At 33.0% G+C, this 72,089-nt stretch overlaps 4 protein-coding genes across 6 annotated transcripts; 3 read left to right on the top strand and 1 right to left on the bottom strand.

Annotated features, from left to right (window-relative positions):
- Positions 1–32,202: 32,202 nt before the first annotated feature.
- LOC114718148 (WD-40 repeat-containing protein MSI1) lies at positions 32,203–36,893 on the bottom strand. The gene is made up of 7 exons (XM_028903409.1): positions 36,787–36,893; positions 36,013–36,452; positions 34,665–34,991; positions 33,941–34,093; positions 33,044–33,168; positions 32,857–32,952; positions 32,203–32,630 (listed from the first exon to the last, which is right to left on the bottom strand). Exons 2-7 carry the CDS (start codon positions 36,355–36,357, stop codon positions 32,402–32,404), a joined length of 1,275 nt encoding a protein of 424 aa, XP_028759242.1. The 5' UTR covers positions 36,358–36,452; positions 36,787–36,893; the 3' UTR covers positions 32,203–32,401.
- Positions 36,894–37,467: 574 nt separating this feature from the next.
- LOC114718151 (uncharacterized) lies at positions 37,468–41,184 on the top strand. Of its 3 annotated transcripts, none has more exons than XM_028903414.1 (2): positions 37,468–38,595; positions 40,878–41,184. In XM_028903414.1, exon 1 carries the CDS (start codon positions 37,627–37,629, stop codon positions 38,587–38,589), a length of 963 nt encoding a protein of 320 aa, XP_028759247.1. In that variant the 5' UTR covers positions 37,468–37,626; the 3' UTR covers positions 38,590–38,595; positions 40,878–41,184. The 3 variants fall into 3 exon arrangements, with proteins under 3 accessions (XP_028759247.1, XP_028759246.1, XP_028759248.1); XM_028903413.1 differs by having other exon boundaries at positions 40,860–41,184; XM_028903415.1 differs by lacking the exon at positions 40,878–41,184 and adding an exon at positions 40,233–40,281.
- Positions 41,185–42,079: 895 nt separating this feature from the next.
- LOC114718153 (uncharacterized) lies at positions 42,080–43,437 on the top strand. The gene has a single exon (XM_028903416.1). It carries the CDS (start codon positions 42,227–42,229, stop codon positions 43,187–43,189), a length of 963 nt encoding a protein of 320 aa, XP_028759249.1. The 5' UTR covers positions 42,080–42,226; the 3' UTR covers positions 43,190–43,437.
- A 3,654-nt stretch (positions 43,438–47,091) lies between these two features.
- LOC114718150 (aspartate carbamoyltransferase 3, chloroplastic-like) lies at positions 47,092–64,404 on the top strand. Its single transcript, XM_028903412.1, has 7 exons — positions 47,092–47,305; positions 47,982–48,479; positions 48,555–48,694; positions 49,607–49,688; positions 62,994–63,085; positions 63,610–63,846; positions 63,981–64,404. Exons 2-7 carry the CDS (start codon positions 47,999–48,001, stop codon positions 64,086–64,088), a joined length of 1,140 nt encoding a protein of 379 aa, XP_028759245.1. The 5' UTR covers positions 47,092–47,305; positions 47,982–47,998; the 3' UTR covers positions 64,089–64,404.
- Positions 64,405–72,089: the final 7,685 nt, after the last annotated feature.

Genomic DNA, 72,089 nt, shown 5'->3' with positions numbered 1-72,089 from the left:
ACTGATCACGTTGATGCTTTCGTTGAGAGTTGGCCAACTGAAAAGGGCTACCTGCGGAGGGTTCTAACCGGTAAGGAGACCGAGTGGAGTTGTCGGGGACGTCGGCTCTTGAGAGGGGTGCTCTCCCTTTAGGCTTATGTTCATCACTAAATGTAACACGCGAAGAAATAAATATAGAAAAACCAGTGAGTCTAAACAATGAAATTATCAACTTCTACATTGAAAACAGTGAAATTACACTAATTAAGCAGCAGGTTTGGTTGAATCCTCGGGCAGATCATCTTCATCATGGTATATGTTCTCAACCACCTGCCACATTTGGAGTATGTTGTCCCCAGCCACACTCGCGACAACCCGCTTTCATCAAAATATCAATCCTTTAGTAACCGTTTTGTACACTAAAATGAAAACGAGCAAAGATTGGCCACATTCCTAGTAATATAATAAAGTAATGTAATAAAGAGTGTCACAAGGCAAGAAGGAAGCCCGAGTAAGGCTGCAGGTGTGAATCTGCAAGACAATATAACCTAAAAACACAAAACTAATTGGCTGAGTCGAAAAAACACTAGTGTTCTTGTTTATATTCAAGCACTTCACGTTCCAAAATGGCGGAGCATCACTTGGAGTTATTTAAGTTCAGTGAAGTACGGAGGATAACAATGTGAACAGATTAAGGGTTACCTGCTGAGATCCCACACCATGAGTCTTCTACCAAGACAACTAGAAGCCAAAATAGTCTCATTTTTTGGATTCCAGCCAACCCTGTGGCACATGTACAAAAGTTCATTTCAACAACTGAAGAACATAGATGCATGTGGAGTAAATATTGAAAGCATCAGAGTAGGAGTGTTACTTGTGAAAATCCAAGCTGTGAAGAGCAGTATTGATCTTGCGCAGATCAAACAATTTCACAGTTTTATCAGTAGGCCCTGTAGCTACGACCCATTCATTAAAAGGATTAAAAGCTAAGCGGTTAACCTACAAAAAAATTCCCAATAAAAACCTATATCAGTGGCCCTTTTGGGAGTTTCTCAAAATTTTCCCAATGTATTAAATTAAAAGAATTACAAAGCAGCAAAAGCACACTGAAATTTAAGCGGTTTTTCTTTTTTAAAAAAACTAGTGGATTATATTAATTCCATGGCGAATACATAGCGTACTGCGATAATAACATCATTATAAAATTAGTTTTTTGTTTGAAAGTTGAGTAAACTTGAATTGGATTTGCGTATATACTGAGAAGTAAACAGATAAAGTTGTTATTATATTGTTATATATGATTTGGTGATGAGAAGCAGTTCATTGGAAATTGGCAAGGAAGATGCAAACAGGTAAGATCGAAGTTTAAGTCATAATGATTTTGTGTTGATTAGTTTACTTAAATTAAATCAAAAATTAAACCAAAAATATTTATCGGTTTTAATTTACTGCTTCTGGATCACTCCAGTATTATATTGTTCTGCCTTGCTTCATTAAATCTCCTCATAATTAAGACCAAAGTTTACTTCATAATTCTTTTTATATATATATAAATCAAAATATTAATGCTTGAATTAATTTCTGTATTTCACAAACCCTGCATGAGTGGGCTTGTGGTCTTCAGGTCGTCTTCTCCGAGTATGACGACTTTTTCTGCCTTCACATACGCACCAGATACACTGAATCATATGTAATATAATAAATTAAATAACGAACCTTGCAATTAAACTTCTTTGCTGATTAAATCTCTAATTAAAATGCTAATGTTTTCGTCTTTTAATATAAGCAATTCCCAAAGAACCCCAAAAAAAAACAGAGAGAAAGCAATTCCCTTTCGTCTCCCTCTAATTTTTTTTTTAAAGAGTAAAATATATCAACCTTGCTTTTATTTAACCTATATTACATAGTTTAATTTGAAAACCAACATGGACATCCCTTAAAATCAAAATATATGTTGCATAAACTTCTCTCTAATTTTGAGATTCAACTTCCATCCCTCCAATCGTTAGCTGACCGTTAAATTATATGGTTGATCCTATTGTTTTGACCAAAATGTCCCTCCATAACATAAATATTACTTAAAAATTATCATTTAATCAAATGCTATATGTCTTTATCTGAAATTAAAAAATTATTTAATACATATTTTAATATTTTTCGTTATAGTATTAAATTGATTGCTAAAAATTTTATTTTACAATGAATTTAAATATTTAATCTCATTTATTTATTAAAACTTACTTGTCATGTAATTTTTTAAATATATCGTAGCTGAAAATATTTTGTAATTGAACATATGTATTTTCAGTTAAATTATAAAGTTATGTCTTAACCTAAAATTTTAGTAAAAGTATTAAATAGATTATTAATATATTAATATAAAAGATAAATTAGAGATTTAATATAATGAAGCGTAATGTAGTGAACAAGATTTATTATAACATGTTTTTTTATCAAACAAATACTTAAAGAGTCATTTCAGAATTTTTTTTTAACAGTGTTAATGATTTAGACCAGTATGTATGGTGTTGAAATAGAAATGAAATCTGCATAATTAAGGGTCCGTTTGGTACGAGGGATTTGGAGGGGAGGAGAGGGAGGGGGAAGGGTTTTAATCATTTTTTCTTGTTTGGCAATACACAAATTTTAGAAGGGGAAGGAAAATTTTTTAAAATTTTCCCTCTCCTCTCTTCCTCAACCTCCCCTCCAAAATTGAAAGGATTTGAAGGGAAAGGACAATATTTTGCCATGTTGTGACCATTATGTCCATATTTATTTTTAATATCCCTATACTATCCTAAATCCTTTTCTTCTTATCTCTAAACGCTGCTCTCTCCTTTGCATGACTAAATATTTTATTAAAAAATGGGATACAATACAAGTTGTGGCTAAACATTACTTCAATCTTCTTTTTAATAATACTTTACCTTCTAGAGTATATTAGAATTTTGGTATAAATATTGCTCAATATATTAAATTTTATTTACAATTCTATTTTATTAAACATTCTATAAAATTTGAAAAAATAATCTTAAATAAAATAAGGGCAAAATTTTTCATGTTAAAATATTTTTCTCTCCCCTCCCCTCATGAACCAAACAAGGTAATACTAAAACTCCTCCCCTCCCCTCTCTTTGGTTAAATCCAAACAAGGTAATATTAAAATCCTTCCACTCTCTTCCCTTCCCCTTTCCTCCATTAAAATCTCTTCTCTCTCCTTCTTCTCATTGAGCCAAATAGATCCTAAGACAAAACAGAAAAGTGATCAAAATATTTTACTCTTTTTTTAAAAAATATCTTACAAACCTATCAAATTTCCTTATCCGTTCCGTCCTGGTCAACTTTTCCCATTTAACATTTTTCAAGTTGACCCATCCATTTTTTTTTCCGACATGAAATTCAAATTCAATCTTTGATTCTCTTTAAATTCTTAAATATATATATTTTTGTTTCCTTTTGTGTTGAATCGTGTCGTGCAAGATGCTTTGTTGCGTATTTGAGGTAAAATTTATGCTGTTTTTGTCTTTCATTTAGCTTGAACTTTGCTCAGACTTTGCACACATTTTATTGCAGAATTATTATTTACGAGTTTTCATTCAATAATATCGAATCATTCTATGAAGTGTAATTCACAGGGTTTTCCTTTTATGTTTTTCTTTTGTTGGTTACTTAAAATAGTACTGTGACAACGGAAAGAATATTTTTACATGATATATAGATATATATTGCTTCTGTAAATGAAATAGTTGGTATGTATATGATTAAATCTCATTAATAAAGGGATAAGGATAAGTTAAACTCTCACACACACCAGGATGATTAGAAACTATAATTCATAAAAAAAATGAATTAATAATTATAAATTGTAAACTTAATTTATTTCTGGATGGAGGTAACTGGTAACATATAGGGTGTAGATATTATAAAGATGAGAGGGATTAGCGTAGAGATTTTATATTGACGCCTCATGATGAAAATATTTATCATTGTATATGATGTGGCATGCTATATATTGTAATAAGTTTATGTATATTCTAATAAATAAGCATTCTTGTTTTAAAAACTAACTAACAGAAAGTAGTTTCAATACACATGATTAAGAGAAGTATTTTAGAGGAGACAAAATTATTTTATTATTAATAACTAACTTACTTAATTTGTTAATATTCATCAATTAGTTATCTAGTTTTTATATTAAAAATCGAATATCGTTTCCTAACATTTATGGTTTAGCGCATTGGGCAACCCATTAAACATTTTTCACTTGGACCCATCAATTTTGCCCCTCTATTGATCTCTTGCATGAACACGGAACAAGTTTTTTAAACGTGAAATTCTAGCTTAACCTATGACTCATTTGTTGGCAACGTACACCAAATTTCTCTCAAATTTTCCTAGTAACGGTTATTGAATTATATATGCCGCACAAAATGGATTCGTTGCATTTATAAGTGAAATTTAACCTGTTTTTTTTAATAAAAAAATCAAGTGGATTAATTCCATGACGAATACATAGATTATGATACTTAACTGAAACCTACAACATCATTATAAAATTAGTTTTTTAATTTGAAAGCTGAATAAATCTGAATTAGGTTTGCTTATATACTGAAATTGGCAAGATATTCATATATAGACAACTATTCAACACTTTACTCTCAGCTGAAATTAATTATAGAACACTTCGTCGGTGAAATATTTACCATCCACAATATACATATACAGATAAGGCCAAAGTTTAATTAGCATCGTGATGAAATTCCGTTGATTAATTTGGGCAATGTTGATTAATCATATTCATTAATTTTCTTTCCAGGATCGGCCTTTTCTTCTTTCGAGAGGTTCACGTTAACACATACTACCTCCGGTCCTTAATATAAGATCTTGTTTGACTTTTATTTTGGTCTTAAATATAAAATCTCAATCTATTTTGTTTTTCATATTTATCCATTTTTTTCAAGATAATCCTTCTAATAATAATAATTCTAAATAAAAAATTTGTTTAGCAAGGATATTTAAAAAAAAATAATATCTATTCATTACAAATAACTAATTTAACTAAGTTCTTTAATCTCTCCAAATTAGTCAACTAAGTCTTATAATTAGAACCGGAGGTAGTTTTTTTTTTTTTTAAAAAGCCATTTGCAATGGCATTGTGGGCTCTACTTTTGGGCCCAAATTGATATCTATGTTTCTGGGAACTCCACTTGCTTTCTCTTGGAGACCGTTTTTGCTGGCCACTCGTAGCCTTCCTCCTGTCCTTCTCTCCTTCACCCTCGTACGCATTCCGAAAACAAAAAGATTAGGGAAGCAGTGCATGATAAGTAGCAAAAGATCCCAACAATAAATCGTTCCATATCATCAATATGTCAATACACACAACAAATTTTTATAATACATTACATTATTTCAAAAGTTCTTTTATTGTTTTCCGTTTGATATATGTCGAGCTCGTCGCTGCGTGATTCTTTATTTGGTTACGCTAATTGTAATTTTTTTTCCGAAAAAAGTCATAACTATTATTATTCATATATATATATATATATATATATATAGGTCAAAAGCTTCATAATTAAGGTAAACCAAGTCGGACAAGGCAATTGATTAACGACACCAAGTAGCACGTACGCTTGGAATGGAGACTTGAGATTAACCAATTTTTTTTAATTCACACGGATTTAAATTTGTTAGTTGGTTAAGGGTAATCAAATTGACAAAGCCACTTTTATTAAATAATAAAAAATGATTAAAAATATGAATTTACAAAATATAATAATTTTAAATCATTATAATAGAAAAAAATTACCCTGGTCAAAAAAAGGAAAAAAATAATATTTAATGAATAAAATATATTTAAATCAGAAATCACAGTAATGTAAAAATTTTGAACTAAATAATATTACATAATTAATTAGATGATATACTCTGTATAATTCATGTAAATATAGAATGAAAAATAATATCAAAAATAAAAAATATTATAAAAACTGTTAAAAATTATTTTCAATTAAGAGAATATTAAAAATAAATAACTAAAAACCGATTGAGAAGCACAAGGAATATATGAAGAAAAGCATAAGAACAACATACATATAAGGGCAAAAATATCTTTTAATTTTAAAAAGTTATTTTTGTACAAGTTATAAGTAAGTTTTAGATGTTTTTACAATTGTGTTTAAAAAAGTAGCTTTCGACTCATAAGTCAGATTGGCTAAAAGTTGTGACGAATAGCTCCTAAATTTGAAAACTGACTTATTACACCTATAAGTTACTTTTTCACCCCAAATCGTCACACCAAACACCAAACACCAAACAGACTGATTAAGATTTTGGTAAAGGCCCCCTTCTCTCAATCTATATTGAAGTCATAATCAATAAATTTGTTTAATATCTAAAACTAGGCGACGGATATTCAAAATGCGGAACCCACAAGCCAATTATCTTTATGTTTATGGAACCAAATAAACGAGGACAACAAATCAAATCAACCCCACGCACAAATCTCATATTCAGGATCGGACTAACAGTTAGTCAAATTTTCTCCGCTATTGCTGTGTACAGCAATATGCTCAAAATTCTGAAGAAGAAGAAGGACTGCTTTGTGGAGTCATTCAATCACCAAATCGAGAGTTTAGTTAATTAGATTATTATAATATCTATGAAGGAAAAATAAGTATGAATATCTGGGATGCATATGCATACACATGTTGACATAATTGTAGTTACCACTATTAATGATATAAACATTAGATAGTAGTTCCATATAAAACATATATATTATGCTTATACACCCTTCTCTAACATTATAAATAAATATAACTTTTTTGAATTACATATTGTCCTTTTTTTGACAAAACAAAGTTAAAGAACTGAGTGGCTGTGTATTCACACAGCAAGATTTGTAATTACCAGTTAGCCCGTCCCCTTCTGTTTGCGAGCCAACGTCCCCGTTGCTAGCTGGGACGCACCCGGCCCGTCTCACCAAGCATCAAGCCATCCCACTGTGAGAGGGAGAGACAGACAAGTAGCCCGAAGATGGCCCTCCCTTTGTTACTAGTGGGGCTTGGCTTTAATCTGAGGATTATCTCTGAGATATATAGAAATAACCCTGTTCAAGTAGATGATATATAGGGCTTGCTTTGAAACTTGTTGCAGTAGAGTAGAGGCATATTTACGGAGAGAAAAGGCACCAAGACATTCGACATTAATTGAAGAATGACGAGACTTTGACGCTTGAAGGGTGGGAGCACATGTTGGGCCGAGGGGGAGAGGCGAAGTCACATTTTTCGGCATTAGATTTGCTTGTGGAACCGGTTGAAGCCAATAAAATAAACAAATCCGATCCATACACCCAGCAAAAGGAGGGAGGGGAGAGAGAGAATTACCTGTGAAACCCTTTGGATGAGATGTATGGAAATTTCAGGGTTAGGCACCGCGAGAGAGGAAAAGTCAGATTGTGGCAATACTATCTGATTCTTTAGGACTCTATCGTTTAGGAGGTAGAGAGACAGAGAGAGAGAGAGAGAGAGAGATTAAGGAAAGCCAATCACTTATAGCTAATGCTGATGACAGAGAGGGGAGAGAGCATCCCTTGATTTTATTTAAGGAAATGCTTTCACACATTGTTCTTCTAATTTTCAGGCCTTCAATCCAAGATCACGCTTCACAATTACCACTCAACAATTCAAACCTGTTTGGTATTTATAATATATATGTGCAGAAATTAAAGATCAATTTATTTTTTCGGCAAAACCAGTGATTTTAGCGTCTAGTCTTCTATCAAAATTTGTTCACACAGATTTGTCCCATTGATCCTCATCTTTATGCGTCATGGACAATACAATAACGCATCAACTTTATGCTGGTTATTACGGTCAGCTTAAAGTGACAAAAATCTCACTAACATATGGATATATAATAACACGCCAATATATACATATAAATTATATGCTAAAGCTAAAGATGAGTTTAGTTTAGTTTTTGGTAAAACTCGTAACTTATGCATCCAATCTTCTATCAAACTTTGTTGAAGAAACAAAATTACCCCATTGATCCGCATCTTTATGCGTCATGATGTACATTACAATAACGCATCAAGTTAATGTTAGTTGCTATGGTCAACTTAAAGTGCATTTGTGCAAAAGTGACCAAACATTCACTGACATATGGATAATAACAGGACATGTATATACACATGAGAAAATGAATAAAGATGGAAGAATATAAGAAATTTATTTTCGAATGCACTTTTTAATATATGTGTACATAAGTCACGTTTTTATTTATTAAATACAAAGGACACAAGATATGAGAGTTTAAAAGCCAAATATATGTTTCCCGGCCTATCTTCTTGTCTTTTGTTATATGATACTTCTAAGAACATGATAAACCATTATGTGGATCCGGAGGGGAACCAACAATTACGCTTGGCAAACCAAGTCGCTACAAAGCGGAAGTGATCGAGAGGAAATCGACAACGACCCGACAAGTATATATGCTCACTTCCATGGCGGTTGGCAGTGGTTGGCGGTTGTGACTGAGGGTCGCATCGTAGAATATCAAGGAATTAAGGTGGGCCCCACTGGACACGTGCAAATTGCATCCCTTGTAGCCCCCACTCGCCCCTCATCTTGCTTGTACCCTTTTTGTTTTATTTTTATTATTACAGTTATTTATTGGGAAAATTCTAAAAAAGTCTTTGGAATATAAGAAATTTCAGATTGGGTTCTGGAATTTCAAAAATGATAGAAAGAGTCAGTGACCCAATATGTCATTTGTAAAATCAAGAGAAATTGACAACTTTACCCTTATTTGTATTCATTTACTATAATGATTTAAGGAATTACTATAAGGGTTTAGGCGTTACCTAGATTCGTGTAGCGAATAATTACTCACTTTTTCATAGTCAGGTGTCTTGTTATTAACTAAAACTAATTTTATAATCATTAAAACAATGTAAGCATTACCTAGATTCGTGTAGAGAATAACTACTCACTTTTTCATAGTCAGGTACCTTATTATTAACTACAACTAATCTTATAATCACTAGAACAGTGTAACCATTACCTAAATTTGTTTAGAGAATAACTACTCACTTTTGCTTAGCTAGGGGCAAAATTGTCAATTCGTCTTAATTTCACAAATGACAGATTCGGTCAATGACTCTTTCTGTCATTTACCAAATTCCAGGACCCAATCTGGAATTTCCTATATTCCAAGGGCCTTTTCTGGAATTTTTCCTTATTTATTTACTTTTCACTTTTAATTAAAAGTTAATATTGCCATTTACTCGAACTCGACCATATGTTAGTCTTCCTTTTGCTCTTTTTATTTCACTTAGACTACCAGTGACAGAGCAGACCTTCACAATTCTTCTCCTGCCTCTGAGAAGCATTTGAAGTTGAAAACAACAACATCAACCCCGTGAAATGATTCATGCCAATCTCTTGAGCTTTTGGGTTATTTGATCTGATTGCTCTAGTGTCTTCTAATCTTCTTCATAATTCTCTTCTGTGTTCAAGCTTATTAATTAATTACAGAGATGAATCCTAAAGACTATGACTCTCGTCAGGAAAAATGATGATGCTGATGATGACGATGACGCGAAGGTGCGGCTGTCATCAACTGAAACTAACAAAACTTGTCGAAGATTTTTGCTTGAAAAAAGTCGTGATGGAATTATCACAAAAGTTAAAGCTAGGAAGATAGATGGAATTTGGAGGCATGTGGGCCACTCGTTTCCTTCTTGTCTTTCCTTGTCTCCTTCACCCTCACATATATATTCCAAAAATAAGAAAGTACTCAGAAATAATTGCAAATGAAGAATAAATTTAATTTATATATATATTACTTATTCTTTAAGTAGTACATAATTGAATAGAAAAGATCCCAACAATAAATCATTCATATCATCCATATATCAATACACACAACAAATTTTTTTATTATTAAATTGCATTATTTCATAAATTTTATACTTGTTTTCCATTTGATATATATCGAGCTCATCACTGCGTGATTCTTTATTTGGTTACACTAAATGTAAAATTATTTTCCGAGAAAAGTCATCACTATTATTATTCACACACATATATATATTTATATATATTGGACAAAAGCTTCATAACTAATGTAAGCCAAGTCGGACAAGGCAATTGATTCACGGCACCTAGTAGCACATACGCTTGGAATGGAGACTTGAGATTAACCAATTTTTTTAAAATTCACACGGATTTAAATTTGTTATTTGGTTAAGGGTAATCAAATTGACAAAGCCACTTTTATTAAATAATAAAAACTGATTAAAAATATGAATTTACAAAATATAATAATTTTAAATCATTATAATAGAGAAAAAAATTACCCTAGTAAAAAAAAGGAAAAAATTATATTTAATGAATAAAATATATTTAAATCAGAAATCACAGTAATGTAAAAAATTTTGAACTAAATAATATTACATAATTAATTAGATGATATACTCTGTATAATTCATGTAAATATAGAATGAAAAATAATATCAAAAATAAAAAATATTATAAAAACTGTTAAAAATTATTTTCAATTAAGAGAATATTAAAAATAAATAACTAAAAACCGATTGAGAAGCACAAAAAATATATAAAGAGAAGCACAAGAACAACATATATATAAGGGCAAAAATATCTTTTAATTTTAAAAAGTTACTTTTGCATAAGTTATAAGTAAGTTTTAGATGTTTTTACAATTGTGCTTAAAAAAGTAGCTTTTGACTCATAAGTCATATTGGCTAAAAGTTGTGACGAACAGCTCCTGAATTTGAAAACTCACTTGTCACACCTATAAGTTACTTTTTCACCCCAAATCGTCACACCAAACACCAAACAGACGGATTAAGATTTTGGTAAAGGCCTCCTTCTCTCAATCTATATTGAAGTCATAATCAATAAATTTGTTTAATATCTAAAACTAGGCGACGGATATTCAAAATGCGGAACCCACAAGCCAATTATCTTTATGTTTATGGAACCAAATAAACGAGGACAACAAATCAAATCAACCCCACGCACAAATCTCATATTCAGGATCGGACTAATAGTTAGTCAAATTTTCTCCACTATTGCTGTACACAGCAATATGCTCAAAATTCTGAAGAAGAAGGACTGCTTTGTGGAGTCATTCAATCACCAAATGGAGAGTTTAATTAATTAGATTATTATAATATCTATGAAGGAAAAATAAGTATGAATATCTGGGATGCATATGCATACACATGTTGACATAATTGTAGATACCACTATTGATGATATAAACATTAGATAGGAGTTCCATATAAAACATATATATTATGCTTATACCCCCTTCTCTAACATTATAAGTAAATATAACTTTTTTGAATTACATATTGTCCTTGTTTTGACAAACGAAGTTAAAGAACTGAGTGGTTGTGTATTCACATAGCAAGACGTTAGGGGCATTCATTAATTGCTCTCGCTGCCAAGGTCTGCAATTACCAGTTAGCCCTCCCCTTCTGTTTGCGAGCCAACTTCCCCGTTGCTAGCCGGGACGCACCCGGACCGTCGCACCAAGCATCAAGCCATCCCACCGTGAGAGGGAGAGACAGACAAGTAGCCCGAAGATGGCCCTCCCTTTATGACTTTTAATCCGTCTCTATACAATTAACCCTCTCTTTATATACACATCCACACGTTCTTCTAACTCAGGCCTTCCCACTCAATTCAAACGCGTTTGGTATATATTACATATCTATGCAAAAATTAAAGATCAATTCTTTTTTTTTGGGTAATTAACCGTCCAATCTTGTATCCAACTTTGTTCAAACATATATTTATCCCATTGATCTCTTTAGGCGTCATGTACAATACAATAACGCATCAGGTTAATGCTGCTTATAATGGTTAACTTACAGTATCACTGAAAAAAAGCAGTTTATTACGATGAAATTAATAACGACCAATTATTTGTTCAAGCATTTTATTACACCTCACTAAAAAAAGTATGGGTGAATATATAATTTAAGTTTTGGACGAGAAATAAAAGAGTTCTTGTTAGTTATATAAACATATATATATATATATAATATGCGAAAGCTTTTACCAGGTAACAGATATAATTATTGCACAGAGAGAGAGAGAGAGACACACACACACACACACATGCATATCCTTGAGGCTGATATCCAAAAATAAGATTCAACTCGATGAAAACGAACCTAACAAGCATCACTATCAACCCGTCCCACACAGTTCCCAGCTAATTAAACAAATAATTATTTCTATATATTTATTACAACCGAATTAAACAAGAACTAGCAGATTAATGGAAATCAAGCTCAGACGCAAAACGTAAGCACATACTGTTTCATCTCCGCCAGCTAGAATTTATTCCCCCAAACACACACACACACACACAAACACAATTGTATTCTTCCGAACGAAGCCATCTCAGTTCAAAGTCTACGGCACTCCACCGGCCGCAATCTGCATCAAAACGAAATCGGGGATGAGCACACAATATGAAAATTAACAAAAAAGAGAGATTGCACATCATACTTGGAGTAGTTAAGATTTGAGTTTTGGACGAGAAATAAAAGAGTTCTTGTTAGTTGTGTGTGTGTGTGTGTGTATAATATGCGAAAGCTTTTACCAGGTAACAGATATAATTATTGCGCGCGCGCGCGCGCGCACGTCCTCGAGGCTGATATCCAAAAATAAGATTCAACTCGATGAAAACGAACCTGACAAGTTTATGGGCTCAACTAGAGCTGGGATCATCATGTTTTGCTGGAGAAGATCTTGCGGGGGGTTGGGATTGGAGTGGGAGTTCTTATAGAATTGGTGGTGTGAGGAAGTGGCGTATTTGCTGGGGAAAAAACCTGCTGTGTGGTTGGCATTTGAGTGCCATTAGCAGTTGCTGGAGGGTTAGAGCCGACCTGAGCGGGGGGCGTAAGAGCCCTCTGGATATTGATGTTGTCAGAATTCATAGTGGGGCTTGGCTTTAATCTGAGGATTATCTCTGAGATATAGGGAAATAATCTTCTTCAAGCAGATGATAGGGCTTGCTTTGGAGCTGGGTGCACCAGAGTAGCGGTATATTTATAGAGAGAAAAGGCACTAATGAGACATTCGACAGATTATTCAAGGATTGGGATACAGGCAAGCAAGTGATTAATTACTTGAGAGAATTACAATCAGGTCTGAGGAGGAAGGGATTTAATCACCTTAAAGTCCATTGACAAGTGAAAAATAAGCAATAACAAATTCTCGAGTAGGAAATAATAACAGGTTTAAGCTAGTCACTTGTCATTGATGAGTTTATAATGCTCATCATCTTGATGAGCACCTAAACTTATTCTCACACGCACTTTTCCCTCTTTAATTTCCCACTTTTCTTCCTCCTCTGCGCGCCCCAACATATACATACATACATATATAAATATATATTGCCATGTACTGCGATGCCTCTTGTTTGGAAAATATTCGCCTCATCAGTTTTCACACAAACACACCCACATAAAAGGCAAACTAGCTAGCTTAATCAGTGGTCATCCATCAAGTCAAAGTGGCTAGCAAGTTCAAGCACGCAATAATCAATACCCTTTAATTTCTTTGGACATATATATGAGAGTGTGTGTGTGATATATTCGCCCAATCAGTTTTCACAAACATCCGCATAAAAGTGTGTGTGTGTGTGTGATATTCGCCCAATCAGTTTTCACAAACATCCACATAAAAGTGTTTGTGTGTGATATTCGCCCAATGAGTTTTCACAAACATGCATCCACATAAAAGGAAAACTAGTTAGCTTAACCAGTGGTCATCCATCAAGTCAAAGTAGCTAGCAAGTTCAAGCACGCAATAATTAATACCCTTTCTTTGGACATGTATATGTGCATGCAACGTCCTCGCTTCGGTGGTTTGGATGGTGCGGCGACTTTCAATTAATCATTTAAAATTCAACTAAGCAATTATACATATTTTGTTCCTTTAAGAGCGAAAACCTGAAACATGGACCACTTCAGCAAATCAAAACAGAAAAATATATAGATGACAAGGTGTGTGTGAGTTAGACACGGCGAGACAGGCAAAGTCAGATTGCGGCAATAATATTTCTTTCTTTAGGACTTTGTCGTTTAGGACGTACCGACGTAGAGAGACAGAGAGAGAGATCTGAAAGGAAAGGCAACTCACTTATAACTAAAGCTGATGACAGAGGGAGGGGATAGAGCATACAATGATTTTAGGGAAAATCCCAAAAAAGTGATGGTTGAATTTCAAATATTCAAATTGGTTACTACACTCATAAAAAAAAATTACCATATTCGAAAAATAAATGACAGCATATTTTTGTAGTAATTTCTGATTTAGAATTTTAAAATTCAACAATCATTTTTTTGGATTTTTCCTTGATTTTATGTAATATTTTCTTTTGCTTCGAGAATAATAAATTAATAATGATACTCCTGAGTGCTCTCGCTTTTCAACTCACTTTTATGTAATGTTTTTTCTCTGTTTTGATAAGAATGGGTTCCGTCTCTTTTCGACTCACTTGCATATAATCTCTTTAGTCTTTTCGGCCTCGGCCATTCCCTTACAAAATCAACTAAAACCAATAAAATAAACGAGTCCGATCCATGCACGCAGCAAGAGGAGAGAGAGGAGGTAGAGAGAGAAAAATCTGAAAGAAAGGAAAATGATCACCCCCCACCTTTATCACTTTGCGTTTGGTACTTAAAATATATATATATGCAAAAATTAAAGATCAATTTATTTTGTTGGTAAAACCAGTGAATGAAGCGTCCAATCTTCTATCAAGCTTTGTTCACGCATATTTATCCCTTTGACCCGCATCTTCATGCGTCTTGTACGATACAATAACGCATCAAGTTAATGTTGCTTATTACGGTCATCTTAAAGTGCATTTGTGCAAAAGTGACAAAACATTCACCTATATATCACTACAAAAAAAAAAGCAGTTCATTACTAATAAAATTTCATTGACATTATTTTTAATTAAAAAGTATTTTTGAAAAAATATTCTTAACAGAATTAATAGTTAGGACTGAAAACGTATTTTTTTAAAAAGAATTTAGAGTATTTTATTCTAATTTGATTTTTCGCTAGCTAGTTACATAATGATATAATGACTTGATAAAAATACAATTTGATTTTGCAATTTATTTCAATAGGTAGTGAGAAAATTAAAAAATTATTAGAATTCAACTTTCAAATACCCAATAGGCAGAAAATTACAATGCTCTCTCTCTCTCTCTCTCTCTCTCTGTGTGCGAATATGCACGAAGCCGTGTAAACTTGAAGGGTGCGAGTGAGGCAGAGTCAGATTAGCAACTATAGTTAATTTGGCTGTCTGCCACCAGTGTCCACGTATTCCTCACTTGTCTATGCAACAACCGTAGTCCAATTGTGGGACAACCTTTGAGATTGGCCCTTTGAGTTGTGAAGAAACTAAGGTGGGAGTGGGCCCTACACGTGCAAAGATTTCCAAATGACAAAACATATAATACAGCAACAGCATATTGCTTCCCTTGTACCCCCACTCACCCCTCATCTTGCACCCTTTTTGTTTTATTTTTATCATTACAATTATTTTTTTATTTTTCACTTTTAATTAAAAGTTAATATTGCTATTGACTCGACCTCGACCACATGTTAGTCTTCCTTTTGCTCTTCTTATTTCCCCTTAGACTGCCTATGACAGAGCAGACCTTCACAATTCTTCTCCTGCCTTTTCAATTCTGAGAAGCATTTGAAGTTGAAAACAACAACATCCACCCCATGAATTGATTCATGCCAATCTCTTGAGCTTTCGGGTTATTTGATCTGATTGCTCTGGTGTCTTCTAATCTTCTTCTTCATTCTCTTCTGTGTTCAAGCTTATTAATTAATTTCAGAGATGAAATCTCAAGATCCTAAAGACTATGACTCTCTTCAGGAAAAATAATAATAATCATGATGATGATCATGCGAACGTGCAGCTGTCATCAACTGAAACTAACAAAACTTTTTCAAGATTTTTCCGGAAAAAAGTCGTGATGGAATTATGAAAAAAGTTAAAGCTGGGAAGATAGATATGGAATCTGGAGGCATGGTGGCCCCTCATTGCCTTCTTTGTCTCTCCTTGTCTTCTTGACCCTCATACATATTCCAAAAATAAGAAAGTACTCGGAAATAATTACAAATGAAGAATAAACTTAATTATATATATATATTACTTATTCTTTAAGTAGTACATATTTGAATAGAAAAGATCCCAAGTTCCAACAATAAATCATTCCTATCATCAATATATCAATACACACGACAAATTTTTTTTATTATATTGCCTTATTTCATAAATTCTATAATTGTTTTCCATTTGATATATATCGAGCTCATTGCTGCGTGAATCTTTACTTGGTTACGTTAATTGTAAGAATTTTTTTTTTTAAAAAAAGTCATAACTAATACTCCCTCCGTTCCTTATTATAAGAGACAAATAACTATATTACGTTGATAAAAAAAACAGTTAAAATTTGTTGAGGACAATTAATGTGTAAAAAGTATAATATTTTTTCCAACAATGCCCCCATTAATAAGGAGAGAGAGTATGAGAGAGAACAATTAAATTATTAAAAAGAAGAGAAGTGGGAGGGAGAAAGAGTATGAGTTGGAGACAAAATAAATAGGGGTAAAATAGAAAATCAATACAAAAAAATAGAGACAACTTTTAAGTGTCTCTTATATATGGGAACATGCCATAAGTATCAAATGTCTTATAATAAGGAACGGAGGGAGTACTATCTTCGTTCCTAATTATAAGAGCCAGTTGACTAATTTAAAAAAATTAAGAAAAGAAGTTAAGTTAGTTATTTGTAATAAATAGGTATTATCTTTCCTAAAATATTCTTATTAATCAAGTATGTTGGCTAAAGCTATAATTATTAGAAGGACTATTTTGAAAAAAATTGAGTAAATATGAGAGACAAAATGGATTGGAGTCTTATATTGAGCACTAATACAAAAGTCAAACGGGGTCTTATATTAAGAACTGGAGGTAGTATTATTCATGTTATGCTTAAGGTAAACCAAGTATGACAAGGCAATTGATTCACGACACCAAGTAGCACGCACGCTTGGAATGAAGAAAACAAATTAATACTTGAGATTAACCAATTGACAAAGCTACTATGAAACGGATATCAAACTTTTGACGCATGCGAGAACTGATAATGTGTATGAGATTGGAATGAGAAATGAAAACATATATATACAATTCACTAAAGAGAATGAAAGTTTTTTTTGGGGGGGGGGGGGGGGGTTGCCAGCAAGGCATTGGAGATTGGAGGTTGAGGGGGGGGGGGAGTGATATATGCCCATATTACTTTTACAATGCTTCGTGGCATTTGAGGTGATTCATCCCACTGAGAGAGAGAGAGAGAGAGAGGGAGAGAGATACAAGTAGCCTGAAAATAACCCTCTCTCTATAGACACATCCACAGGTTCTTCTAATTCACAGGCCTTTCCACTCAATTCAATTAAAAGCGTTTGGTATATATTAAGAACCGTCCAATCTTGTATCAAACTTTGTTCAAACATATTTATCCCATTGATCTCTTCATGCGTCATGCACAACACAAGAACGCATCAGGTTAATGCTGGTTATAATGGGTAACTTAAAGTATTACTAAGAAAAGCAGTTTATTACGATGAAATTAATAACCAAAAATTATTTGTTCAAGCAGTTTATTACAACTCACTAAAAAAGTATGGGTGAATATATAATTTGAGTTTTGGACGAGAAATAAAAGGGTTCTTGTTATATATATATATATATATATATATATATAAAATATGCGAAAGCTTTTACCAGGTAACAGATATAATTATTGTGCACACACATGCAGATAAAATAAGATTCAACTCGATGAAAACGAATCTGACAAGTATCACTATCAATCCCACTCAGTTCCCAGCTAATTAAACAAATAATTATTTCTATATATTTATTAGAACCAAATTAAACAAGAACTAGCAGATCAATGGAAATCAACCTCAGACGCAAAACATAAGCACAAAATGTTTCACCTCTGCCAGCTAGAATTTATCCCCCCCCCCCCCCCCCAAAAAAAAAAAACACGCACACACAATTGTATTCTTCCTAACGAAGCCATCTCAGTTCAAAGTCTCTGGCACTCCACCGGCCACAATCTGCATCAAAACGAAATCGGAGATGAGCATACAATCTGAAATTTTTTTTTTTTTAAAAAAAGAGAGATTGTACATCATACTTGCAGTAGTTAAGATTTGAGTAGTACTACCTCCGGTCCTTAATACTCCTCCAGTCTAAAATATAAGACCCTTATACACACTAGTATAAGGGTCTTATATTTAGGATCGGGGGAGTATAAGACCTTATTTGACTTTTATTTTGGTTCTAAATATAAGACCCCAATCCATTTTATCTCTCATATTTATGTATTTTTTTTTCTGAGATAGTCCTTTTAATAATGACAATTCTAGCCAATAAACCTGATTAACAAGGATATTTTAAGAAAGACAACATTTATTTATTACAAATAACTAACTTAACTTACTTTTTTAATCTTCTCGAATTAATCAACTAGGTCATATAATTAGGACCGAAGGTAGTAATATTTAACCCCTTTCACATTGTCAAGGCATAGCATGGTTTTGTTGGAGAAAAACTTGTGTTTCAATTTACATGTACGTCCTTTTAAAATTTTGATGCATCATTTATATAATAGCAATGACGTGATTATGAATACATGTGTTTGTTTAGGGTATGTTTGGCTCAATGAGAGGAAGGGGAGGGGAAGGATTTTAATGGAGAGAAGTGGAGGAGAGGAGAAGGGAAGGATTTTAATATTATCTTGTTTGGATTTATTAAAAAAAAAAGGGAGGGGAGGGGAAAATATTTTAATATAGACAATTTTGCTCTTATTCTATTTAAGATATGGGTATAATGGTTACAACATGACAAAATATAGGTATAATGGTTACAACATGACAAAATATGAACATAATAGTCACAACATGGCAAAATTTTACCCTTTCTCTCCAAATCCTCCCAATTTTGGACCTCCTAAAATTTGTGTGTTACCAAACAAGAAGAAATAATTAAAATCCCTCCCCTTTCCTTCCCCTCCCTCCATCCTAAATCCCTCGTACCAAACACACCCTTATAAAACAAATTCTCAATTGAAATTATAATTAATAAATTAAATTTTAATTGTTGCTTGACTGTTCACCGGTCATGTTCAAACTTCACATCCAGCAACTCCGAGAAACCAGGAGCTAGCTTTATTAAAAAAAATAATAATAATAAAATAACACATACAACTCATCAGTTTTTCCTAATAATGCAGAGAATGATTTATATGAATAAAGAAAGGAGTAAATGAAAAGGGTCATCGTGATTGACCCAAGATAGATTACCCGATTAAAAAGCATGCCAATTATGTAGGGCCTGTACATAGGTAAGCAAATAAAGCTATGTCTGGTCAATACTCAATTCCACACAGTTCAATTCTAATCTAAATTTGTTATATTATCTAGACTCCTTTAGAACCCCAAAATCAGTACCACTTAATTATGATGTTCCCCATTTGATTTCACTTGCTGCTAGATTCATGTCCACTGCCAACTGTTTCAACGAGGTTAAGAATTCAAGGGTTAAAAAAATTAAGGGCCCTTTTGTTTTTGTTCTTTGTTTTCTTGTTCTCAAAACAATTTTATAAAATTGTTTTTAACAACAAGTTTGGGAAACAAAAAACAAAAAAATTTGTTTGGAAAATAATTTTTAAAAGATTACATTTTGACAAGTGGTAGTTATCACCGGCAGTGATAAATAGCAAGTAGTAGAGAAGAGAAGAAGATTTCTCTAATTTTTCAAAAAAAACACAAAAACAAAAACAAAAAACAAGAAAACATGTAAAAGTTGTTTTGGTTTTTCAGTTTTTAAAAACATATTTTTGTCTTTTTTAAAACAATCAACTAAAAACAAATTGCCAAACAAGGTTTTTTTGTTGTTTTTAAAAACAAAAAATTGTTTTCAAAACAAGAAACCAAACAAGCCCTAATTTTTCTAGCTCTCTCCTAAATCTCATAATAATGCTGCCCGCGCAAAATGAAAAGACATGAGCAGATTTTGAAAATGTTGCGATTAAGAGGTTAGTATTGTGGGTCGTCTTTGACTCTTGAGCCTTATTCACTTCAACTTCAAACCTCCACATTATTGTTCATTACATTTACGCTTTTGAATCATATTTACAGCATACTGTAATTAATTATAATCTAATGCCTCCAAAAGCTTATATATATATTGGTCTGTTTCATGTTTATTAGATTTTCGTTTTGGTCTCTCTAATGTTAATTTGAATGCCAAAGCAATGAATTAGTTCTCTTCGTAACATTCTGGTTATTAAGTGCATGTATGGGACCCTATTTAACGTCCTTCAGTTTCACTCATCAATTCTTGTTCATATAGAATCTCCCCCTTATTTCTCTTTTACTCTCCTCCTCGAGCACGGAATTAGTTTATTTCGTTTAACATGAAATCATATTCAACCTCAGCCCTGACTGTTTATCGGTCATTTATATCAAATTTCTTAATTATTTTGTGGTATGCCTGGCAATGAGAGTTTTGAATGAATCTAAATTAGATTTGTGTGCGCATGTGCGTGTGTTATGAGTCCCACATTGGGGAATCTCACACGTATTGTGGGGTTTATAAGTTCAAGGGGCTCTCCCTCCCAATAAGCTAGTCTTTTGGGATTGGACTCTCCCCTTGAGCTTATGCTCATCACATTGGTGCTTTCATTGAGAGTTGGCCAACCGGAAAGGGCTACCTGCGGAAGGTTCTGACCGGTAAGAAGATTGAGTGAAGTGCCGTAGAGTGGAGCCGCCGGGGACGTCGGCTCTCGAGAGGGGTACTCTGTTATGAGTCCCACATTGGGGAATCTCACAAGTGTTGTGGGGTTTATAAGTTCAAGGGGCTCTCCCTCCCAATAGGCTAGTCTTTTGGGATTGGGTTCTTCCCTTGGGCTTATGCTCATCACAGCGCGCGCGTGTAATGATGAGCAGTAATTTATTGGAAATTGGCAAGGAAGATGGCAAGATGATATTCACTACAAATATAAACAATAATATATTATCAACACTTTGCTCCAACTTGATTCAGATTTTTTTTTTCATAGTAAAATTTTTAAACATGGACTTTTCACTAATTTTTCTTGCCCTTATTTATGATCTCAATGTATTTACCAGTGCGCGCGTTTAATATTCTTCATCTTTTTATTAAATGTTGCCCATGCTACAATTACTCACCACACACACACACACACACACACAAAATGACAACGAACAAAGAGGAATGCACTGTGATTCTCAAACTCGCCTCCGTCATAAACTCAAAATATGGGATTGTACTTGCTTTTCCGTACGGATATTTGGAGTTATTAGGATTTAAGATTATAATGTTTAATAAAACGGATGATAAATTTAGAAAAAAAGAGTTCTAACTAATTACTGCTATAACGGATGATAAATTTTTTTTTAAAAAAAAGAGTCCTAACTAATTACTGCTATATGTTATATATAGTTCTGTAACTTCTGTTATGGATGTATATTTGCCTGTGGAAGCTTCGGCTTCCAGGCTTTGCTCTAACGCCCATCAGGGTGGCCACGTCGTGATTCATCGACGTGGGTCGGTGTTTTGTGGGGGCGAGTCTACTTGGATCATCCTGCAGGGTGAGCTCGACCCAAATAAATGGGCTTCGGCCCATTTTAAAGTCCCCAGTGTTCGAAGAAGCTTCCCTGCCGCTGTGTTGGGCTCTTTTTCATGTGTTGATCTGTTTTGATAAGGGCCTCCCAGGATTTTTCGACTAACATGATTTGGGAGGCCTTTCTTGTTTTTTTTAATGTGACGTTTCCTATCTCTTTCTTTTTTTTATGTTTCCTATCTTTTTTGATAAGGTTGGGCTTTTAATATTTTCAAGCTGATCCATCAATTTTTATGAGGAAAATTCGTTAAAGATACGTCTTACGAAATTTTGTTGGCTGTGTTTTGAGATCTTTCAGAGATCTAAGCAGACACTTTTTTCAGAGGGAAAAAAAGAACACTTTCAACCAGTTTTTCCTTTATTTTTTTTTTATATATTCATTCATATTTTTAAACTAGTTCAGTTTTTCAGTCATTATTGAGTATGCCTAATTAGGGTCGGTTTGCGAGGGGGGGGGGGGGAAGGTTATAAGCAACTCCAAAAGAGAGAAAAATGATGGGCTTTCTAGAAACCCAATCTTCCTTGAAATTAATTCTTAATCTTTTTCACCTAGAGATATGCATGAAAAGGCCCAAACGCAAAAACAAGATCGTTACCTCACGCTGAGGAGTAACAAGCCGGACGCTGAAGCGACAATCGAAATCAACGATAAAAGTACAGATTATATGCCTTTAAATCTGATTTTGTCATCAAATTTGGTGAAGTATGAATCTCCGATGACAAACTAATACATATATATTGGAGAGCTGGAAGGGCACAAACTGCCAAGCAAGCTACCATCATACACTAATCAAATTGTAAAATACAGTCCCCGAGATATAGAGGTGAAAAATGTGACATGGGAAGAAATAAATAATAGAAAAACCAGTGAGTCTAAACAAAGAAATTAATCAACTTCTACATTGAAAACAATGAAATTACACTAATTAAGCAGCGGGTTTGGTTGAATCCTCGGGCAGATCATCTTCATCATGGTATATGATCTCAGCCACCTGCCATACTTGGAGTATGTTGTCCTCAGCCACACTTGCGACAACCCGCTTTCGTCAAAATATCAATCCTTTAGTAACCGTTTTGCACACTAAAATGAAAACGAGCAAAGATAGGCCGCATTCCTAGTAATATAATAAAGAGCGTCACAAGGCAAGAAGGAAGCCCGAGTAAGGCTGCAGGTGTGAATCTGCAAGACAATATAACCTAAAAAAACAAAACTAATTGGCTGAGACGAAAAAACACTAGTGTTCTTTGTTTGTATTCAAGCACTTCACGTTCCAAAATGGCGGAGCATCACTTGGAGTTATTTAAGTTCAGTGAAGTATGGAGGATAACAATGTGAACAGATTAAGGGTTACCTGCTGAGATCCCACACCATGAGTCTTCTACCAAGACAACAAGAAAGCTATTTTTTGGATTCCAGCCAACCTTGTGGCACATGTACAAAAGTTCATTTCAACAACTGAAGAACATAGATGCATTTGGAGTAGATATTGAAAGCATCAGAGTAGGAGTGTTACTTGTGAAAATCAAAGGTGTGAAGAGCAGTATTGATCTTGCGCAGATCAAACAATTTCAGAGTTTTATCAGTAGGCACTGTAGCTACGACCCATTCATTAAAAGGATTAAAAGCTAAGCAGTTAACCTACAAAAAAATTCCCAGTAAAAACCTATATCAGTGGCCCTTTTGGGAGTTTCTCAAAATTTTACCAATGTATTTAAATTAAAAGAATTACAAAGCAACAAAAGCACAATGAAATTTAAGCTGTTTTTCTTTTAAATAAAAAAAGTGGATTGTATTAATTCCATGGCGAATACATAGCGTGCTGCGATAATAACATCATTATAAAATTAGTTTTTTGTTTGAAAATTGAGTAAACTGGAATTGGATTTGCGTTTATAACGACAAGTAAACAGATAAAGTTGTTATTATATTGTTATATATGATTTGGTGATGAGAAGCAATTCATTGGAAATTGGCAAGGAAGATGCATACAGGTAAGATCAAAGTTTAATTCATAATGATTTTGGGTTGATTAATTTACTTCAATTAAACGAAAAATATTTATCGGTTTTAATTTACTGCTTCTGGATCACTCCAGTATTATATTGTTGATCTGCCTTGCTTCATTAAATCTCCTCATAATTAAGACCAAAGTTTACTTCATAATTCTTCATATATATAAATCGAAATATTAATGCTTGACTTAATTTCTGTATTTCAAAAGCCCAACATCCATGAGTTGGCTTGTGGTCTTTAAGTTGTCTTCTCCAAGTAGGACAACTTTTTCTGCCTTCACATACGCACCAGATACATACATTGAATCATATGTGATATAATTAATTAAGTAACGAACCTTGCAATTAAACTTCTTTCCTGATTAAGTCTCCGGTTAAAATGCTAATGTTTTCGTCTTTTAATATAAGCAATTCCCAAAGAATCCAAAAAAACAGAGAGAAAGCAGTTCCCTTTCGTCTCCCTCTAATTTTTTTTAAAAGACTAAAATATATCAATCTCTCTTTTATTTAACCTATATTACAGAGACCTTTTTTTTTTTAATTCGAAAACCTATATGGACATCCCTTAAAATCAAAATATATGTTGCATAAACCTCTCTAATTTTAGGATTCAACTTCCATCCATCTAATCATTAGTTGACCATTACATTAACAAGTTGACCCCATTATTTTGACCAAAATGTCCCTCCATAACACAAATTTTACTTAAAAATTATCATTTAATCACATGCGATATATCTTTATCTGAAATTAAAAAATTATTTTAATACATATTTTAATATTTTTTGTTATATTATTAAATTGGTTACTAAAAATTTTATTTTACAACGAATTTAAATATTTAATCTCATTTGTTTATTAAAACTTACTTGTGATGTAATTTTTTAAATATGTCTTAGCTGAAAATATTTTGTAATTGTACATATGTATTTTCAGTCAAATTATAAAGTCATGTCTTGATTTAAAAATTTAGTAAAAGTATTAAATAGATTATTAATATATTAATATTGAAAGATAAATGAGAGATTTAATATAATGAAGGGTAATGTACTAAACAAGATTTATTATAACATATTTTTTTAATCAAACAAATACTTAAAGAATCTTTTCATGATTTGGACTAGAATGCATGTTATCAAAATAGAGATGAGGTCTGTATAATTAAATTAAGGCAAAACATAAAAGTGATTAAAATATTTTACAAACCTATCAAATTTCCTTCTCCGTTCCGTCCTGGTCAACTTTTCTCATCTAACATTTTTCAAGTTGACCCATCCATTTTTTATGTGTTCTTTAAATTAATTGACTTCGTTCTATTTTGTTTTTTATTTTTTTGGTGATATATATTTTTATTTCCCATCCACAGTTCTTTTATTCTCTCCCATAAACAGGGAAGTGATCTCATGAATTTATTTTTTTCGACATGAAATTCAAATTCAATCTTTGACTCTCTTTAAATTCTTAACTTTATATTTTTGTTTCCTTTTGTGTTGAATTGTGTCGTGCAAGATGCTTTGTTGCGTATTTGAGGTGAAATTTATGTTGTTTTTGTCTTTCATTTAACTTGAACTTTGCTCAGACTTTGCACACATTTTGTTGGAGAATTATTATTTACGAGTTTTCATTCAATAATATCGAATCATTCTATGAAGTGTAATTCACGGGGTTTTCCTTTTATGTTTTTCTTTTGTTGGTTAATGAAAGTTTAAAATAGTACTGTGACAACGGAAAAAATATTTCTACATGATATATAGATATATAATGCTTCTGTAAATGAAATAGTTGGTATGTATATGATTATATCTCATTAATAAAGGGATAAGGATAAGTTAAACTCTCACACACACCAGGATAAAAATAAAATGAATTAATAATTATAAATTACAAACTTAATTTATTTCTGGACGGACGTAACATATAGGGTGTAAATATTATAAAGATGAGAGAGATCAGCGTAGAGATTTTATATTGACGCCTCATGATGAAAATATTTATCATTATATACGATGTGGCATGCTATATATTGTAATAAGTTTATGTATATTTTAATAAATAAGCATTCTTGTTTTAAAAACTAACTAACAGAAGGTAGTGTCAATACACATGATTAACCGGAGTAATTTAGAGAAGATAAGATTATCTTATTACTAATAATTAATTCAATTAATTTTTAATATTTATAAATTAATTATCTAGTTCTTATATTAAAAATGGAATTTAGTTTCCTAACATCTATGGTTTAGCGCATTGGGCAACCCATTAAACATTTTTCAGTTGGACTCATCAATTTTGCCCCTTTATTGATCTCTTGCTTGAAGACGGAGCAAGTTTTAAACGTGAAATTCTAGCTTAACCTATGACTCTTTTGTTGGCAATGCACACCAAATTTCTGTCAAATTTTCCTGGTAATGATTGTTGAAATATATGTGCCGCACAAGATGGATTCGTTGCAATTATAGGTGAAATTTAACCTGTTTTTTTTTTATTAAAAAATCAAGGGCATTAATTCCATGACGAATACATAGATTATGATATTTAACTGAAACCTACAACATCATTACAAAATTAGTTTTTTCATTTGAAAGTTGAATAAATTTGAATTAGGTTTGCTTATATACTGAAATTGGCAGGATATTCATATATAGACAACTATTCAACACTTTGCTCTAAGCTGAACTTAATTATAAGACACTTCGTCGGTGAAATATTTACCATCCACAACATACATATACAGATAAGGCCAAAGTGTAATTAATTATCGTGATGAAATTCCGTTGATTAATTTAGGCAATGTTGGTTAGTCATATTGGGATTCCGGAGTTTTTGTTTTCTGGTTTGCATTTTCTTTCCAGAATCAGCCTTTTCTTCTTTCCGGAGGTTCACGTTGGGCTCTGTTGGGTTTACGTCATATGCGCTCTTTTGTTTCATTTTCAAGAAATGATTTGGGCTAAGTTTGAGTTGCCTTTTATCGTATCTTTATTCATTTAGCAATATGATTTATTTCAAGTGCCATTTAGTTGTTTAAATACAGGACAACTTTAATTTTGGCTACTTTAACATCCCAGAAAGGTCATGAAACTAACAAAGCTTGATCATCTTGACTAACAAACATATATCCCCAAAGGGAAAGAGACATTAATTTATCTATTTCAACAATTTGCTGAAAAAAAGTCATGATGGCATTATTAAAATAGTTAAAGCTAGACATACATAAAGATGAATATGCTGCTTTGTTTGCTGGCCACTTTTTATATATTCCAAAAATAAAAAGTACTCAGAAGTAATCACAAATGAAGAATAAATTCACTTTGTTAGATGTTACTTATTCCAAGATCTTTTGTTGTTTTCCGTTTATATGTCAAGCTCATCGCTGCGTGATTCTTTATTTGGTCACACTAATTGTAAAAAAAATTTCCGAAAAATGTCATAACTATTATTATTCGTGTGTGTGTGTGTGTGTTGGACAAACGCTTCATAACTAATGTAAACCAAGTCGGACAAGGCAATTGATTCACGCGCCAAGTAGCACGTACGCTTGGAATGGAGACTTTGAGATTAACCAAAATTTTTTTAATTCACAGGGATTTAAACTTGTTAGTTGGTTAAGGGTAATCAAATTGACAAAGCCACTTTGAAACAGATATCAAACTCTTGATGCGTATGAGAACCGATAATGTATATGAGATTGGAATGAGAAATGAAAACATATATACTCATCTAATCTTATTTATAGGGCAGGGAGAGGATTTTTTTTTGTCTTATTTATAGGTCACTGAAAGAAATTTTTTGTATGGATATACAATTTTATCTTTCATTTATTATTGTGTTGACTTTATTTACATGAGGTATATATAGTGTATATTAATTAAATAGAGATAAAATTAAAAAGTTATTAAATTTTAAATGAAATTAATAAAATTTAAGGTTTTTCTTTGTATGAAACATTTTGAAAATAACTGAAAGTGTGTGTGTGTGAGAGAGAGAGAGACTTGTAGCCCGAAAATGACCCTCCCCGTGTTACTTTAATCTGTCTCTATACTATTAACCCTCTCAAAAGCAAAGAGAAAGACCGCTCCCCAATGACGATGAAATTAATGACGAACAATTATTTGTTCAAGCCGTTTATTACAACTCACTAAAACAGGTATGGGTGAATATATAATTTGAGTTTTGGACGAGAAATAAAAGAGTTCTTGTTAGAAATAAAAGCTGTTACCTGGTGAAAGCTTTCGCACATTATATATATATATATATCTCCCCTTGAGGCTGATGTCCAAAAATAAGATTCAACTCGATGAAAATGAACCTGACAAGTATCAGTATCAACCCATCCCACACAGTTCCAACTAATTAAACAAGTAATTATTTCTATATATTTATTACAACCGAATTAAACAAGAACTGGCAGATCAATGGAAATCAAGCTCAGAATCGAAAACATAAGCATATAATGTTTCATCTCTGCGAGCTAGAATTTATTCCCCCAGGCGCCCCCCCCCCCCACACACACAATTGCATTCTTCCTAACGAAGCCATCCCAGTTCAAAGTCTCCACCACTCCACCGGCCACAATCTGCATCAAAACGAAATCGGGGATGAGCATACAATCTAAAAATTTAAAAGAGACAGATTGTACATCATACTTGGAGTAGTTAATATTTGAGTTTTGGACGAGAAATAAAAGAGTTATTTTTAGTCATATATTAAAAATATAGCCAACATGCGAAAGCTTTTACCAGGTAACAGATATAATTATTGCACACACACATGTATATATACACTTGAGGCTGATTTCAAAAAATAAGATTCAACTCCATGAAAACGAACCTGACAAGTTTATGGGCTCAACTAGAGCTGGGATCATCATGGTTTGCTGGAGAAGATCTTGTCGCGGGTTGGGATTGGAGTGGGAGTTCTTATAGAATTGGTGGTGTGAGGAAGTGGCGTATTTGCTGGGGAAAAAACCTGCTGCGTGGTTGGAATTTGAGTGCCCTTAGCAGTTGCTGGAGGGTTAGAGCCGACCTGAGTGTGATGAGTGGAGGGCGTAAGAACCGTCTGGATATTGATGCTTTCAGAATTCATAGTGGGGCTTGGCTTTAATCTGAGGATCTCTGAGATATAGAGAAATAACCTTTTTCAAGTAGATGACAGAGAGATAATTTCACATACTGAAGCTTAACCAGTGGTCATCCAGCTAGCAAGTTCAAGCACGCAATAACTAATACCCTTACCTTGGACACGTATATACATGCAACGTCCTCGCATCAGTGCTTTCGTTGGTGTGACGTCTTTCAACTAGTCATCTAAAATTCAACTAAGCAATTATATATATATATATATATATATATATATATATATTATCCCTTTAAGAGCAAACACCTGAGACATGAACCGCTTCAGCAAATCAAAACAGAAAATTATAAAGATAAACTCATATGCAACATGATAAAGCTTAAAATATATTCACTAAAAATTTCAAAACATAATTCAGATAATTTAACTTTAGCTAATTTTTTTTTCACTGTCTCAAGAGGGTGAGAGGTTGAATTTCTTTAAACATGAAATTTTGGTCTGGTAGCATGAATTTTTAAGAATAATATTATTGATACACTGCGAATTTAAATTTTCCGTGCGGATATTTGGAGTTATTAGGATTTAAGATTATATTGTTTAATAAAACGGATGATAAATTAGAAAGGAAAAAAAAGAGTTCTAAGTAATTACTGCTATATGTTAATTTAATCCGCTAACAAGAACATCATTTATCTCTCACTGATCTGTCAAAAGTAATTAACACGCAGGGTGAGAGATACATGTCGGAGGCAAGCTCCTCATATATTGTTTAATTTTCTGCTTTTGAATTATATACTCGTAATATGACTGATATAATTTATAAATTTGAATACCTCTCATATATATATATATATATATATTGTGTTGTAAGAGCGAAGGCCCCTTAGATAAAGTTATAGCCTCTTGTTCCAAACAAACAAGAGACAAAAGTTCAAGTTGATTCTGCAGGGTGTGTGTGTGAGAGAGAGAGAGCATGGCAAAGTGGTGGGGTAAGCATATGTCTGTCAAGAGGAAAGCATGTTCAAGACATCCACAACGACTTGCCCCAGATGTTAGCTCATATTTTAGAGAATGTTCTCTCTCTTTTTCCCCTTCATAGGCCCTCCCCGCTCAAAATTCTGGGGCTTACCTTATCACAAACAAGAAACAACCCTTATTTATTCCTGCACGTATATATAGTACGACAAACGGTTAGATGATTTATGACAAGTATTATTTCATACAGACTTCATATTTTTCTCATTGATATCTGACTCTGTCATCTTATTTTTTGTGAAAATAAAAGGAACTTAATTTCCGTAAAACAATGCCTGCGTTCAAAACTGATGAATCAAACTGTTGTGTGTTTATATTCAAGCATTCCACGTTCCAAAATGGCAGAATCGCTTGGATAAATTTTTATTATTTACTGCGAACATATTTTTGTACGCTTTTCATAAATAAAAACCTGCATCAGTTTGACAGTTTCTATATTATGTATATTTTAGATTATTTATATAAATCATACAAAAGGAGGGGAGAAATGCTCATACCTATTTAATTAAATTTTGATGTATTTTCGTCTCTTCAGTTAGTTATGGAATAAAAATGAATCTTTGTGCAAAGTCTACTCAAATTATTGTTTATTTTACGGAAAATATTTTAAACATGAAAGGAGAGTTAGGAAAGAATATATATATATTTATATAATTACACACACACATATTATGAAGAGGCGTGAAGAGTGGAGATGAGAAGCAGCCGCGGGTCCCGTTGAAGAATCAAGGAATAGTATGTGTTAAAGATATTCTAGAGGTTAGAACGGTGAGAAGCAGATGATGCTGATATGCATAAATCTTATAATTTTACACAAGATTTTATTTTGATCATTTAATTTTAAAAAGTAAATTTTTAGTCATCTAAGCCTAAAACTGTAAACAAAAAATGATAATATTAAACTTTTGATAAAATATTACCAAATGCTAATATATTAGTTTAATATTCAAAATAACCATGATTGTTATAAAAAACCATCATTTAAGACTAATAATTTTGGGATTAAAAGACTAAAAGTATACTTTTTAAAGTTAAGGAACCAAAATGAAACCTCATGTGGAGTTAAAAGACCAAATATATACTTTAGCCATCTTATAAAATAGATATATATGACGAGAGTCACGTGCAGGTCCTAAACGAAGATAGAAGGATATTCTAGGGACGCACACGGGAAGGCCACGCAACTAAGGATTAAAAATATAAAAGCAGGCACGCAACAAAGACGAGGGGACGGATTGAAAGCAGCGAGCAAACGGTGGCAATTGGCTTATTCAGAATACATTGGTGAGCATTATTTCATTATTAACGGATTATATGTACATATTAATATTGGTTGATTCAGAATATGCACACTCCGCCTTCGGGTCATAAATATGAGCTTTTCGTTTAATTGAGTGTTTGAATTCTGACCTTTAATTTCAAAGCGGACATTTCGATGAGAACAGATAAGGTTATAGCCTCTAGCACATGATTAATTAGCTGTAATAAAGAGAAAGACATCATTAGCCATGTCGTCACAGTTAAGTTGCCTTAATTTGTGTCTTAATAGTTAGTCATAATTAAGGGAACCTGGCATGCATGGCAAATTATCTGATTAATACTGAACATGATTAAACATCTTATTTGGTTAATTAAGTGGCTTCATATGGAAGCCTTCAACTTTTACCCTCATGTGCTACTACCTACTGCTAATCCCATTTTTTTTAAAAAAAAAAAAAAAGCTTTTTCATCTGAAAAATTACTTTTATGAGTAGTAATATTTACCCCCTCTCACATTGTCAAGGCATAGCGTAGTTAGTTTTGTTGGAGAAATATTTTGCGTTTCAATTTACACGTACGTCCTCTTAAAAATTTAATGCAGCATTTATATAATAGCAATGACGTGATTATGAATACATGTGTTTCTTTATAAATTGAAATGATAATTAATTAATTAAATCTTAATTGTTGCTTGAGTGTTCATCCGTCATGTTCAAACTTCACATCCAGCAACTCCGAGAGAGAAGAAAAAGGATGGGTTTTCTATAAAGAGCCGAAACGGAGGAATAGCATCGTGACCTTATGCCGGGGAGCAATAAGCCAGACGGTGAAGAAGCGATAGAAATCGGGGAGGCCACCCCGAGCCATAAAAGTACGTATTCTAATTTCTCCAAATCTGATTTTATCATCAGATTTAATGGAGGGGTATGAATCTCCGACGATAAAATAATGCATTCACATTGAGGCATGCAAAAATATATATGAAGGATCTGGTGCATCATAATATTTGATCCCGTTAAGCTTGGAAGTTGGAACCATAAGAATGGGGTGAACTGCAAGGGCATAAGCTACCATCATACACTAATCACGACAATGTTAGTTTATCATACTCATTCCTTGTAAAATACAGTCCTCCAGGTACAGAGGTGAGAATTGTAACATGGGAAGAAATAAATAATAGAAAAACCAGCGAGTCTAAACAATGACATTACCAACTTCTACATTGAAAAGAGTGAAATTACACTAAGCAGCAGGTTTAGTTGAGTCTTCAGGCAGATCATCTTCATCATGGTATATGTTCTCAGCCATCTGCCATATTTGGAGTATGTTATCCTCAGCCACACTCGCAACAACCCAGTCTTCACATGGGTTCCAAGAAAAGTCAGATATTTTACTTGTATGACCCCCATGAATGAACAACAGTTCCGGAGGGCCATCCTCAGCATCGTCTGGCGTTTGCTCTTCATCAATCCTACAATACACAATCAATAAGTATACTGAATCTACAAGACAATATAGCCTAAAAATAAAACTAACTCGTTGTGTTGAAAAATGATGAATCAACACTACTGTTCTTTGTTTATATTCAAGCATCCCGCACTCCAAAATGGAAGCATCACTTGGAGTTATTTCAGAACTAACAGTAGCAAAGTGCAGTAAAGTACTGAGGATAACAAACTGAACAGGTTATGGGATACCTGCTAAGATCCCACACCATGAGTCTCCTACCAAGACAACAAGAAGCCAGAATAGTCTCATTTTTTGGATTCCAGCCAACCTGGAAAACCTCCTCCCTGTTGCGCACGAACAGAAATTCATTTCAACAATTGAAGAACATAGATACATCAGAAGTAAATATTGAAAGCATTAGAGTAGGACTGTTACTTGTGACAATCAAAGGTGTGAAGAGCAGTATTGATCTTGCGTAGGTCAAACAATTTCACAGTTTTATCAGTAGATCCGGTGGCTACGACCCACTCATTAAAAGGATTAAAAGCTAAGCAGTTAACCTACAAAACAATCCCAAATGAAAACCTAAATCAGTGGGCCTATTGGGAACTTCTCAAAATTTTCCAACTATATTAGAATTAAAAGAATTACAAAGCAACAAAAGCACATTGAAGAATAACACTGCAAGGCAGGTAGAAATTTTGAAGAGAAGGGAAAAATCTTATCCAAAGGCAGAGCATCAAAAGCCATAGAAGTGAAATAGCACTCACCAATGTACAGCTGAAGTTAAGGCCACAATTAATCTCGGCAGTGATTAAAACTCATGCATTTAGCTCACTGGCTTTGACATTATCAATAATAAGTCTTTCCAAATTTTGAGACAAGTACACAAGAATCTCTACTGGTTAACTCATTTCAATATGTGGATACACAGAGGACTCGTGTCTCATACGAGTGTGATAAAGAAACTGAGGCCATTGTTAGAATGTTCTTAAGCCAAATGGTTTTTTTCCCCCTCTCAACACCCCAAACCCAAAGGGGTCTCATAGAAATTATATTGAAGCTATTCCCAGTCTTTTACTTAATGTTCTTAAGCCTTTGGTAAGATGAAAACTCCGAACAATGAACCGAGTTTCAGAAAAACCCAGTATCAATAATGAGAAAGCTAACAGTTATGCAGATTCACACTTGATATGGACCAATAACATGGAAAATAGATGGATATTATATATGCTGAAATGAACACAGTAGCTCGGAACCATGCCTCTGCTCCCCCCCGCCCAAACCAAAAAAAAAACCCAACGCACACAGAGAGTTGCCTTTCGGATGCACCTCACTTTGATGAGCAACAACAGATTGGACAGGCTTGTTAGCTGATTGTGAACGGAGATCCCATATAAACAAGTATTGGTCATCACCAACAGAACCAAATAAGTATTCATGCCTCAAATGCCATGCCACGTCTTCAACAACACCTTCATGAACCTATTCAGATAAATGAAATGAAATTAATATCAGAGTTGATATGATATTGTTGGTATCATGAAAATAACAACAGTTTTTTGTTCTTAAGCTATAAATATATGGGCAAAGAAAATAGACCTAACATGTTGCAATATTGCAAAGATGCCCCCCATGATGAAGACAAGATAATGGTCAGCCGTAAAGTGTCAACCGTGCAAATAAGAATTACAGCAATTTTCCACTAATGCTAACCACACAAGAATCATGCAACATAATTATGATACAATGTGATTTAAGACTTAAAATCATCCCTCCAATATTCAATATGTAAAGTGATTTGACAAATCTGCTATGTAACACCACATCATCTGCATAAAAGTAGCCCATATGCCTTTTTAGCCACCTCAACCTGAAATCATTCAAACTTAAAAAAGCATCTAGAATTCAGATGCCTATAATTAGCAGTAAACATATATCCAAAGGAAAAAAGCATTTCTCTATGTGAAGGTTTGCTGAAACCACGGTAAACATAGAAGCAATTACACCAGGTTCAACTACATAAAATGAATCCAAAGAGGGAAGAAAATAGTACCTTGAATATCTGCATAGCCTCCAGGGTTTTGTTCTTAGGAGTTGCATTTATATCCCACAAGCATATCTGAGCATCATCAGAACCACTCAGCAAATGGCCCTGTTTGAACTTACTCCATGATAAACCATATCCTTCAGTATTGTGACCTCTCAACCTTAAATCAGGATTACATGCACCATCTAGAGGAGGCTTAGATGGATGCTTGCTATAATCAAATACATATACTTCAGCACTAACGGTCTTTGTCGCAATGATAAATGGATTTTGAGGCATGTAACGAGCCCTATTAACCTCTCCATCATGATTTATTTGCTGGATTATTTGAACCTGTAAGAAATGAACGCAACCTTAAAGATCAAATAGCATCTAAATACAAAAACTTCGACCAATACATAATCATAAAAAAAGCAAAGGTGCAAAGAGCTAAACTAAATCTGGAAAACCAGATTATGCTTGATGCTAGGCTTAAGTAATCTATCCACTGCCAGCTTAATCATCACCTCTTATATTCATTTGACTGCTGAAATGAGGAGGCCAAGAATAGCTTCTAGTGAGTCAAATTTTCTCTACCATTGCTGCGTTGCAGCATTATGCTCAAAATTATGAAGGACTGATTTGCGGGGTCATTCAATCACCAAATCGAGATTTTAATTGGATTGTTATAATATATATATGGAATCAAATTAAGAATATTTATTAAGGCTACATATGCATGCATATGAACACATTTTGACATAATTGTAGAAACCACTTTTAATGACATAAACATTAGAATTTTGCATATACAACAAATTAGGCTTATGCCCCCCCTAACATTATACATTATAAATAAATATAGCTTTATGAATTATCTACTTTAATACTTGTACATTTAAACACAGTAAGGAACACTTTTTTTTTTTTTAACAGTCTTCAAGTGTGAGTGAGTTTGATAAACAACTTCTACCCTCTGGCATAATAAAAACTAACACTTTGCTTCACTGATAAACAAGACTCAACTATGTGCACATATTTATGCATCAAATTCCAAAGAAGACAGACCCTACAGTAATTTAAGGCCTTTCTAGAGGCTAAATGGAGTTATCAAAATATACAGAACTTTTCCAAGAAGCCTCTCTCTTTCACAAGACCCAGACCCCGAAATCAATGATCAAGCATTGCCTAACTAGATGCACATGAACCAAGTAATTGTGATAAATGATAACTGCACCTCAACTTAGAAACAAGTAACATCATCAGCCCCTCTTCTGTTAGGATTTCATATATTTTGCCCAAACTTACTCAGCATCCACAGGCTTAATGTTAAATACAACCAAGTAAATTCAAGTAGAACTAAAATTTCAAATACCTTGCCATTAGCACATCCAAAGCCGCCTGCTTCAGGCCTGTCATCATCATAATGGCGCGCATCATTCTCAGCATCCTCCAAAGGTAGCTGGACTTGGGCAATCATCAAGTAATTGGGCTCATTCTCTGAGGTGTGAGTGCCCAGAATCATCTTCTGGACAGAGTAGTCCTTCCCTGGAGGCTCATCTCGATCAGGCAGCCACTCTACAGTGAGGGAAGGCCATTCTAGGGCATGGGTTATTACCAAATCGTACAAGAACGGAGTGTTTTTCTTCCATATTTTGTACTCCTCGTTTATCAGTCTCTCCTCTATCTCTCCCCGCATTTCATCCTCGTCTTTTCCCATTGCCCTTATTTTTTATATCTTCTTCTCTCGCTCTCGAGCTCTGTATGCAAGTTGCTCCCCCACAGCTGGAAGCGAGCTGGAGAGGAAATTCCTGGCTGGAAATAAAACAAGTGACAAAAAAACAAAATTAGTTTAGAAACCCACGGCAATTCTTCACATTTGATTTCGATTCATTATAAACAGCATTCAGCAACGAGAAACCCAGACGCTAAGTTTTATCCCTAACTTTATCGTGCTTTCACTCAAACGTCCAACTTGAGGAGAATTTCCCGCCAAAAGTCGGAAGCGAGATGGTTGAAGAGAGAGAAAACCAGATCGAATGTGAATGAATGGACCAAACTACGAGGCAGAACGCTCAATCGTCTCGAAGCATATACAAGTACATTGTCTGAAAGTAGAAAAATCAAAATTTGAGTCATTCAGCTTTACCTGAAATCCAGAAATGATTCAAATCTCCGCAGCTTCAGGCTTGCAGGTTCGCGCCCAAGAATGGAAATATCGACACGGCTAGATGGTGACGATGCTGAATGCTTGGATTTTACTGTCTTATAGGGCAGAAGAACAGGATTTAAGATTTAAACCCTAGGCGGGTAATTGAAAAATAGAGATGCGGTTCGCGGAAAATTAAATTAAATTTTAACATTAAAGTAAATGAAAATGTAAAATATGCAGCAATAAATTGTACTACTAATTATTAATATTATGAGGGCAAAAAAAAATCTAAAAAAATGATTGTTAAATTTTAAAATTTTAAATTAGAAATTACTACAAAAATATGTTATTTTCTTTGCAAGTATATGATAACCAATACTAATTTAAAATTTTAAAATTGAACAATTATTTTTTGGGATTTTTTCAAAAAAATTATAGTATTAATTATAAATTAATATAAACTGAGCACTTTAATTTCTTAAATAAGCTGAAAGCCACATATAAACAAAACTAATACTGTTTCTTTTTTAATTAAATTATTTAATTTTTTTTACCTAAACCAGTTTTTCCGTTTCATGACAATTAAAATTAAAATAAAATAAAGACATGTTTGTTGGGAAAAATAAAAAGAAAATAAACACATGCTTCAACGTGCCCAGAAGTCGCCATCTTTCCGTATCATTCCTCCCTCCCTGTGTTCTTGAAATGAAACTTCAAATCCACAAGCCAAGATCGATTCATTTGTTTCTGTGAAAGTCTCGAGAAGTTTTATTTCTCTCCCTGAAGATTTTCTCGGATCAGATCGTAAATCACATTCACCTGGAACAAGGCATCTAGATGGATTTGGCGCCAGAAGAGCTCCAATTCTTGAGCATTACGGATATTCTCAGAGAATCGATTTCAATCCCCAAGCGATCTCCCAAAACCTTCTATCTCATCACCGTTGCCCTAATTTTTCCTCTTTCTTTTGCAATCTTAGCTCATTCCCTCTTCACGCACCCCATCCTTGCTAAGCTCGATTCCCCGTATGATGATCCATCTCAGACCTCTCATGAATGGACCCTCCTTCTCATTTATCAGTTCTGCTACATCATATTTCTATTTGCCTTCTCTCTTCTCTCCACAGCCGCTGTTGTTTTCACCGTGGCCTCGCTCTATACCTCAAAGCCCGTTTCGTTCTCCTCTACAATTTCTGCTATACCGAAGGTTTTTAAACGCTTGTTCATCACTTTTCTATGGGTATCGCTCTTGATGTTCCTCTACAATTTCATCTTTGTTCTTTCCCTTGTCTTGATGATTATAGCAATCGATGCCCAGAACTCCTTTTTGCTTTTCTGCGCTTTGATTGTGATCCTCTTGCTTTTCATGGTGGCTCATGTGTACATTACCGCTTGGTGGCATTTGGCCAGCGTGGTGTCGGTGCTAGAACCGCTTTATGGTTTCGGAGCAATGAAGAAGAGTTACGAATTGTTGAAAGGGAGGACCAAGTATGCGGCGATTCTTGTGTTTGTATATATGATCAGTTGTGGGGTAATCGGAAGCTTCTTTAGTTCCATTGTCGTGCACGGTGGAGATGATTATTCGGTGTTCTCACGGATTGTGGCCGGTGGGGTCTTAGTTGGCTTGTTGGTAATTGTCAATCTGGTTGGTTTGTTGGTGCAGAGCGTGTTCTACTATGTTTGCAAAAGTTACCATCATCAAGGAATCGATAAAAGTGCTTTGCATGATCATCTTGGTGGCTATCTTGGAGAATATGTGCCTCTAAAAAGCAGCATTCAAATGGAAGATTTGGCTGTGTAATGCATGGTGAGTTTGCAGAGAGAAAATTGTGGTAACATGTAATTTCAGTTCTTTGTTCTTCATCGAAAGAATGTAAGATGAGCGGGTACAGGTTTTATAGTTTGTATGTTGAATTTTAATGTTGTGCAGTGTTCCTATTTGTTATTCTGAATAAGCTATTGAGTAAATGCCTTTTTAGCAGCTGATACGTTGTTGACATTGTTAATTGTTATCACCCTGTAAAGGATTTTCATTGTTCATTAAATCAAATGATCCTTTTCCCTATATATAGAAGTAAACTTTCTAGTTGGCTAACAAAAAAATTACTTTTATAAGGTGAATGCCTTGAGAACGTGAACCGTTTTTAACTGTCAACGACTTTCGGGATTGTCAAATCTAAAACTGATGAAATCTTGAGGGCAAATTCTGTTTATGCTAGTGCTGCCTTGTGTAAGTTCATTAATTAGTAGTCCCTTTTGGGGAAGTGGCGTGCATGCTGAATATTCAAGCTTCAGAGTCTAGTATGTGCCTTAGCAAAGGAAAAGTAGCCTTTTCTTGCTTTCATAAAATGCTGATTGTTTCATGAAAAGCGCCAAGAGCTGTTACAAGATAGCTGATTGTTTGTTTTCCATCTCTCTTGCTGCGCACTCTAGAATGTGCCATTTCTCACCCGCAGGTCGGGGATGTAAATCCTGTCTGGTGCAACTTTAATTTTGTTAATCCTCTTCTGTTGGGTGATGAGGATAGAAAATGGGAAGAGAAGCGGAAAGAAGATAAGATAGAGACAGGAGACAGAGAGAAAATTGGAGGGAATAGGATCGAATTACTCTAGCAATCAACAACTAAAACACCCTTTTTATTCTGCACAAATAACCGCTTATTTATGCCCCTAGCTAATGGTCATCTCAATTCTCTCCCTAACTGGCCCCTATAAGTACTATTATATCTATTACTATTTACATATCAATACTCCCCTCCCCAAAAGACCCTTGCCCTCAAGGGTCAAGTAGAACAAAAATGCGAAAGTAAAGGTGAAAAGGTGCACCTCTTGGTGTATCATTGACAAGGACAAAATCGTGCAAAAACTATTGATTAAATTTCTCATTCTGTTCGCATATGATGGCGAATGGTGAGCATCCTACAATTGCTAGTATGGGGAGAACTATTCTTTTTGTAATCCCTTTATTTGAAGGATATTTTTAACATTCCTTTAGATCTAGAATACGGAAGATGTTAATTTGGCTCAGTTTGGATTATATTTCTACTATGTTAGCCATCCACCAATGTGATGACAGATTACTATTGTTATGGCAAAACTGCATATATTGAGCAATTGCAAACCTATCCTGGGTAAACTGTTCTTCTATGTTTAGCTTGCCTCTGTTGCTAATTACCTCCTTCTTTTTAGTATTTTACAAACTCCGGCATGTAGCCTGCAACAATGATGCTTATACGTTGCATACTCGAGTCTTAGGGAGAATGATATGCTCATTGTACTTATTTTGATTCACATTTTCTGCCTCTCTTCTGATGTGTGTCATTTTTCCTCCTCTTTATACTACATTAATTATCTCAAAGGACAAATCACCTACTTTTGCAGCAAGCTTGGTGCATTTGGTTTATATGCTCCTATAATATTGCTTTGTCTTTTATTCTTCATTTAGGTGCACTTGCAAATTGGTTGTATCTCGGGCTGAACAACCTTTAGTTTAGTATAAATATATTTTCTCTATTCTGTATAGTTCTATTTGGCGAAACATCAGAAAAATAATCTTTCAAGAGGAAGAGAAGGCCAAAGGCCAAACGAATTAGATTAGGTGAGTTGGTCCCCTGAAATAGTGTTAAACTCATGAAAAAGCTAAGAAAGATCATTTGTTATAACTAATCTTGCTGTTGATGGTGTTAGTTAGAATGTAGTTGTTCCAATACGACATTGCTTTTGCCTTTGGAGTTTGGAATGTTCTCAATAATAAACTCTTTTTTTAGCCAAAAATGTTGTCAACGTATAATAACTAGCAAGTCTTTTATTGGTGGATGACAGAATCCTTTCCCTTGGTTATGGATCCCCTAATCCCGTTTCTTTTCCTGCTTTGTTGAAAATTACTCGACTTTAAGGTTGTAAGCATGTGTTTATTATTGCTGTTATGTTTTTCCTTTAAGTTGGTCCACTTCTCATGTATGAAAGAATGAAAGATGAATCGTACTATTCATGGTATTGGAACAATGCGACTTTGTTATAGATTTTTTTAGTATTTTAATATTGATATTGATACTTTGATTCATGTTCTCAGGACTATTTAATCATGCAGAGACTCTGCAGATGGTTGAACTGAATCTGCTTTAAAGCTGCAGTATGAAACTTTGCTTGGATTGAAGCCCTACCTTGATAACTCCCTTTCCCGGGTTTTTCGGTTGAGGAACCTCGTCGACTCTGTGGCCAGTTCAGTCGTCAATGATGCCGTGACTTTTTGTTGTCAAAATCTGCTCATGTTATATTGTTATATTCTTTTTTTTTTTTGGCCAAATGCTCATGTTATATTCAATCTGTTTTTTTTATTAAATATGTGGAGATGCTAGTTTGCATGTAAATTCAAAATTCTTTTGTCCAAAAAAAATTCTCTGTACTTGAGGAAATATTTGACTTTTTTTTAAAATGTTTTTAAGGAAATGATAGAGGGACTTCGTCCAAAAATAAAATAAAATGTTTAGGTCTGATTCATTATGATATTAGGATCTTGAGCTACTATTTTGCTATTTATTTGACAGAATATGCTAGCTTAAATTTTTAATTTTTGTGTATAAAATGTTGTAATTTTTTTATAATCTTAAATTTGTAACAAATAACAAAATATCATTTAAATACTGCCTCTAACTTTGGATGCATTAGATGCCAAAATTTGGTGACAATAAAAGCAAAATTTCTTCTGTCAATGAATTACAATTTTAAATTTGTTGGCAAAAAATATTACGATTTTAGATTTGACATGTACAACAAAACTAGATGTGAGCTTCTTCAATGAAACGTGAATAATGATTAATAATTCAAATTTTTATATATAACAAAAACAAAATGTGGCCCTTGTCTTTTGTATGCTTTAAAAGTAAAATTTCAATATATTATTGATCAACTTATGAGAATTTAGTTTATAATTCATAAAATTGCGAATTTAATTCCTGATATGAATACGAGAATTTTATTAATGAACAATTTATAAATACATTTACAGTTCTTCTTTAATTATAGAGTAATATCCCTAGTGAGTTAGATCATGGGTGATTTTAAATAAAAATTAATAAATAAAAATAACTGTAACTGTAAGAGTAATACTAATATTGTGCTGCTGGTTAAAAAAAAAAAAACTAATATTGTGCTGGCCAAAAAAAAAAAAGAAAAAGGATTGTGATCATCGTGCGGTAGAGAAAGATTAAATAACATGTTTCCCTTTCTAACTAAACGGGCCATTGTCGGCTGAAGCCCGCCATCTTTACACGTCATCTTTCCCATCTTCCACCTGCCGACTGGAATCGCGAAGACTAGAACTTGGGAGCCACATCCACAAGTCAAGTTCGGTTCTTTTTTCTCTCCAAGTTTCTCAGAGCACCTCTCACATCCCCATCTCAGATCGACGAGCAGCTGCGCCTTTTACATCCACCCCAGATGGATCTAGCCCCGGAAGAGCTTCAATTCTTGAGCATCCCAGATATCCTCAGAGAATCCATCTCAATCCCCAAACGATCCCCGAGAACCTTTTATTTGATCACCGTTGCCCTAATTTTCCCTCTTTCATTCGCAATCTTAGCTCACTCCCTCTTCACTCACCCTATCCTTGCTCAGCTTCAATCCCCTTATGACGATCCGTCTCAGACCCCTCACGAATGGACCCTGCTCCTCGTTATTCAGTTCTGCTACCTCATATTCCTCTTTGCTTTCTCTCTCCTCTCCACCGCCGCCGTGGTTTTCACGGTCGCCTCTCTCTACACCTCCAAGCCGGTGTCCTTCTCCTCGACTTTATCAGCAATCCCGAAAGTTTTTAAGCGATTGTTCATCACTTTTCTCTGGGTATCGCTCTTGATGTTCGCTTATAACTTGGTCTTTGTTCTCGGCCTGGTTATGATGATCATAGCAATCGATACCCAGAACACTGTTTTGTTCTTCTTCGCCATGCTTGTGCTCCTCATTCTGTTTTTGGTCGTTCATGTGTATATCACTGCTTTGTGGCACTTGGCCAGCGTGGTGTCGGTTCTGGAACCAGTTTACGGTTTTGCGGCGATGAAGAAGAGTTACGAGTTGCTTAAAGGGAGGACCAAGTATGCAGCTTTTCTCGTGTTCGTTTACTTGATCTGCTGTGGAGTGATTGGAGGCATATTCAGCGCCGTTGTTGTGCACGGTGGGGGTTATCATGGGGTGTTCACGCGGATTGTGGTCGGTGGATTCTTAGTGGGCGTATTGGTGATTGTCAATCTGGTTGGGTTATTAGTGCAGAGTGTGTTCTACTATGTATGTAAGAGTTACCATAATCAAGGGATTGATAAGCTTGCTCTGCATGATCATCTTGGTGGCTACCTTGGAGAGTATGTGCCTCTGAAAAGCAGCATTCAAATGGAAAATATGGATGTATGATGCAGGGAGAGTTTACTGGGAGAAAATTGAATTTACTTGGAATGTAAGCTCATTTATGTATCCTGTAATGAATTAGTGTAGAATGTAGGGGGGGGGGGGGAAGGTGGGGTAGACTTTATAAATTGTTGGGTTAATTTTGAAACTGTGCAGTCTTTTCATTTGTTTCGCTGATAGCGCATCTTGCATACTCTGAGACAATAATGTGATATTAATTTTAATGGTACTCCATCAATTCATGGTTTCTGGTTTTTGCTTGCGATCTCTGATCCTAATAAGTTTTAATCCCTGACAATTGAAATACCCCTTTTTACAATATTAGGTAGTATCTTAGGAAACCTAGCTTTGTGTTTCAGACTGTACGTTTTGTTTTGGCAATTGGACATCCTTCTGTGTCATAGGCTCTTGGAAGGCCCAGCTTTTTTCCTTGTTACAGGCTCTTTTTTGTTGTATGACAAATATTTTTCTTTTGTTTGGTGTTGCTCTGTGTTTAAAAAGGGAAAAAAAAACGTAGATTCTCGCATTTCTTAGCGGTGCAGTATTTGTGCTGTCGGTTATTTGAAAGCTGAAAATGCACCATTTAACAATTTATGAAGGTGTCCTTCCTGATTGGCTGTATTCCTCCTAGTTTATGAATAAGCATTGCTGCATATGTTAGATGGAACATTTTTAAAGTATTCCTGCAAGAAAAGAATATGAGAATTGAGAAAAAAACCTAAAGAATCGATTCAATGAGAGGGTCCAGTAGAATGGCATTAAATTCATGGTAGAGTCAACTGAGATAATTTCTATATGATCTAATCGTTGGTTTTGATAGTCATTGTTGGAATCTAGTGGCTCTTCTGGAGGTGTCCTTGGCCTTAGAAATTGTTCTCTTATATTGCAATTAAGGCATTGTAGGCCTTCTGTTACAAACGTCAGGGGTCTGTGTTGCACAAAATAATAGTAAAAGCAAGGACCAGAGCATAAGGAGGTGATGGATCTAACATCGTAGGTGATAGTGCGTACATGGGGAAGAGAGAATGAGGCCCTGAGTGGTAACTCTGAGGTACGGTACCAGCATGGAGAGAATGTAGAGAGAGTCTGGCCTCTCAAAAGCCAGGAGTCCTTTTGGTTTATCTTCTTTCTTTCTTGTTTTATCTTTTATGCCCTGTAATTGGTGGTTATTACTTCCTTAGTTCTCTGTTAAGACGAGGGCCTTGTAGCTCTTTTCACGTAAATGAGAGTTTAGCTTCATCAGGACGAATATTTTTTAAGGGCCAAACTGAGTTTTCCTTCGCCCTCTCTTGGTACATGGCAAAAGCCTGTCCCTGATTTAGCAATCTACTGCATTTTATAGGTCTATTTCATTGCCTTCTTGCTTGCAAATACTTCACATTTGAGCTTTCAAGGCTTGTATCCAAGTACTGCTGTATTATGCCGTTGCTACAACGTTCCTAGACTGTTTATTTAGTTACAGTTCGTGGGATCATTGAATCAAATTCCATTATTCAGTATGAGACTGTGCTTAAGCTGAGAAGAAATGGAGAGTGAAAAGGGAGAGAGGAAGAACCCGTTTTATTAAATATAAACCAAAGAAAATGTGTAAATTGAACTTTTCTTTCCCTTCTTGACTTCTGCTGAATTTGATTAGACCCTAAAGCTTCATTGTTAGACCTTGATCAGCATGAAGCCTTGACCAGGAATGCTACTGCCAATGGCTAGGTGTCATGGCGGCGTGTCAATCCACCTCGAAGCAAGGAGGTTACAGGTTCAAACTTGTGGGGCGCGAGTTTATATAATGGTATTGGACCACCTAACCGTTTCAACTCTCTATATGACCAACATGATCATCAACTAAATTCCCATTTTTGTTCTGCAGAAGTGCCCCTTCTGTGCTTACTGCGACTTTTCAAATGGTAGTAAATGGGAATGCTGTTCAGGGGGATTCTTATTCCAAATCGCAATGCTCTGTTTTGTCCTAGTGACCATTTGCCTTTTCCTTGATCTTGAACGTGGAATGAATTTTGGTAAAAAAAAAAAAAAAAAGTGAATGAATTTCTTGAAGGGAAAAGAAAACTTTTTTTTGGGTGCCCAGAGTATCTTCAGGGTACTGTCAGGCACCGTAGCAGGGATTCCTCCCAACAATAGCTTTTTCATACACACTATGTTAAGGATCGAACTCAGAACATGATGTTTAAGGTGTTTAAATTCTTTCTATTTGGATCAACACTTGTTAGTTGAAGGAAAAAGAAAACTTAGCCATACCTAATAACTCAAACGCGTTCTGGGCCCCAAAATGTGGATTTGAGAAACGAAAAAAGATAAAATATCATCATTGTAATTGGCAATGATAAAGTGATTTTCTTAGAAAGGGAGTCTTTAACCATTTAAGGTTCTTCAAAACCCTTGACACGTGGAAATTTGCTTTAGCATGCGATCATGTAATGTTAAAACTCATTCATATTTTATTTAGGCGTTTGCTCTTCTAATCAATATTTCAATTTATATACAAAAATTTGTTTCTAAACACCTGCCTGTGCTGCTCTGCCCTTGGGCACAAAGGAGGCTGTAATTCTGCCCTTTCTCTTCCATGATACCCTAACAGCGACGCCGCATTCGGCTGATGACTCCCTGTTTTTAATTAGATTTAAAGTATCCTACCTTTATATTCTTGATATATAAGAGCTAGTTAACTAATTTGAACAAATTAAAAAAATTTGTTAAGTTAGTTATTTATAATAATTAGATGTTATCTTTCGTAGACTGTTCTTACTAATTATGTATATTAGCTATTACTAGTATTTAATAGAATTTTTAATGTGTCACGACTATAAGAAGTACTTTAAAAAAAATAAATATGATAAACAAAATGAATTGGGATTATATATTTAGAATTAATTAAAAGTTAAACTTGCAACAGAGGTAGTATATGAGAAGTAATCAATGCCGTTATTGAAGCATTTTCGCTGGTTTATGAGAATAATTTAGTGTCGGCAAAAAAATACGACGTCGCAGGGGGAGAGCCGCGGGAAGAGTCTTGGCAGGCCGGGGGGAGCTCCGTTCTTCGCCTGGTGTCGGGCCGATTGAGATTGAGGGGGAGGCGGATCGTTAGTGATCTTCATCGACGAGAATGGAGGACCTGGGAGCTGGAGGGAGGGAGGCACGAGCTGAGAAGGGGCGCTATTGTTAATAATCTTCTTTATCTTCTTTGTCTTCTCTGGCGGAGTGAAAACCGGGGAGGGAGGCGCTGGCTTGGGACCTTCATCATCGAAGGCGAGAGAGGAGTTGCAGAGGGGAGTGCGACTCCATCTGGTTTCTTCTTCAGTGACACCTTCTGGTTCTGGAGCAGAGGAGGACGCTGTTTTCGACTGGGTTCCTTTCAATACTTCTTCGGCGACTGAGAACGTTATCCGGCGTCATTCTGATTCATGAGCACTCTATTTTCCTTTTTGTCCTTTCCATTTGGACCATACAATCCACCTTTCCCATGCACTTGTGCACTTGTCACTGTGGACTTGGGCAAGCCATGCACCGCTAAGAGCTGACGGAGAAAAGGGGATTGACGCTGGAGTTGACGACGGTGATCAAATTCTAATGGATTAGAGTATGTGCGAGGCAAGTTTCGCATTTCATCAAACTTTCGATTACGCATTGAGTTAGAACATTATTGATAGTTCTCTTCATCGCTCCATTGAGCTGGTTTGGTTTCCTTGGCTGGTGAAGCTGAGGCCACGGCTTCCATAGCAATCGGCGGCGTCGATTCTGATGGGGTTGCAGTCAGTCGGTGAGATCTTTACGTTAGGATATGTAGTGCGGTGCGGTAGATTTGTTCTTTTGGTAACGTGGCATTACCGCGGCCGTAAGATTAATCTAATGGCTAATTTTTAATCTGTATTTCTCTGTTTCTTTTTGCGGGAGCACAGAATCCGAATCCTTGAGGGCATATTATCACTCGGCCTGAGTCTCCCGAGTCCTGAGTCTCCAGCTCCAACGTAACTTTCAAGGGGGAATACAGTATTGAAGCAAAGGTTTTTCCTTTCTTTCCCGTATTCTCCTTGCGACCGCACGAAGAGAGAAGCGGATTCGGCCTTCGACTTCGACCACACCAGGCAGTACCAAACCACCAGAGCTGGGCAGGTTCGGCTTTCGGTCTTTTAAACTATGTTTTGAATCATCGATTGTTCTTCGAATGACGTATTCTGGTCTGATGCTCCTCTCATCTTTTCGATGGTTGCATTTCGTTGCATATAGCAAAAATAAATAACTAAAACAAAATAAAAAAGAATGTGACATAGCTTTGTTGGGATGCTGGATCCATGAGTCCCGATGAAGCTGGCGAAATAGGAAGAGAATGCAAAAGGACTAGAAGAACCTGGTTATTAGTGTTGTGCTTGGTCTTGATCTATTTCGTATACCATCTTGCTTTAACTCCTTTTCTGCCGTATCTTTTTTTTCCCCCAAAAACCAAAAGAGTCCTATTGATACTGTATTTTGTTTTTTGCAAAGAATTTTTCTCTATACTTTAGACATTATTTCTTGTCGCATTGGCTGCTAGTTTTAGCTTTTCTTTATTAGACAATGCTTGGTAACTAACAGGTTTGAAGAAAATTTGGAGCGGCTATGCTTTCTTGAATTATATCGCTTTGATTGGTATTTGTTTCATATTCCTTTGTTGATATGCCTCGTGTGCTAGTTATATATATGAAGAATTGCTTGCTGCTTTAGGTTTCAATTGCTATGTTTGTTTTGGGACTTAATGGGTATACGAAACATGACTTCTTATATAGACTATTAACATTTCTGTGCTTTTTAGGGTTGATCTTATTTGCAATGGCTGCTTCCTCCTCTCTTTCCTCCTGCATGATGCATAAAGAGGCACATGCTCTGAACATATCAAAGCGCTCTAAAGATTTATTATGTTATCATTGGAATAACTCGTACAAGTCACCTAATCATTGGAAGTCAATTTCACAAAGAAACCGCATCCATTGTCAAGCTCTGAAAATTGAACACCCATCGTCCTTGTCAGTGGGTCAGAAATTTCAGCTTGATGATGTTATTGAAGCGCAACAGTTTGACAGAGACACTCTGAATGACATATTTCAAGTTGCACGAGAGATGGAAAACATTGAGAAGAACTCACCTGGTAGCCAACTTTTAAAGGGTCATCTTATGGCTACCCTGTTTTATGAGCCCTCTACTAGAACCAGACTTTCATTTGAGTCTGCCATGAAAAGATTAGGTGGTGAGGTTTTGACAACTGAAAATGCGAGAGAGTTTTCATCAGCAGCCAAAGGAGAGACACTAGAAGGTGAAGTTTCTACTTTATACTTAAAGTTCCTCTTGGATGTTTTTTCTTCAAGTTCTCATAGATATTTTATTGCAGATACAATAAGAACAGTGGAGGGTTACTCTGATATAATTGTGATGAGGCACTTTGAAAGTGGTGCTGCCAGAAGAGCTGCTGCTACAGCTGGCATTCCTATAATCAATGCTGGGGATGGTCCTGGGCAGCATCCCACCCAGGTATGCCTGAACTTGACAGGGTATAGGGCACTGCAACATATTTATGCTTCAAAAAGAATGACATATAGACTAGACGAACGATAGGTTGTTCTGCTAGAAAAACCAGCTTAGGCTACTAATCTCGTTTTCTTTTCAAATCTTCATCCTTCTATTTCGCCAAAGGACTTGACCAACAGCTCGTTTGGAATGAATAACGTTGAAGGTCAAAGTCTGAGTCTTTCCTTATAGGACTATGAACTGTTTCAATTTGATCTCCGAGGACCTAGAGTTGATATCAGAGAGGAGTGTAGTTATGTATCCATTAACTCTTGTGGAGAGAAATTAATTTTGGTTGAGGGAGTTTTATGGTCCTTGCTGTGGAATGACCAATGTTTATATGGCAAATGCTGCACCCATTGACATTGATTTAGGGAACTTTTCACCTTGCTTAAAACTTTGCACTTTACTCTTTCTTCTACTGGTCTTTTGTGTGTGTGTGTGTGTGGAAGCCTGAGATTGTATCTAATTGTAACTTTTGGGTATGTCTTGTGTGAATCTTGTGTTTTTAGAGCCATTATGAGTTAGATATTACGAATTTCTTTTTAACTGTGTTTGAATTACCTTTTTTCCCCTTCTAAAGATGATTGTACGTTTTGTGAATCAAGGAAAGACGCCAAGAAGCAGCTTTCTCTTGCCACTGGTTTTATGCTATTTTCTTCATAGTTATTTGAGGTATATTTAATGTAAGGTCTTGTTTTATGTTGTCATTGAAGATATAAATGAATTGCTATGTTGTATGGACATTGACATGAATCAAAATGTCTTGAGTTTGAAACATGTGTCAGACACAATAAAATTTTGTTTTGAGTTATTGCTTCATAATTTGTATGAGAAGCTGAGATCAAAATTTTACTGCTTTTTCGAACTACACAGGCACTTTTGGATGTTTACACCATTGAAAGAGAGATAGGAAAGCTTGATGGAATAAAAGTTGGGCTTGTGGGAGATCTTGCTAATGGAAGGACAGTTCGCTCACTTGCATACTTGCTTGCCAAGTACAACGATGTGAAAATTTATTTTGTCTCTCCCGATGTAGTCAAAATGAAGGTACTTGTTTATCATACTTTAATTTTTGATTGAGCACAAACAATATTTAGAGAAGTTGCTAACATAGCGGTTCTTGGTAGTCATATTTTGAGCAAATTAACATATTTGGATCCCAAAATGTTATCGCTTTTCTTAAATCCTTGAGAGAGTATTTCACCTTCAATATTATTTTCATTTTCTTTTCTTTTTTTGGGCCTGAAATATTATTTTCGACAGATATAAATGACAGTCTTATGAGAAAGTTGATCTGGTTGTTAAATGCTCATCTCTGTCATTGAAATGTGTCATGGTAAAGCATAATGTCATTTAAATTGGCCATAACTTTCAACAGATATAAATGACGCAGTCTTATGAGAAAGTTGATCTGGTTGTTAAATGCTCATCTCTGTCATTGAAATGTGTCATGGCAAAGCATAATGTCATTTAAATTGGCCATAACTTTCAACAGATATAAATGACGCAGTCTTATGAGAAAGTTGATCTGGTTGTTAAATGCTCATCTCTGTCATTGAAATGTGTCATGGCAAAGCAAAATGTGATTTAAGTTAGCCATAACATGCTGTTTTGGTGTCCTGTTATGACATCTAGCCATTTAAAAGTTACACCAATTACAAGTTAGACCATTTCGTGCATTTCTTTAGATTGTCTTAATATTGAAGATGCTATACTCCATAGAACAGAAATAAGACATTCAAGTTTTGGAGGATCAAATTGAAACAAAGCGTATTCTCTTGTAGGACGACATAAAAAGCTATTTGACGGCAATGGGAGTGAAGTGGGAAGAAAGTGCTGATTTGATGGAAGTGGCTTCTGAGTGTGATGTGGTCTATCAAACTCGCATTCAAAAGGAGAGATTTGGCGAGAGGATTGACCTATATGAAGAGGCTAGAGGCAAGTATATTATAAATAAGGATGTTCTCGGAGTGATGAAGCAGCATGCGGTGGTGATGCACCCTCTTCCCAGGCTTGATGAGGTAAGCAAGCTGATTCTTATCATACCGCTCTTAAGGGCCTAAAACAGTATTTCTATGTATTGTTATTGCCGTATTTGCTAACAAACACTTCTAATCTTGTCCTTTACTGATGGCTTCTGATTTTATCTATGCAGATCACCGTGGATGTTGATTCTGATCCCAGGGCTGCTTACTTTAGGCAGGCAAAAAATGGTCTATACATTCGGATGGCCCTTTTAAAACTCTTGCTTGTTGGGTGGTGAGGTTGCTTTCGTCTTCAGAATGAATCCCGATGCTGATGTCATAATTGAACTTTTGTTTTTGGCCCTGAAGCCTCCTTGTATTTTCTTGAATTTGATCTTTCTGTTCGCTGCACCATGTGCAATGTGTTTGTTTGCAAAACATGCTAACTAAAAGGTGTCCAAGAGGGGAGTGATGATCTGGTGAATAAATCTTCAACTTAAAACTCCAAGTTCATGGTAGCTAAGCAATTCTCCTTACTTCGGAGTATTAAATTACTGACTCAGTGACTCTATCGATGTTAAGCGCGTTCTTTTAAAATTAATTGCTTGCATTTTAGTTCAATTTCCAATTAGCTCTTGACGGCATTTTTCTTAAATTATGACATTATGAGAAAATTGTGGTAAAAATCCTCGTGACCTCAAGAGTTGTCCAGGCTTCGTTATTTCAGATAGCCAAAATCTTACAATCTGGGAAACACTTGGTCACGTTACATATAGCTAAATTTTATAATTTCAATGTTTGTGTGTAATAGCATTAATTGATTGGTGGAAGTAAACAGTCTTGTTTTAAACAATTAGTCTTATTTTAGTATTAAGTTTAGAACATATCGGATCTCGTCAAATTTGTCTGTCATGTGATAATTCACCCACAAGTTCATTGATTGGAGACCCTCACATATAATTTTTTATGGCCAAAAAAAAAATAGTGTTTTAACCTTTATGAAAATTCTGGCCGCTCTCGATTCTGGTCCACTCTGGGGAACAAAGGAGACTTCATAGGTGCGCTCAAAATCATTTTTATCATATGTGGGACCCATTTAGGTATGCTGATTCTTTAATTCAATATAGTATTCGCCTCCAATGTTTGTTACTTCTGATTCTTAATATAAAATCTAATTTAATTTTTAATTTTATTTTAAATATAAGGTTTCAGCATACCTTATCTTTTATATTTATCGAGTTTTTCAAAGTACTTGTTGTAGTGGTTGTATATACTAAAGGTTCTATTAAATAGTAGCTTTAGTTAATACATATAATTAGCAAGAATATTTTAGGAAATGTAATAGGGGTGTGCGTGGATTAGACTGGACCGGGTTTGTTATCAACCCGAAGTTTGGTCCAGTAAAGACCTCGGGCTGAAAAAAACAGCCCGAGGTCTGGTCCAGTCCAGTGCCAACCCGAGGTCGGGTTGGACTGGACTTGGTCCTCTGGACTGCCTGGACCAATCCAAGCAGTCCAGAGCTAATTTTAATTTTTTTAAAAAAAAAATTTTCTTCAATAGGAGGTAAGATTGTAACTTATTATATAAAATTTTACACATATTTTAATTCAAAATTTATCAAATTTGATCATTCCTTTTCAATTTTCCAATGAAGTCATGTTTTATTAATTAATTCTCATCAATATAGATCTTAAATTGTAGAAAATATATATGCATACTCATTACTTCGAAAGTTAATAGATAAATCTTAATTATTTGAATAGATAAAAAATTTATATAGAAAAATTAAATCAAATTAAAATTATATAAATAATAATTTAAAAAAATCGGGCTAGACTGGACTGGACCAACTGGTCTGAGGGGTCAGTCCCTAGTCCAGTCCAGCCCGATGAAACCAGTCCGGTCCAGTCTGGTCCAGTCTTGTTTCGGGCCAATTTTTTCTGGACCGGACTGGACCGGGTTTGTTCGGGTTGGACCGGACCATATCGGACCACCGGGTTTTTGCACAGCCCTAAAATGTAATATTTATTTTTTTAAAAATAACTAATTTAACTAATTTTCTTAATCTCTCTAAAGTAATTAATGAAATCTTATATTAAAGATCAAAAGCAGTATAAGCTCTTGATAAGGATTTTACACAAATTGATGAAATCAATTAAAATGTTTCTCTGAAAATCACTAACTAGAAATGTTTGAATAATTAGCTAGGAAATAGGTTAGGGAAACTAGGTGAAAAAAATTACTAAATATTTTAAATAAAGCATGTTATATTATGAAATATAATGGAGGTTTTTACAATGAATACTTGAGGGAATATAGAGTATAATTTAAATCATAAATTGTATAGTTATGATGTAAATTGCTTGTATCTGAATTCCATTTCTGGCGGCTTTTCTCACATGCTACCCCACTTTGTGAGATTAAACTAAAAAATGGATCCCGCACGTACGTGTTTTCGATCACATCTTGACTCCTTGTCTGATATTGTTAAATAATAAACTGTCATTATTATTTTACTTTTTAATTAGAGTTCGAATTCGATTTGGCCAGAGAAAGATGGGTGGGGGTTGAAATCTTCCTACTTAAATAATCAGAGAAACGTAAACCATAAAAAATGTTTTAAAATTAGATAATCACTGAATCAATCCAAAAAAAAATGTTAGTTTAAATTTCATAGATTCCACGAGTGATTTGATTGTAATGGTTATTAAAATGATCATAACTAGTTAATATAGTGCTAATTTCATATGTGAAAGTGTCTTATGAAGATAAATTTTAATTAATTTTACTTACTTTTTATCATTTTTTATTTTTTAAATAGTTTGAATAAATCCAAGTCCAATATATTAATGAATTTTATTCACTTTTTATGGGTTCAATTGAATGAATTAATAATACTCCCCACAGACTTAAGAAGATACTTTATGATAAACGCATGCCACATGCTTGTTGGCAAGGCTGTATTTTGTACTCATTCCGTCTCTTTTTATAAGCAATGATTATCATTTTTTTCTTTAAATATAAATAACATTTGCAAGTTATTTTAAATTTTTATAGTAAATATTTTATTTTGCTGACATTAATTACTTGTTTTAATATTTAATATATTTATTATCTTATTTTTCAAATCATTATTTTTTTCTTCCTCACACATTCTCTCTCTTTCAAAACTCTCTTTGTTATAATACCTTTGGTTTTAATAATAAGACTTTATTTGTAAACTACAAATGAGATCTTATTATAACGACAAGAGATGGTAATAATTTTGTTATTCTTATTCTTATACCCTATCTGTTTCAATAAATAAGGGTATATTAAAGGAAAAACTTTCAACTTTTACATATTTATTGTTTTTAATCAATTTTAACTAACTTTTTTAGCTCTGTGATGAAGTCTAAAGTTGCTAATAAAAAAAGATGGAGGGAATGCTTTTTTATCCAAAGCAAAACTTGATTTATTTAAAGGCTAATCCCATGTTTATCTCAAAAATATTTATGAAGAAAGCATGGACGAGCTAAAGAAAATTGTAAGTAATGTCAAACCTTTTTAAAATGGAGGAATTAAAATGAAGTTTCAAGAAATAAAAATAACTATTAAAAAGTCTCAATAACAAATTAAAAGTTATCATTTTTTATTTTAGAATTTGTCAGACTGCTTAATTATTATGAAGATTTTTTAATAATTATATTTTTTTAGGAGTTTATTACAATGTTTCCTTTTAAAATCCATTCAATTTTACCTTATCTACCGTTAAAGTTGGGTACAACAATTCTCAGCCCGCATTAATGATTATCTTAAAAAAATAACATGACATCAATTTTTTTAAAAAAAATTATACATCATCACCATGAGAAAAATATTTTCAACCACGACTTTCAGCCAAAACACCATTGTCCTAACTACCTGGAATAGTCTATGGGACAATAATTTTTAAGGCATTTTTTTTCAATGTAAATTGTTTCGTAATTTTCTTTTATAATGTTCATCAGTCATCACTCATTTATAAGTACTTTTATATTAAAAAGTGACTTTCGTGGTCTTAATTAGTTCCTACACATTCGCAACAAATAGGAAGCAAGCCTGAATCCAGCAATAGAAGATAATGTCAGTGTTTGTTCATAATGCCTAACAATAATGGCCTTTCCAAATATACACAAGAACAAAAACAAAAATCTAAATCTCTTTTTTTCTACATGAAGTAAATTTTTTTTTGGTGCCAGAAACATAACCAAAAAAAAAAAAAAAAGATAGCCAGACATTGTAATCAAATATGGGGCAACGCCACAAGTACAAGTAAATAATTGAGAATCACTGAACTTCTCTTCATTTCGAAAGATTTGATAATTTTTTAATACTTTCACATATGTCTTCTTTCATTTATTCTTATCTACGAGAGTCCATATAAGGATGTACTTTCGAATGATGGAATACAATGATGTGTTGTGTTCAATATAAAATTGAAGAATATGTTCTTAAAATAATTGAAGAACCTTATCCAAGATAACATCTTTATCGAGAACAGATTTTGCATATGAATGAGAAAATTACTGAATAGGTTTTTTTATTGTTACTATTATTATTACATATGTCCGGTTCTAATTATAAGAATTAGTTGATTAATTTGAGGATATTAAAGAAAGAAGTTAAATTAGTTATTTGTAATAAATAGGTGTTGTCTTTCCTAAAATATTCTTGCTAATCAAATGTATTAGCTAGAACTACTATTATTAAAAAGGCTATATTAAGAAAAAAATACATAAATATAACAGACAAAATAGATTTGGATCTTATATTTAGAGTCTAAATAAAAGTAAAAAAGGGTTTTATATTAAAAACCGGAGGTAATATTATTCAGTTACTTTCACCCTAGGCTCTCACATTCTTATAGTGCTTTTCAATGTGCATGGCGAAACTAAAGTCTTAATTTTTTTAAAAAAAAAATCTCCCGGCACATTACTCAATGTGGTGGTTTGGTTGCACATTCAAAAATTACTTTTGCATTTTGCAAGATAAAATCATTCTTATATACTGTCTCTGTACATCACAATATTTTTTGTGTTGTTGATTAAAAAAATAAACTTTTTTCCCAACACAAAAATGATAAAAATATAATTGATTTTATAAATTGAAGAAAACGGAATAGAATATTTGTTATATTAATTAAACAAGAATAACATGACATCAAACTTTTTTCCCCAAGAGTCTGAATCAAGAATATTGCGAATGTATTGCAAATGCAGCCTTATCAAAGTCAAAATTATATTTATTTCGCCACTTCAAATGAAATATTCGATATTTACGCCTTTTAAAATGATTACGAAATATAATTTCTTATAAAAATAAACAACTTTATTTTTTTTTCGTTATCAAACAACCTTACCCAATGACCATAGGAATTTGGAAAAATCATTATAAAATCTAAAAAAAATGTAATTATAAAAAAAGAATCTCACAATAAGTAAGCAGTATCAATATGTTGTTATTATTTTTTATTTTAAAACTTGTTATTGCATTCGTTATGCAACTTTTTATTGATTCTACTCGTATTAAATTTTTTTTTAACGAACTTTTCCTAATAAAGAAAAATAAAACGATTGACGGCGTTTGACCAGTCAGCAGTGCACTTTCTGTTTCATTAGTTTAATAGTTTGCGCTTCGTGGGTCTCGTTCATCCTCATGCACTGTGACATAATCTATCGAACTGTGTTCCATTTATTTTTAAAATATGGGATCAAAAATATAAAAATCACCTTCTCCAAGTTGTACCATATAAATATTGTAATTTATAATTACAGGTTACAACTGCTAAGTCTGCCCCACAACATAAATATTCTATTTTTCAAAGCAATTTTTTTATATCAAATGGCTGTTCTGTTTCATAGCCTTTTTATATCGATTTGATTAGCATTTCATGTTGCTTCAATGTTTATTTTATTAATAAAAAAATCATATCATATCTCCGAATCTGAAAAAAGAAAAAAAGTAAAATAAATGGAGGCGGTTCTTCCACATTTAACGTTTTTTTAGTCATTCTTGTTCTTAACTCACCGTACATGATATGATACTCCTCCGGTCCTAAATGGAAGGACAGTTCGCTCTCTTGCATACCTGCTTGCCAAGTAGAATGATGTGAAAATTTATTTTGTCCCTCCTGATGTGGTCAAAATGAAGGTACTTGTTTATCATACTTTAATTTTTGACTCAGCACAAATAATATTTAGAGAAGTTGCTAACATAAGGGTTCTTGGTGATTATATTTTGAGCAAATTAACATATTTGGATCCCAAAATGATATCCCTTTTCTTAAATCCTTCAGAGAGTATTTCACCTTCAATATTATTTTCATTTTCTTTTCTTTTTTTAGCCTGAAATATTATTTTCACTTTCACATAAAAAGCTTTTCAACAGATATAAATGACAGTCTTATGAGAAAGTTGAGCTGGTTGTTAAATGCTCATCTCTGTCATTGAAATGTGTTATGGCAAAGCATAATGTCATTTAAGCTAGCCATAACATGCTCCTTTTGGTGTCCTGTTATGTCATCTAGCCATTTAAAAGTTACACCAATTACAAGTTAGACCATTTCGTGCATTTCTTTAGATTGTCTTAATATTGAAGATGCTATACTCCATAGAACAGAAATAAGACATTCAAGTTTTGGAGGATCAAATTGAAACAAAGCGTATTCTCTTGTAGGACGACATAAAAAGCTATTTGACGGCAATGGGAGTGAAGTGGGAAGAAAGTGCTGATTTGATGGAAGTGGCTTCTGAGTGTGATGTGGTCTATCAAACTCGCATTCAAAAGGAGAGATTTGGCGAGAGGATTGACCTATATGAAGAGGCTAGAGGCAAGTATATTATAAATAAGGATGTTCTCGGAGTGATGAAGCAGCATGCGGTGGTGATGCACCCTCTTCCCCGGCTTGATGAGGTAGGCAAGTTGATTCTGATCATGCCTCTCTTAAGGGCCTAAAACAGTATTTCTATGTATTGTTATTGCCGTATTTGCTAACAAACACTTTTAATCTTGTCCTTCACCAATGGCTTCTGATTTTATTCATGCAGATCACCGTGGATGTTGATTCTGATCCCAGGGCTGCTTACTTCAGGCAGGCAAAAAATGGTCTATACATTCGGATGGCCCTTTTAAAACTCTTGCTTGTTGGGTGGTAAGGCTGCTTTCATCTTCAAAATGAATCCTGATGCTGATGTCATAATTGAACTTTTTTTTTTGGGCCCTGAAGCCTCCCTGTATTTTCCTGAATTTGATCTTTCTCGTGTTCGCTGCACCATGTGCAATGTGTTTGTTTGCAAAACATGCTAACGAAAAGGTGTCAGAGGGGAGTGATGGTCTGGTGAATAAATCTCCAGCTTAAACGCCCAAGTTCATGGTAGCTAAGCAATTCTCCTTTCTTCGGAGTATTAAATCACTGACTCTATGTATGTCACGCACGTTCTTTTAAAATTGATTGCTTGCATTTTTGTTCCATTTCCAATTAGCACTTGACGGCAGTTTTCTTAAATTACGACATTATGAGAAAATTGTGGTAAAAATCCTCATGACCTCAGAGTTGTCCGAGCTTCGTTATTTCATATAGCCAAAATCTTACAATCTGGGAAATACTTGGTCACGTTAGATGTAGTTAGATTTTATAATCTCAATGATTGTGTGTAGGGGCATTAATTGATTGGTGGAAGTAGACAGCCTTGTTTAAACAATTAGTCTTATTTTAGTATTAAGTTTAGAACATATCGGATCTCGTCAAATTTGTCTGTCATGTGATCATTTACCCACAAGTTCATTGCGTGGAGACACTTGCATATAATTTTTTATGGCAAAAAAAAAAATAGTGTTTTAACCCTTATGAAAATTCTGGCCGCTCTCGATTCTGGTCCATTCTGGGGGGCAAAGGAGACTTCATTGGTGCGCTAAAAATGATGGATATCATATGTGGGACCCATTCAGGTATGCTGATTCTTTAATTCAATATCGTAAACTATATATTCGCTTCCTCCAATGGTCGTTACCACCTCCGGTTCTTAATATAATATAAGAGCTAGTTTAATTTTTAATTTTATTTTAAACATAAGATTTCAGCTCATCTTGTTTTTTATGTTTATTTATTTTTTTCGAAGTAATTGTTATAGTGGTTGTATATGTTAAAAATTCTATTAAATAGTAGTTTTAGTTAATACATATAATTAGTAAAAATATTTTAATAAATGTAATCTTTTTTTATAAATAATTAATTTAACTAATTTTTTTAATCTCCTCAGTTATTAATGAAGTATTATATTAAAGATCGGAAGTAGTATGAGCTCTTGATAAGGATTTTACACAAATTAATGAAATTAATTAAAATTTTTCTCTAAAAATCACTAACTAGAAGTGTTTGACTAATTAGCTAGGAAATAGGTTAGGAAAACTAGGTGAAAAAAATTACTAAATATTTTAAATAAAGCATGTTATATTATGAAACATAATGGAGGTTTTTACAATAAATACTTGACGGAATATAGAGTATAATTTAAATCATAAATTGTATAGCTATGACGTAAATTGCTTGTATCTGAATTCCATTTCTGGCGGCTTTTCTCACATGCTGCCCCACGTCGTGACTCGTGAGATTGAACCAAAAAATGGATCCCGCACGCTTGTGTTTTCAATCACATCTTGATTCCTTGTCTGATATTGTTAAATAATAATCTGTCATTATTATTTTACTTTTTAATTAGAGTTCGAATTCGATTTGGCCAGAGAAAGATGGGTGGGAGTTGAAATCTTCCTATATATTTAAATAATCAGAGAAACGTACACCATAAAAAATGTTTAAAAATTAGATAGTCACGGGATCAATCCAAAAAAAAAATGTTAGTTTAAATTTCATGGATTCCACGAATGATTTGATTGTAGTGGTTATTAAAATGATCATAACTAGTTAATATAGTGTTGATTTCATATGTGAAAGTGTCTTATGAAGATAAATTTTAATTAGTTTTACTCACTTTTTATCACTTTTTATTTTTTAAGTAGTTTGAATAAATCCAAGTCCAATATATTAATGAATTATTCACTTTTTATAGGTTCACTTGAATGAATCAAATCATTCAAATGCATGCCCCATCTGCTTGTTGGCAAAGCGGCATTTTGTACTTATTCCATCTCTTTTTACAAGTAATGACTATTATTTTTTTCCTTAAATATAAGTAATATTTGCAAGTTTTTTTAAATTTTTATAACAAATGTTCTATTTTGCACACATTTATTACTTATTTTAATACTCAATATATTTATTATCTCAATTTTCAAACCATCATTTATCTTCATTACATTCTCTTTCTTTCATAACTCTCTTTATTATAATACCTCCAGTTCTAATTACAAGACTTAATTTATAAACTACAAACGATGTCTTATAATTAGGACCAAATGTAGTAATAATTTTGTTATTTTTTTCCTCACACCCTCTCTATTTCATGAATAAGGGTATATTAAAAGAAAGTTTTTACATATTTATTGTTTTTAACCAATTTTAACTAATTTTTTTACCTCCGTGGTGAAGTCTAAAGTTGCTAATAAAACAGGACGCAGGGAATATTTTTTTATCCGGAGCAAAACTTAATTTATTTAAAGGCTAACCCCATGTTTATCTCAAAAATATTTATGAAGAAAGCACGGACCGGCTAAAGAAAATTGTGAGTGGTGTCAAACCTTTTTAAAATGGAGGAATTAAAATGAAGTTTTAAGAAATAAAAATAATTATCAAAAAGTCTCAATGACAAGTTAAAAGTTATCATTTCTTATTTTAGAACTTGTCAGACTGCTTAATTATTATTAAGATTTTTTTTAATAATTATGTTTCTTTTTGTAGACTTTATTACAATTTTTCCTTTTAAAATCCATTCAATTTCACCTTATCTACCGTTAAAGTTGGGTAAAACAATTCTCAGCCCGCATTAATGGTTATCCTAAAAAAATAACATGACATCAATTTTTTTAAAAAAAATTATATATCATCACCATGAGACAAATATTTTCAACCACGACTTTCAGCCAAAACACCATTGTCCTAACTACCTGTATTAGCCTATGGGACAATAATTTTTAAGGAATTTTTTTCAATGTAAATTGTTTCGTAATTTTAATTTATAATGCTCACAACTCATTTAGAAGTGCTTTTATATTAAAAAGTGACTTTCGTTGTCTTAATTAGTTCCTACACATTCGCAACAAAAAGGAAGCAAGCCTGAATCCAGCAATAGAAGATAATGTCAGTGTTTGTTCATAATGCCTAACAATAATGGCCTTTCCAAATATACACAAGAACAAAAACAAAAATCTAAATCTCTTTTTTTCTACATGAAGTTTTTTTTTGTGTGCCAGAAACATAGCCAAACCAAAAAAAAAAGATAGCCAGACATTGTAATCAAATATGGGGCAACGCCACAAGTACAAGTAAATAATTGAGAATCATTGAACTTCTCTTCATTTCGAAAGATTTGATAATTTTTTAATACTTTCACATATGTCTTCTTTCATTTATTCTTATCTACGAGAGTCCATATAAGGATGTACTTTCGAATGATGGAATACAATGATGTGTTGTGTTCAATATAAAATTGAAGAATATGTTCTTAAAATAATTGAAGAACCTTATCCAAGATAACTCTTTATCGAGAACAGATTTTGCATATGAATGAGAAAATTACTGAATAGTTTTTTTTATTGTTACTATTATTATTACATTCGGTTCTAATTATAAGAGCTAATTAACTAATTTGAGGATATTAAAGAAAGAAGTTAAATTAGTTATTTGTAATAAATAGGTATTGTCTTTCCTAAAATATTCTTGCTAATCAAATGTATTAGCTAGAACTACTATTATTAAAAGAGCTATATTAAGAAAAAAATACATAAATATAACAGACAAAATAGATTGGGATCTTATATTTAGAATTAAAATAAAAGTAAAAAAAATCTTATATTAAAAACTAGAGATAATATTATTCAGTTACTTTCACCCTAGGCTCTCACATTCTTATAGTGCTTTTCAATGTGCATGGCGAAATTAAATAAAGAAATGAGTCATACGAGCCATTAAAGACTCAAAAGTGAATTTTTTTAATTTTCTAAAGTCTTAATTTTAAAAAAAAAAAAATCTCCCGGCACATTACTCAATGTGGTGGTTTGGTTGCACATCCAAAAATTACTTTTGCATTTTGCAAGATAAAATCATTCTTATATACTGTCTCTGTACATCACAATATTTTTTGTGTTGTTGATTAAAAAAATAAACTTTTTTCCCAACACAAAAATGATACAAATATAATTGATTTTATAAATTGAAGAAAACGGAATAGAATATTTGTTATATTAATTAAACAAGAATAACATGACATCAAACTCTTTTCCCCAAGAGTCTGAATCAAGAATATTGCGAATGTATTGCAAATGCAGCCTTATCAAAGTCAAAATTATATTTATTTCGCCACTTCAAATGAAATATTCGATATTTACGCCTTTTAAAATGATTACGAAATATATTTTCTTATAAAAATAAACAACTTTATTTTTTTTTGGTTATCAAACAACTTTACCCAATGACCATAGGAATTTGGAAAAATCATTATAAAATCTAAAAAAAATGTAATTATAAAAAAGAATCTCACGATAAGTAAGCAAGCAGTATCAATATGTTGTTATTTTTTTTTATTTTAAAAATTGTTATTGTATTCGTTATGCAACTTTTTATTGATTCTGCTCCTATTAATTTTTTTTTAATAAACTTTTCCTATTAAAGAAAAATAAAACGATTGACGGCGTTTGACCAGTCAGCAGTGGACTTTCTGTTTCATTAATAGTTTGTGTTTCGTGGGTGTCGTTCATCCTCATGCACTGTGACATAATGTATTGAACTGTGTTCCATTTATTTTTAAAACATGGGATCAAAAATATAAAAATCAACTTCTCCAAGTTGTGCCATATAAATATTGTAATTTATAATCACAGCTTACGACTGCTAAGTCTGCCCCACAACATAAATATTCTATTTTTCAAACCAATTTTTTATATCAAATGGCTGTTTTGTTTCATAGCCTTTTTATATCGATTTGATTAGCATTTCATGTTGCTTCAATGTTTATTTTATTAATAAAAAAATCATATCATATCTCCGAATCTGAAAAAAGAAAAAAATAGTAAATAAATGGAGGCGGTTCTTCCACATTTAACGTTTTTTTAGTCATTCTTGTTCTTAACTCATCGTACATGATATGATGCTCCTCTGGTCCTAAATGGAAGGACAGTTCGCTCACTTGCATACTTGCTTGCCAAGTACAATGATGTGAAAATTTATTTTGTCTCTCCTGATGTAGTCAAAATGAAGGTACTTGTTTATCATACTTTAATTTTTGACGCAGCACAAATAATATTTAGAGAAGTTGCTAACATAATGGTTCTTGGTAATTATATTTTGAGCAAATTAACGTATTTGGATCCCAAAATGATATGCCTTTTCTTAAATCCTTCAGAGAGTATTTCACCTTCAATATTATTTACATTTAATTTTCTTTTCTTTTTTTAGCCTGAAATATTATTTTCACTTTCACATAAAAAGCTTTTCAACAGATATAAATGACAGTCTTAAGTTGATCTGGTTGTTAAATGCTCATCTCTGTCATTGAAATGTGTTATGGCAAAGCATAATGTCATTTAAGTTAGCCATAACATGCTCCTTTTGGTATCCTGTTATGTCATCGAGCCATTTAAAAGGTACACCAATTACAAGTTAGACCATTTCGTGCATTTCTTTAGATTGTCTTAATATTGAAGATGCTATACTCAATAGAACAGAAATAAGACATTCAAATTTTGGAGGATCAAATTGAAACAAAGCGTATTCTCTTGTAGGACGACATAAAAAGCTATTTGACGGCAATGGGAGTGAAGTGGGAAGAAAGTGCTGATTTGATGGAAGTGGCTTCTGAGTGTGATGTGGTCTATCAAACTCGCATTCAAAAGGAGAGATTTGGCGAGAGGATTGACCTATATGAAGAGGCTAGAGGCAAGTATATTATAAATAAGGATGTTCTCGGAGTGATGAAGCAGCATGCGGTGGTGATGCACCCTCTTCCCCGGCTTGATGAGGTAAGCAAGCTGATTCTTATCATACCGCTCTTAAGGGCCTAAAACAGTATTTCTATGTATTGTTATTGCCGTATTTGCTAACAAGCACTTTTAATCTTGTCCTTTACTAATGGCTTCTGATTTTATCTATGCAGATCACCGTGGATGTTGATTCTGATCCCAGGGCTGCTTACTTCAGGCAGGCAAAAAATGGTCTATACATTCGGATGGCCCTTTTAAAACTCTTGCTTGTTGGGTGGTGAGGTTGCTTTCGTCTTCAAAATGAATCCTGATGCTGATGTCATGATTGAACTTTTTTTTTGGCCCTGAATCCTCCTTGTATTTTCTTGAATTTGATCTTTCTCGTGTTTGCTGCACCATTTGCTATGTGTTTGTTTGCAAAACATGCTAACTAAAAGGTGTCAAAGAGGGGAGTGATGGTCTGGTGAATAAATCTCCAGCTTAAACGCCCAAGTTCATGGTAGCTAAGCAATTCTCCTTTCTTCGGAGTATTAAATTACTGACTCTATGTATGTCAAGCACGTTCTTTTAAAATTGATTGCTTGCATTTTAGTTCAATTTCCAATTAGCACTTGACGGCAGTTTTCTTAAATTATGACATTATGAGAAAATTGTGGTAAAAATCCTCATGACCTCAGAGTTGTCCGAGCTTCGTTATTTCATATAGGCAAAATCTTACAATCTGGGAAACACTTAGTCACGTTATATATAGTTAGATTTTATAATTTCAATGTTTGTGTGTAGTAGCATTAATTGATTGCTGGAAGTAGACAGTCTTGTTTTAAACAATCCGGTCCATAAGATAAGATCCCGTTTGACTATTTTATATAGGTCCTAAATATAAAACCCAAATCTATTTTGTTTTTCATATCTACTCAAATTTTTTTAAGATAGTCCTTCTAATAATTATAGTTTTAGCCAACACACTTGATTAGTAAGGATATTTTAGAAAAGATGGCACTTATTTATTGTAAATAACTAATTTAATTTTTTTTTAATTTCTTTAAATTAGTCAACTAGCTCTTATAATTAGGATCAGAGGTAGTATTAAGTTTAGAACATATCGGATCTCGTCAAATTTGTCTGTCGTGTGATAATTTATCCACAAGTTCATTGAGCGGAGACACTTGCATATACTTTTTTAATGGCCGAAAAAAAAAATAGTGTTTTAACCCTTATGAAAATTCCGGCCGATCTCGATTCTGGTCCATTCTGTGGGCCAAGGAAGACTTCATAGGTGCGCTAAAAATCATTTATATCATATGTGGGACCCATTTAGGCATGCTGGTTCTTTAATTCAATATGGTAAACCATATGTTCGCTTCCTCCGATGCTTATTATTAATTCCGATTCTTAATATAAGAACTAGTTTAATTTTAAATTTTATTCTAAATATAAGGTTTTAGCTCATCTTGTCTTTTATATTTATTTGTTTTTCAAAGCAATTATTATAGTGGTTGTATATGTTAAAGATTCTATTAAATAGTAACTTTAGTTAATACATATAATTAGCAAGAATATTTCAAGAAATATAATACTTATTTTTTTAAAAAATAACTAATTTAATTAATTTTTTAATCTTTCTAAAATAATTAATGAAGTCTTATATTAAAGAACGGAAATAGTATAAGCTCTTAATAAGGATTTTACATAAATTAATTAAATTAATTAAAATTTCTCTCTAAAAATCATTAACTAGAAGTGTTTGAATACTTAGCTAGGAAATAGGTTAGGGAAACCAGGGGAAAAAAATTACTAAATATTTTAAATCAAACATGTTATATTATGAAACATAATGGAGGTTTTTATAATAAATACTTGAGGGAATATAAAGTATAATTTAAATCATAAATTGTATAGTTATGATGTAAATTGCTTGTATCTGAATTCCATTTCTGGCGGCTTTTCTCACATGCTGCCCCACGTCGTGACTCGTGAGATTAAACTAAAAAATGGATCCCGCACGCATGTGTTTTCAATCACATCTTGATTCCTTGTCTGATATTGTTAAATAATAATCTGTCATTATTATTTTACTTTTTAATTAGAGTTCGAATTCGATTTGGCCAGAGAAAGATGGGTGGGAGTTGAAATCTTCCTATATATTTAAATAATCAGAGAAACGTACACCATAAAAAATGTTTAAAAATTAGATAGTCACGGGATCAATCCAAAAAAAAAATGTTAGTTTAAATTTCATGGATTCCACGAATGATTTGATTGTAGTGGTTATTAAAATGATCATAACTAGTTAATATAGTGTTGATTTCACATGTGAAAGTGTCTTATGAAGATAAATTTTAATTAGTTTTACTCACTTTTTATCAGTTTTTATTTTTTAAATAGTTTGAATAAATCCAAGTCCAATATATTAATGAATTATTCACTTTTTATGGGTTCACTTGAATGAATCAATAATACTCCCCAGAGTTAAGAAGATACTTTATGATAAATGCATGCCCCATATGCTTGTTGGCAAAGCGGCATTTTGTACTTATTCCATCTCTTTGTATAAGTAAGGGAAAACCATATTGAAGGTACCTATACTTTCTCTTCATTTTTAATTTGATACCTATGTGTTTTTTCCCTTTAATTAAACATTTAATTTTATCTTTTTAGTAACATTAGCTCTTATAACTTTGTTCTATTGATATTTTTAGTCTCTACATAAGGATTAATGATATTAATAGAACAAAAATAAAGATTTAGTTAAGAACAAAAAACACATAGGTACCAAATTGAAAATTGAAAAAAGTATAAGTACCTCCAATATGGTTTTCTCTATAAGTAATGACTATTATTTTTTTTCTTAAATATAAGCAATATTTGCAAGTTGTTTTAAATTTTTATAACAAATGTTCTATTCTGCTCACATTTATTACTTATTTTAATACTCAATATATTTATTACATTCTCTCTCTTTCATAATTCTCTTTATTATAATACCTCCAGTTCTAATTATAAGATCTCATTTATAAACTATAAACGATGTCTTATAATTAGGACCAAATGTAGTAATAATTTTGCTATTTTTTTCTCTCACACCCTTTCTATTTCATGAATAAGGGTATATTAGAAGAAAAACTTTCAATTTTTACATATTTATTGTTTTTAATCAATTTTAACTAATTTTTTATCACCATGATGAAGTCTAAAGTTGCTAATGAAAGGACGGAGGGAATATTTTTTTATCCGGAGCAAAACTTAATTTATTTAAAGGCTAACCCCATGTTTATCTCAAAAATATTTATGAAGAAAGCACGGACGGGCTAAAGAAAATTGTGAGTAGTGTCAAACCTTTTTAAAATGGAGGAATTAAAATGAGGGTTTAAGAAATAAAAATAACCATCAAAAAGTCTCAATGACAAGTTAAAAGTTATAATTTCTTATTTTAAAACTTGTTAGACTGCTTAATTATTATTAAAATTTTTTAATAATTATGTTTTTTTTGTAGACTTCATTACAATTTTTCCTTTTAAAATCCATTCAATTTCACCTTATCCACCGTTAAAGTTGGGTAAAACAATTCTCAGCCTGCATTAATGATTATCTTAAAAAAAATAACATGACATCAATTTTTAAAAAAAAATTATATATCATCACCATGAGAAAAATATTTTCAACCACGACTTTCAGCCAAAAAGCCATTGTCCTAACTACCTGTATTAGTCTATGGGACAATAATTTTTAAGGAATTTTTTTCAATGTAAATTGTTTCGTAATTTTAATTTATAATGCTCACAACTCATTTAGAAGTGCTTTCATATTAAAAAGTGACTTTCGTGGTCTTAATTAGTTCCTACACATTCGCAACAAATAGGAAGCAAGCCTGAATCCAGCAATAGAAGATAATGTCAGTGTTTGTTCATAATGCCTAACAATAATGGCCTTTCCAAATATACACAAGAACAAAAACAAAAATCTAAATCCCTTTTTTTCTACATGAAGTAAAAAAATTTTTGTGCCAGAAACATAGCCAAAAAAAAAAAGAAAGATAGCCAGACATTGTAATCAAATATGGGGCAACGCCACAAGTACAAGTAAATAATTGAGAATCATTGAACTTTTCTTCATCTTGAAAGATTTGATAATTTTTTAATACTTTCACATATGTCTTCTTTCATTTATTCTTATCTACAAGAGTGCATATAATGATGTAATTTCGAATGATGGAATACAATGATATGTTGTGTTCAATATAACATTGAAGAATATGTTCTTAAAATAATTGAAGAACCTTATCCAAGATAACATCTTTATCAAGAACAGATTTTGCATATGAATGAGAAAATTACTGAATACTACCTCTGGTTCTAAATATAAGAGCTAGTTGACTAATTTGAGCAGATTAATAAAATAAGTTAAGTTAATTGTTTGTTATCAATAAGTATTGTATTTCTTAAAACATTCTTACTAGTTAAGTGTATTGGCTAAAGCTACCATTATTAGAAAGACTACTTTGAAAAAAATGAATAAATATGAGAGACAGAGTGAACTGGGATCTTATATTTAGGACCAAAATAAAAACCAAACAAGATCTTATATTAAATGCAGGAAGTAGTTATTGTTGTTATTGTTATTATTCAGTTCCTTTCAGCCTAGGCTCTCACATTCTTATAGTGCTTTTCAATTTGCATGGCGAAATTAAATAAAGAAATGAGTCGTACGAGCCATTAAAGATTCAAAAGTGAATTTTTTTAATTTTCTAAAGTCTTAGTTTTTTTTTTAAAAAAAAGAAAATCTCCCGGCACATTACTCAATGTGGTGGTTTGGTTGCACATTCAAAAATTACTTTTGCATTTTGCAAGATAAAATCATGCTTATATACTGTCTCTGTACATCACAATATTTTTTGTGTTGTTGATTAAAAAAATAAACTTTTTTCCCAACACAAAAATGATACAAATATAATTGATTTTATAAATTGAAGAAAACGGAATAGAATATTTCTTATATTAATTAAACAAGAATAACATGACATCAAACTTTTTTCCCCAAGAGTCTGAATCAAGAATATTGCGAATATATTGCAAATGTAGCCTTATCAAAGTCAAAGTTATACTTATTTCGCCACTTGAAGTGAAGTATTGGATATTTACGCCTTTTAAAATGATTACGAAATATAATTTCTTATAAAAATAAACAACTTTATTTGTTTTTTGGTTATCAAACAACTTTACTTAACGGCCATAGGAATTTGGAAAGATCGTTATAAAATTTCAAGAAAAAAATGTAATTATAAAAAAAATGTTATTATCATTTCTTATTTTAAAATTTGTTATTGTAAGATGCTCGCTTATTATGGAATTTTTTAATGATTATCTTAAAGTTTTTTCAATGAACTTCTCCTAATAAAGAAAAATAAAATGATTGACGGCGTTTGACTTTCTGTTTCATTAGTTTAGTAGTTTATGCTTCGTGGGTTCCGTTCATCCTCGTGCACTGTGACATAATCTATTGAACTGTGTTCCATTTATTTTTAAAATATGGGATCAAAAATATAAAAATCAACTTTTCCAAGTCGTGCCATATGAATATTGTAATCTATAATTACAGCTTACAACTGCTAAGGGTATGTTTGGATCTCCGTTTTGAGATCCAAACGTGCCTTGGAAATTGTAATAAGTCAGTTAGGAGCGTTCTGAGCTAAACTCATTGTTTGGATAGGTAGCTTTTCAACCTGACTTCTGAAAAAAAGCATCTTATTTCTGAACGCTCCTAGATGTAACTTTTCCAACGTTTCAAATGCATTTCTCTAATATGTATTCAAGAATATATTCAAGAACATATTCAAGAATATAATTGAAAATGCGATTCCTCCTTCACTGTCGCACCTTGATCGGTCAGTTCCCCACCTTCGGCAACGGCCAACTCAACTCCGGGGACTACCAAGTGGGACCCCTTTTGACCTAACCCTCTCATTTTCTTTTTTCTATTGGAAAGAATGGTTTTGCCTTTCGACTTGCGTATTACATTTTACCGCCTGTTCCTTTCTCTACCATCTTTTTAGTCGTCAAATTTTTTTTAATCTTTTATAAGCCACCTCAGCTCGTCCACTTGGTTCCATATGAGCATATTTAACAAAGTTAGGGACATGTCAGCATATTTAATAGTGTTAAAGGTGACACCAAGTCCTTTCAGCATATTTAATAGTGTTAAAGGTGACACCAAGTCCTTTTAAAAATATAAGGACTAATGTTTTAAACGGAGCAAACTTAAAGGACCAAAACTGGAGGTTACAAACTTCAGGGACCAAAACCAAAATGAATGAAAAGTGTAAGGACTAATCATTGTATTAACCCTTTAATTAATTATCTACAATGTGTTTTTAAATTTGTCTTGGTAACAAATATTTTTATCTTATAATCTCACAAATAAACTATTTTTATTTTATCATAATAATTTTAGATATTTTTTAACAATTATCATATTAAAAATATCAAACACTACTATTTAATAAAGTATATGTCCTTTTTAGTCATTTTACAATTGAACTAACTTTTTTACTCATCCAAACAACTTTTAACTTTTCCAACTGACTTTTTAAAAGCACTTATCCAAACATACCATAACTGACTTTTACTCTAACTTCAGTTACAAAAGTCAGTTGGACTAGAAGTCAGTTTTGCTTAACGCCAATCCAAACATACCCTAAGTATGCGAGTCTGTCCCACAACATAAATATTCTATTTTTCAAACCAATTTTTTATATCAAATGGCTGTTTTGTTTCGTAACCTTTTTATATCGATTTGATTCGCATTTCATGTTGTTTCAATGTTTATTTTATTAATAAAAAAATCATATCATATCTCCGAATCTGAAAAAAATAAATAAATAAATAAATGAAGGCGGTTCTTCCACATTTAACGTCTTTTAGTCATTCTTGTTCTTAACATCATGATCTAATGTTATTTTTGTTATTCATCATCCCATTTTTAATACAAGCAATTGTCTCCGGGCATAAAAACAAATACCTAAAATCTGAAATAAATTCAAACTACTCCTCATCCTTTGAGTTAAACTCATACTCCTCTCATTCTATTTATAGAGCAGAGAGATAAGACTTTTCTTGATCCTATTTATAGAATATTGAGAGATTTTTTTTGTATGAATATATAATTTTACCTTTCATTTAATTACTGTGTTGACTTTGTTTATATAAGATATAATATATATTAAATAAGGATAAAATTAAAAAGTTATTAAATTTTAAATAAGAATTAATAAAATTTAAATTTTTTTTTAATCTAAACGAAATATGTTAGGAGTGACTTTTATATATATATATATATATATATATATAAAAGACAAATAACCTGTAACATTTAGGTTACATGACAGCAATCAGCAATCTTGCTGTCACTCCTCACCTTCTGTCTAAATTTTTTAATTGAAAAATAAAAGCATTCAATGCATTAGGTGCTACTCTCAAATACTCTTTTCATTATGTTTATAAGTTATTTTTAATATATTTTATATAAATTTTAAAAAAATCTTAAACTTTATTAATTCTGATTTTAATTTTATTTCTATTTAATTTATATTACATCCAATGAAAATAAAATCAACACAATAATAAATAAATAGTAAAATTATATATTGATGTAAAAAATTTCTTTTTCTGTCCTATAAATAGGACTAAAATTTTTTTTCTCCAATAGCATCAAAAAAGTATAGCCAATATAATTAATGATAGTTAGATTTATAACAAATCAAATTTTAAATTCATGGGTTTATGGTAATATTTTAAATACGATGGTCCATTTGCCTCCAATAAAAAAGTATGCTAACAGGAGAAGAAAAAAGGTAAGGCTGATGTAGCGCATAATGCGATGAGATGCTGCATTGAACAGTTGCTTTGAGTATCACAATCACTCCTGGTAAAAAAAAAAAAAAGAGTATCACAATCACTAGCTATTTATTATTTATTTATTTTCCTCAAAATGCGTGTATTTTTTTTATTCTATCATAAGAATCACAGGCCACGAGGCCTACACCAATCCCAAAAAAAAAAAAATCACGATGATTGACCCGTCACTTTTAATATTGATAGATAAGAAACTTAAAAGACTTGAACATTAGTTTCTTCAACAATGAAAAACGAACATAATTCTTATTGCTTTTTTCAAATTAAAAAAATGCAGCACAATAAACTCTCATTCCATAAAATAGAAGCATCTGAAAAAAAAATTATATAAAATACACAAACAAAAAATAAAAAAGAATGATCAAATATCAATGA

Source organism: Neltuma alba, unplaced genomic scaffold (assembly GCF_004799145.2).
Source record: "Neltuma alba isolate B1F8T4 unplaced genomic scaffold, ASM479914v2 tig00011814_pilon, whole genome shotgun sequence".
Taxonomy (NCBI): Eukaryota; Viridiplantae; Streptophyta; class Magnoliopsida; order Fabales; family Fabaceae; genus Neltuma; species Neltuma alba.
Note: the sequence above shows the minus strand (reverse complement) of the source record. Positions and strands in the feature narration are given on the sequence as shown.

What these genes read in the sequence shown, in the direction of transcription:
- LOC114718148 (XM_028903409.1), bottom strand. Translation starts at nt 36,357, where the DNA reads ATGGGAAAAGACGAGGATGAAATGCGGGGAGAGATAGAGGAGAGACTG. An exon ending in AGGCTATGCAGATATTCAAG is followed by an intron (nt 34,094 to 34,664) that starts GTACTATTTTCT and finishes TTATCTGAATAG; the next exon opens with GTTCATGAAGGTGTTGTTGA. An exon ending in TTGTTGCTCATCAAAGTGAG is followed by an intron (nt 33,169 to 33,940) that starts GTGCATCCGAAA and finishes ATTGTTTTGTAG; the next exon opens with GTTAACTGCTTAGCTTTTAA.
- LOC114718151 (XM_028903414.1), top strand. Translation starts at nt 37,627, where the DNA reads ATGGATTTGGCGCCAGAAGAGCTCCAATTCTTGAGCATTACGGATATT.
- LOC114718153 (XM_028903416.1), top strand. Translation starts at nt 42,227, where the DNA reads ATGGATCTAGCCCCGGAAGAGCTTCAATTCTTGAGCATCCCAGATATC.
- LOC114718150 (XM_028903412.1), top strand. Translation starts at nt 47,999, where the DNA reads ATGGCTGCTTCCTCCTCTCTTTCCTCCTGCATGATGCATAAAGAGGCA. An exon ending in CTGATGTAGTCAAAATGAAG is followed by an intron (nt 63,086 to 63,609) that starts GTACTTGTTTAT and finishes ATTCTCTTGTAG; the next exon opens with GACGACATAAAAAGCTATTT. An exon ending in CTCTTCCCCGGCTTGATGAG is followed by an intron (nt 63,847 to 63,980) that starts GTAAGCAAGCTG and finishes TTATCTATGCAG; the next exon opens with ATCACCGTGGATGTTGATTC.